Source organism: Onychomys torridus, chromosome 18, assembly GCF_903995425.1.
Source record: "Onychomys torridus chromosome 18, mOncTor1.1, whole genome shotgun sequence".
Classification (NCBI taxonomy): Eukaryota; Metazoa; Chordata; class Mammalia; order Rodentia; family Cricetidae; genus Onychomys; species Onychomys torridus.
In genome coordinates, this window is record NC_050460.1 from 52,026,060 (window position 1) to 52,097,777 (window position 71,718).

The 71,718-nt window shown below is 45.2% G+C and overlaps 1 protein-coding gene across 3 annotated transcripts; it reads left to right on the plus strand.

Moving 5' to 3' along the window:
- The first annotated feature begins 3,163 nt into the window (after positions 1-3,163).
- Positions 3,164-46,700, plus strand: Slc16a9 (solute carrier family 16 member 9). Of its 3 annotated transcripts, XM_036167000.1 has the most exons (7): positions 3,164-3,574; positions 7,446-7,749; positions 20,750-20,982; positions 31,335-31,478; positions 39,050-39,145; positions 44,935-45,846; positions 46,464-46,692. In XM_036167000.1, the coding sequence occupies exons 3-7, from the start codon at positions 20,787-20,789 to the stop codon at positions 46,640-46,642; spliced, it is 1,527 nt and encodes a 508-aa protein (XP_036022893.1). In that variant the 5' UTR covers positions 3,164-3,574; positions 7,446-7,749; positions 20,750-20,786; the 3' UTR covers positions 46,643-46,692. The 3 variants fall into 3 exon arrangements, with proteins under 3 accessions (XP_036022893.1, XP_036022892.1, XP_036022895.1); XM_036166999.1 differs by lacking the exon at positions 7,446-7,749 and having other exon boundaries at positions 46,464-46,700; XM_036167002.1 differs by lacking the exons at positions 3,164-3,574; positions 7,446-7,749 and adding an exon at positions 3,898-3,930.
- The last annotated feature ends 25,018 nt before the right edge of the window (positions 46,701-71,718 follow it).

Sequence of the window (71,718 nt, forward strand, 5' to 3'; positions counted from 1 at the left end):
GATCGCTGGGCAGTGGTGGCACACGCCTTTAATCCCAGCACTCGGGAGGCAGAGGCAGGCAGATCTCTGTTAGTTAGAGGCCAGCCTGGTCTCCAAAACGAGTTCCAGGAAAGGCGCAAAATTGCATAGAGAAACCCTGTCTCGAAAAACCAAAAAAAAAAAAAAAAAAAAAAAAAAAAAGAAATAAAGAAAAGAAATCCAGGTTCTCTTCCTAAGTTAGGAAGGAGACCTTTGCCAGCAGGGTGAGTGGTGGACCAGGGTGACTCCCGTGCTGGCCCGATGTATCCTCCCAACCCACAGACACTTTCTGTCCTTTCGGTTTCTGCTGTTTCCCTGAGATGAGAGCCAAGAAGGGGAAATGTCAAGTTAATGTCCCCATCCAATTCTCTCAATGACTGATGTAGCACAGACCACAAAAGTGGGGCGCCCGAGAACATTCACAAAGGCCTTCCTAAATGTTTGATGGTGTTAGTAAGACCAGGCAAAGAGCAAACTCTTTAGTTTGGGGCATCACCTGTGTACTAGAATGCCTTTAAAAACTCGACTTCAGGCCTGGCAGTGGTGGCACACACCCTTAATCCCAGCACTCGGGAGGCAGAGCCAGGCGGATCTCAGTGAGTTCGAGGACAGCCTGGGCTACCAAGTGAGTTCCAGGAAAGGCACAAAGCTACACAGAGAAACCCTGTCTCAAAAAAACAAAAAAACAAACAAACAAAAAAACTGGACTTCAGCCCAGTGGAGGTGACACACGCCTTTAATCCCAGTACTCAGGGAGGCAGAGTCAGGTGGATCACTGTGAGTTCGAGGCCAGCCTGGTCTACAGAGTGAGTTCCAGGACAGGCACAAAGCTACACAGAGAAACCCTGTCTCGAAAAACCAAAACCAACCAAACCAAACCAAACAAAACAAACAAAAACTGAACTTCAAATTTCTCCTCTTGCCAAGGCAGGTTCCTTTAAATCCAGCTCCTTTACTGCAATTTTCTTTCCCTCTGACAGGTCAAAATTACATTGCCCTCTCTGCCAAGAGCTCCAACTTCGTCCGCAGGCCCTGGCTCTTCCAGTCCCCGTCCCCGGGAAGGAAAACACAGAGCTGTGAAGAGATGGTTTTAGTTCCCCTTCCACTGGTCCCTCTGTGCTTCCAGACCCAGTGTGGTGGGGGAGGGCCTCCTTGGGCTTCTCTGGGTCAAGTTCTATTTGTAGATCCAAGGCAGGGATGGCCTGGATCACTGGGTTCTCTTGCTAGTCTCAATGTTCCGCCAGAGTGGGACTGAACAGAGAAGCTCAAGGGATGGGGACAACTTTCACATTGCATCCCTTTCCTTCCAGAGCTGGCCTCCAAGCTCGAAAGCAGCCTTCTAGTCACCTCAGTCATTGACCAAGCCGGGCCCCCAGGGTCCAGCTTCACCCCCAGGGTCCAGCTTCACTCTACAACAGGACCCTTGCCTTTATGTAAGGACCCTCTCTCAGTCTGCATGGACAGGTATGGACCGGCCTGAGTAGACACAAGAGCGCACCCCCCCCCATTCCTATCAGAAGCTAGCTGCAGGGGGGAACAGGGCTGGGCCTCAGCTACTCACATGCCTGAGGATGCAAATATTTCTTCCTAGCAGGGTTTCCCCGAATGCAGTTTCACAGATGGTGTGTGATCCACAGTTGTGATCGCTCTGATGGCTAAGGTCCGCGCACATTAACGAAAACTTTCTAAAAATATCTTTTATTGAAGCATGGAGGGGACAATTTCAGAGGTTAGCAGTCAGCTGTAAATACAATGAGTAAACAGACGCCATCCCAAATGAGACCGCAGTAGGGAGTGACTACTGAGCCTCCATCTTCTTCTCAAGGACATTTTTATAATGTTGATGGCATGGTCTCCATTCTTCCTGCGCCCCCCCCCGACATTTTTTTTTGTACTCCCTCCCTCCCATTGTGACTATTTTGTTATTGTTGTTGTTTTTAATTAGTAGTATCTATCTATTTTTAGACAAGGTCTTCATAGCCCAGGCTGGCCTAGAACTCACTATGCAGCTGACATCTGCCTTTTGAACTGGGTATGGGTGCAAGTCACCACAGTGGGCTATTGTTACTATGAGTTATTTCCCTATTTTTCTCTCATTTAGAGATAAGCATCGTGTGTGTGTGTGTGTGTGTGTGTGTGTGTGTGTGTGTGTGTGTGTAGTTTCTTAGGAACAATCCACCTTGGTTTTGAAGTCAGGGTCTCTACGTGAGACCTGGGGCTTTGTCATTGGGTTAGGCTCTGCCTCTACACTGCTGTGGACACAATAGCTTATTTTTAGGCTTATTTATAATTGGGTGCTGGGGATGGCAAACTCTCTACAGGCTCATGCATAATATTTTTCAGGGGACTTCCCCATAATCTGAATAGAAAGGGGTGTGGGGGAAAAGAGCTAAAGCCTACCATCTTCTCATGATGGTGGGTGTGGTGAGGTTCCGTACCTTTTCTGAATTCTCAACTCTCACACACTCCATGATGCAGGCAAGATTCTGAGAATCTCATTCTGATATTATAGATAAGGAAATAAGCTGGAAAAGGCTGGGCGGCTTAACTGCAGCCAACTTAGCAGGCGGTAGTCCTTGTCTAAGTTAGAAGGCAGGCATTGCTGGGTACAAGGGGAATTCACAAGCTGTTAGATTTCGTCCGCTTCAGGAATTCAACAGACAAAATGTGCATGGGGCAGAGAACGAGCACAGACCATGGTGCAGGCATATCCCCCGAGCGAATGGTGGCCGCACATTCGTTAGCCACTGGAACCCCAGGGTTGTCTGCAGTGGGCTTCTGTGAAATCGTGGAGTGCAGTGCTTGGTAGCTCGCGCCACAAGCTAGGGTTGGCTTGGTACAACTGCGGGACACCTGACCATCCTCACACAGCTTCTCCCTCCCTCTTCGTCCAGCCGGACGCCCTCCTTTCCCGAGGAGTGTTGTCACAAAGGAAAGCCCTTGGCACCTTTACTCTCCATTGCCAAGGAGCGCCGACTTCACAAAGTTTTAGGGCACGTTCCTCTGGGGTCGCTGCCCACGAGTATAGCTTCGGCCAGGAGGCTCTCTAGTGGCCCCGAGAAGCCAGGGAGCTCAAGCGACCCTTGTATTCATATTCAGACCCGACCTCCCTGCAAAAGCACACGGTGCTGGGCGGGGACACACGGGGAGTCTTGTGGGGGACCAAGAGGACTCGGGTCCGGCCCTCCCTCCTCCTAGCGGGGCCTGAAGCCACCGGAGTAGACGCAGCGCCCCTACAGCCAGCTTTTCCGCCTCCATCTCCTCCTCCTCCTCCACCTCCTCTTCCTTCCCCCAGCGGGCGTGCAGTCTCAACCGGTTCAGACTGGCCAGGGTGCCTCTGCAAAGGAGATCGGCGAGTGGGACCACCCCGGGAGTGACTTCCCGGGGTGGGGGCGGGAAGGTGGAGCCGGCGGGGAGGACTGCACTCCATGTGTCCCCCGGGCAGAGAGCGGCGGCGGTGAAGTGCGCGCAGCGGGACCGGTCACCCAACGCACGGCCGGGAACAGCAGCCGCGGCCCAAGCTGTGTCCGCGGCCCCAGACGAGCCCCGGACTCAGGTAAAGGCCCCAGAAGCCGGGAAGGTCCAGGTCGGAGAGACCCGTCACTCAGCAAACAGCAGCAAGAGAAGGCGGCGCTGTCACCCGCGGGCGCACAGCTGGTGGTCGGCTTCTGGTCCGGCTGTCTGCCCAGGACTGAGAATGCCCTGAGAGCGCCGCAGCGCGCTCTGCACCCCCTTTTTAAAAAGAGTGCTTGCCTTTGCATAACACTTCCAGGAATCCAAGGGCCGCATTTTGCATAGAGTAAGGGGAGCAAGGAAGATGAGATCCGGGAAGTAGGTGGGTGCCCCCGGAGGAGTCTCCCGGGATACCTCTGCCGGTGCTGGTGGCAGATCAGAAAGAGGCATGCAACCCAGGTGGGTTCTTACTTCCCAGAAGGCCGTTCCAGGAAAAGGGAGCTCAGGTGCTAGGGAGAATCCGGGTTGGGGCTAGAGGTGCATCTAACTGCAAGGACAGCAGCAGGGTGCGGGCGGGTCCTGCCGGGGTTCCAGGCAGTGCAGCACCTGGGCTGCGCTCCAGAGTGCGAGAGCCCAGCTGCCAGGCAGCTCCTTGGCCACCTGGAAGCTCAGAGGAGCAAAACTTGGAAGGATTTTGTGCGCGTGCCTCAGCTCTGGTTCGCCTAGGTAACCTGCTTTGGTTTTAGCAGGGCACGGAGGCTTTGGAGAGGGCGGCAAGCCATTGAACTTGACCTACCAAGTCGGGATAAAACCTCGTTCTTGGGATGTCAGGTGTAGCAGCCCAAACAATTCGGAAAGTTTAGGCAGCGTTTACACCACATACAATACTTACATATTATTATTTATGTTGGTATCTTAATAACTTCATTGGACCCATCTCATGGGCTACAGTTCACTTGTAATATCTAGACTTTTTGAATAGCCTAGATTGTCGTGTTCACCTAGAGCGGAGCAGACACAGCTTAGATATTCTCAGGCAATAGTCTGAGTTAAAGAGGATGTAGAGGAAAGAACGTGTTCATACTGGTTACAGCCTCCATTAAACCATACCCTCCCTGAACAAGCAAATCGAAATTAGACAATAAAATCGTTTTACCTGCCAACTGGCAAAATCTTGTATCAGCACCACTGATGCCCCAAGAACAGAATTCTTGGATAAGTGGAGAGTCAGGCACCCTTCGTCTCCAAGGAAGACTTTATGGAAGGGTCACGGGTGTGATAAGGTGATATGTATTGGCAAGCATCCTTCGCATCTCTAAGGAACGGGAAGGGCAAGGACTGCGACAAAATGGTGGAGGAGGACGCGAGGAACTCTTGGCTGGCTTCTTAATGTTTTCTTGGCTGCTCTGCAACACTAGCTATGATGGCGGGCACTGGCTGGTGTCTGAATGTCAGAAAGGTGTGCTTAGCTTCAGGTAGACCTGGCCACTGTCTAAACTAGTGGTTCTCCACCTTCCTAATGCTGCGACCCTTTAATCCAGTTCCTCATGCTTGGTGACCCCCAACCGTAAAATAATTTTCATTGCTACCTCATAATGGCCATTTTGCTACTGTTATGAATCATAACGTAGACATCTGATATACAGGGTCTCTGATATGCGACCCCTGTGAAAGGGTCTTTCAACTTCCCTGCCAAGGGGTCTCGACCCACAGGTTGGGAACTGCTGGAGCAGACCGAGAGGCTGCTGATTAGACAGGTGAGGTCAGATTTCCCGAATGTATTTCCTCCCCTGTTTTGAACCCTTCTTTTTTTTTTTTTTTTTTTTTTTGATTTCCCCCAATGTTTACTGATAGATTAGAGTTGTGTGGAGAAGTTGTGGGGGCCAAGGCGACAGGAATCAGTGTCTTGCTTGAGGGATTGCAGCTCTCTGGACAAGAGATCATCTAGCGATAAGTATCATTCAGTTTTCATTAAAAATTGTCAAGGAAGAAGAACATGTAGTCTAAGCCAGCTAGTGTTTATGTTTAGCTGGTTTTTTTAAAAATTTTTTTATTTTGTACACACCAAATGATTCTTTGAGGATAAAAGGGTTAAATTATAATGTATTATTGAGTAAAAAAAAAAAAAGGCATACTCTCTGTTGAGTTTAGTAAGACGTGTTTAGAAAGACAGCATGCTTCCATGTATATAAGATGGCGTGGAGGAAGGAGGAGTTCAAAGGCATCAGAACCATACTATCCAGGAACAAGAAAAGAGGGGTTCATCCAGGGCTCTGAATGGAAGAGTTTTCTGGTGGGTGCAGGGTCTTAATTGAGACTGGAAGGGAAAGAGGATCTTCCTGAGGGGAAGGAGTCCTCCTCAACCAGAGCTTAGCACAGAGAGAGGCTAGTCTGGTGTGGTCAGAGGAAACACAGCCACTGGAAGAAGCTGGAGCCTGGAGTTTACTCTAGATGATGCTTGGAGGTGAGATGGCGCTAAACGCCATACCTGATGCTAAGACATTGAAGTGTGGCTGAGTATTGCCTTTATGATGTGCCCCAACAATCTGGGTGTCCTTGAGTAAGTTTGTGGCTTTCAGTTTGGTTTTGTGAATTCCCTCTCACTAAATAATTGATTAAAATCTCAGTGTTTGCTTCCCATTCTCACTACTGGGAGGAAAATAAACAACAAAAAACAAACAAACAAAAAACCCAACTAGTGTGGTCAGTTCCAATAACTATTCACATCCAGTTGTGATTTTTCTCTAGACCTGTGTTTTATGACTTTATGGTGTAGCTGTGCTCAGTCTGAACATATCTTTCCCTTCCTGGGCTGGTAAAGTCACAGCATTTTCTATCCCATTTCACCTGTTTATAATTCTGGTAACCATTAATGCTTGTTAAACCTGCCGTCAAGAGAGCCACATGACTTTTGCATTGTTTTGATTTTAGACCAAGAATTTTGATAAGTTCACTCAACTAAGAAAATAGTTGTCTTGGGGCTGGAGAGATGGCTCAGTAGTTAAGAGCATGTCCTGCTCTTGCAGAGGACCTATGTTCAGTTCCCAGCCCCCATGTCAGGTGACTCACAATTGCCTCTAACTCTAGCTCCAAGGAGATAGATAGAAGTCTCTGAACTAACTCCACGGGCACCAGCAGTCATGTACGTGGACACATACATACACACAATTAACAATAATAAATCACGTTTAAAAAGAAGAGAAACTAGTCGATCCAACATTTGAACCTGAGCTGCCACCTTCAGAACCTGTCCTTCGAACTATTGCTTTGCGTCATGAGATTATTCACAAATGTTGACTCTTATTAATACTGTTAAGTGCTGAGCCTCATTCCCCGCAGACCTCACCCCCATTGTTCTGATTGATGTCATCCTATGTGTTCAGTTATGGGGCATATTTCAGTGTCTTTATTCACCTTAAAACTGTTATCCCAAGGTAGGGGTGGTGACTCACACCCCTCATACCAGCATTCAGGATGATGAGGCAGGAGGATTGGACATGGAGACCAGACTGTCTATACAGTAAAAATCTCCCTTAAACAACCCAGCAAACCCTATCACATGATGTGCCTTCAAAGAGTTTCTGAAGTTTGAGCAGAAATGGGATATGGAATAAGAAAAATGTTACCAGACTCAACAGCCTCACATATGAAGATGAGCGCAGCCAACGTCTGTGAGGGACTATTGATCTCCAGAGCGCTCATTATTCCCCCAAATCTCCCAGTTTCTCTCTCTTAGGTTATCTGTGCTATTCGGCCATTGTGATGGGGAAAAAATACTATAGAACAGTAGATACTCTTCCGAGTCATTCAGTTACTTCAAAAATACAGTAGAGGATAGTTTAAGTAGCTAGCGCAGAGTGTTGAGCTTTCAAAAGTGCTATATTCCAAGGAGAAAGCAATCATCATGCCTGTTAACCCTGTCAGCAGATACTTTGAGGCCTTGTATGACGTAGCTTTTCTCCTCACTGTGACAGACTCTTGGTGAACTGGTGAAAGGGAGGAAGCTTTATTCTGGTATACAATTTGGGGTCATATCGAATGGAGTCTTCAGCGATCAGACTGGATTCTGAATAATCACGTGGAAGTTGTATAAAACTATGAAACAGAAGGACACGTCAGCTACTTTAGTGTCGTCGACGTCGTGGATATCGTCACCAGGACGCTCCTGGGCTGAGCTTTTCAGCTAGACCGTAAGGAATGGTTGTAGCAGGATCCCAGCAGCACAGAGCCCATGTGAGGGCAGGACACAGAGAGGCGATGTTACCGATCTGTGTCTAGGTAAGAGCGGGGCGTGGTGACTGTGTGTTTGTATAGGCTTGATGCTGTTACACCTTTTGACTCCAGAGAGTTGATGCATCCTGTTTGCTGTCTTCTCTGAGGTTGGACAGGACTTAGAATAGATGGCTACTCACTGGCTTGGTGAGTAAAGTCAGTGGCCGGTGAGACAGGCACGGAGTGAACAGAGAAGCCAGGGATTGTGCCCAGGACACCGGAGAAAGCAAGTGAGACACTAAGTATCCTGAGCCTTCATCCAGACTCTGGGACTTATTAGAGAGTAGAAGAAACTGGAGAGATGTTCATCCAACAAAGGCCAGAGTTACTCAGGTTAAGCTAATTATTACATAAAAAGTGAGGGCCCAACATGGGCAGAATTTCTGTTTTCTTTTGGGGGAACCCTGAAATTCAGATTTTTAAGGATAATCTTCCAGTATCACTGCGCTGACAATTCATTCAAACTGGCCAAAACCCAAAACAAAAGTGACCTCACTGAGCAGAACCAAACCATCTTGGGACCAGATTTGGCCTTAACATGGACAATGTGTGATTCAGTGAGCTTAGCCTGAATTGACTCAGCCAGCCTCTTCCTTCCTGGCTAGAATGTGTCATTCTGCTCCTTTGGTGTTAGGCTGCTGTCCTGGTTTCCTCTCTTGTGGCTGTGATAAAACACTGCCCACAAGCAACTTAGGGAAGAAAAGGGTTGATTTGGCTTCTATTTACAGGTCACAGTCCATCATTGGAGGAAGTTAGGGCAGAACTCAAGCAGGAATCTGAAGCAGAAACCATGGAAGAATGAAGCTGGCTGGCATGCTGGCGGGAGCTTTCTTATACTGCCCAGAACCACCTTCCCAAGGAGTAGTGGCCTGGACTAGCCTACAACAATCATTAACCAAGAAAATGTCCCCACAAAAGACATCCCCTCATGCCAATTTGATCAGGGGAATTTCTCGCTGAGGTTCCTTTCTTGGGTGATTCCAGACTGTGCCAAATGGGCAAGTCAAGCTGATAGGTCAACTGACAAGTCAGTAGGTTCAACTGCAGACATCCACCAAGTCGTGGAGGTCAAAGGGCATTCTTTGCTCATGACCCTGCTGTTGATCACAGAGACTTCAACAGCTAATGACTCCTGTTAATTTTTCCTTCCACTTAATGTGGCTGGATTCCAGGACCCAGAGGTGTTCCTCTGGACATTTTCCCTGCTGTTCTTCTATACTCCATCCCAGTAAGACGCAGTAAACTGTCTTCCCCTAGGACAAGGTGTATTCGGAGGCTAGCTCATGGTGCTCAGAACTCTCCATTCCCTTTGTCCTGCAAGATTTGCCCATGTGTTCTCTTCCTCCTCTTCCTCCTCCTCCTCCCTTTCTCTTCCTCCTCCTCTTTTTCCTCCTCTTTCTTTTGAGATAAGACCTTACTATGTAGCTCTAGCTGGCCTGGGGCTCACAGAGATCTGCCTACCTCTTCTTCCTAAGTGCTAGGATTAAAGGCAGGCTATCATGATGCCCAGCCCTCCTTAAACAGAACAATCTGTGGATCTTCTTGAATGACAACTAAATGAGTTAAGTTCAGGATTTCGCTCTTGTAAGCTGAATTGTAATAACAGTTTTGATTGTTTTATAGTGCATTTATCTGAGTTCAAAAAGGGAAAGGAAAACAAAGTAATAGGTTTCCTTAATGATTCCCAGGGAAATGGTGCAATGAACTTCTTTAACTGATGGATTTTTAAATTTTTATTGTATGTATGTATGTATTATGTATGTATGTATGTATGTGTTTTCAAGGCAGAGTCTCACTGTGTAGTTTTAGCTAGCCTATCTATCTGTAGACAAGGCTGGCCTCAAACTCACAGAGCTCTACCAATCTCTGCCTCCCCAGTGCTGGGATGAAAGGCCTTTGCCACCACACCCAGCTGCAGCGTATTTTCAGAGATGGATTCTGGGATTTGAAAAACTTGTGTGGACCCCTTGATTCATGCCAATGAACCATTTTGTAAACAAGTGGGCCTGGCTGTCATTTGATGCTGTTGATGAAAAGAAGAACACATTTGAACAAACAAAATGAGAACAGTGCATTCAGAAAGGTCATGGACATTATGTGCCTGAGCTGGCCTGGAGAGGGTTCGCAGAGGGCTCAACATGACAGTTCAGAGCCACATATGTTCTTATTCTGGGCTCATACACTGACAAGTCAACCCTACCTTGTGCTTGAATGACTATAGAGGCCATCTCCAAATGTTTAACTTAAAAAAAAAAAAAAGGATATGCTGCCTTTTAGCATTTGTTTGAATCTTGTTTTGAGTTGACATAGGATTTGTACATATTTGTGGAGTATGGTGTGATAGTTAAATACACGTGTGCAGAGTGTAACAGTCAAATCAGTGTAATAGACAATCTCTATTGCTTCAAATATTTATCACTTCATGTCTGTTTCAGTTATCTTGAAATATGTAATGAAATGTTCCTAATGTAATTACCCTGCAATGCTAAGGAACGGTACAATGGATCCTGCTTTAACTGGGTTTGGGTAGCTGTTTTCCAGCCTGTCTCCCTTCCTGTCACTTCTGCTAGTATTGGGTGTCCTCTGTTCTACCGGATGCTCTGAGGTGATGAACTTTCTTAGTTTCTACATGTGAATGAGAACACTCAGTATTTGTCTTTGAGGGCCTGGCTTATTTCACTTTACAGAGTGTCTGTTTCCATCTGTATTATTGCAGTTCACAGGATTTTACTCTTTTTGTTTTTGTAGGGGACTGAATACTTACATATGAAAGAATCTGGTAACTATTTTTGTTGGTTTTAATAGGCAGCACTGTTACCGTGCGAGAAAGGTCACAGGCATGATAAACCCCAGTATCAGCACTTTATTGTGGGGGGCGGGGGGAGAAGAGAGCATGGCCAGGCCTGTTGGAAAGACACATGAGGAGAAGGGGGAGGGAGGGGAGGAGTCTGTGACCGGCTTTTTAAGGATTCCTCTGCACATGCGTATGTGGGCTTACGGAGCTATGCCACACATGCACAGATGACCACGCTGTGTGCATTGCACAATCATGCAGCACACAGACTACATAGGACATAAGACCCCTTACCTGGCTACTGAACTGCATATATGCAGTCATATAGCTGCAGGAGTGGCCAGAATCCTAACAGTCTCTAGTCATCAGAGACATATTATCTGACATTATAATGCTAAAGATGTAGATGCAAGACTTTCTATCTATCTATCTATCTATCTACCTTCCTTTCCTCTCTCCCTCCCTCCCTCCTTTCTTTCTCTCCTTCTTTCTCCTGACAGTCTTACTATATAGCCTTGGCTGGCCTGGAACTTGCTATGCAGAACCAGGCTGGTCTTGAACTCACGGACAGCTATCTACCCATACCACCATCTGTGATTCTCAGAAGTTATGGTCGGTGTGTCAGAGACAGGGCCTTCCTCCCTCATCTTCCTAAGTTTTTCAAAGACAATCGAGTCAGTAGCTTTGGCTATGGCTACTATTTCTACAAGAATTTTCATTTCTCCTTGAAAGTCGGGATAGGATGTTGGCTCAAGATTTTCAGGGTATGGATAAGGGGTAGAGCTAAAACAACAGCCTGACCTGGGGTGAGGTATTCTGTGGCCGAAATACTGTGTCCTCCCCTTGCCTAGAAGAAACCCGGTTTATCATACTTGAATTCTAGCATGCCCTGCAAGGCTGAGGCAAGAGGGGAATGCTTTCTAGGCTAGCCTGTGCTACATAGGAAAACTTGTCACTAAAAATCCTCAATAACATCAACATTGGGATCTCTAAAACAGTAAGATCAGAAATATTAGGCATGGGGCCTTCAGGAAGAGATGAGACAATAAGATGCAGGGAGCTGAAAAGCTCCACTCCCATCCACCCCAAACGCCATTGAGGACTCAGTAAGATGACAGTATTCACTTGAGTAGAAAGTGACCCTCACACACAGCAGAGTGGGCCTTGGACTTGGCCTAGTGGTTCTCAGGAACTGTATGATAAACTTCTATTGTTTCTAAGCCACACAGTTTATAGTGTTTTGTTATAGCTTCCTGAGGGTGCAGGGTGGACACTTGCCCTAGTCCCTCTGTTTGCCCAAAGCCTCTTCCTGTCCTCTCCCTTCCCTTCTAGTGTCCTTCCTCACTGAGGGAGCCATGGGATGCTTGGCTTCTTCCATTCCTTGGGACAGTGACTCTCGCTTGCACAGCATTGGAATCACCCAGGAAGCTAATTGGAAGGGGCAGGCATGCTGGTGGAGTCGTCTGGTAGGGAGTGCTGGCATTGGTGTGTGAGCTGGCTCCATGACTTTCTCAGAGAGTGACTGCATGAGCTGGGTCAGAACCACCATGATCTTGACTCACTAAGACATTGAGACCTTGAGCGAGAAACTCAAAAAGGAACTAAATCCTAGTCCTGGTTGAAGATCCCTTACCCAAAATGCTCTAATAATCAGAGATTTGTTTTTAGACTTTTGGATTGTTTTTCTTTTTCTTTTTTTAAAATTTTTTGAGACAGGCTTTCCCTGAGTAGCCCTGGCTGTCCTGGAACTTGCTCTGTAGATCAGGCTGGCCTCGAACTCACAGAGATCCTCCTGCCTCTGCCTCCCGAGTGCTGGGATTAAAGACGTGTGCCACCGCTGCCAGGCTTAGATTTTTTTTTTTAGGGGGTGCATTATTTCTGGTGATTTAACCCCCAGCCTTACATATGTTGGCTGGCATGCTACCATGTGTAGCAGCTCCTGTCCTGGAATATTTGCATATACAAAATGAAGTATGTTGGAGAAGAGACCCAGATTTAAGTATAAAATTAATTTATGTTTTATGCAGACCTTATGCATAGAGTGCTTGCCTGGCTGTGATCAATTCCCTGGCAAAAATATACCAGGAGTGGTGGCCCACATATGTAATCAGAACACTGGGGAAGCGGGACAGGAGGATCAGAAGTGCAAGGCACCCCCAAATAGTAATTTGGGGAGCCAGCCTGCACTATATGAGACCCTCTCTTAAAACAAACAAAAACTGTTTTATCATAGTTTGCAATAATAAAACCAAGCAAGGAAAAAAAAACCATACCATGAGTTTAAGCAAATGGGCCCAGTTGGAATGTATATTCATTTAAAAATACATTTTAAATGGCAGTTGTATTAAGCTCCATTTCCCATACCATACCAGTCACCCATGTAAAATTCGCTGTTTGCTGATAATTAACATCTCATGAGTAGAGCAGCCATCTTCACTACCAACTGTTCTCACACCAAGGAAATCTCAGAGTCATTCATAGTCACTCCAAATTCCTCCTGGAAGCCTCAAGGTCATTGGCTAGGAAGCCTTGCCTCCTGGGAGTGGCCTTTCTCTCTGGAATTCTTGCTCTTAGCATAAGACTTTTACAAGTTCACCCATTGATTTATCCCCCGTCTGGTCATTGCTAACTAATCCTCCACTGTGTAGGTGTGTCATAGCTGACTTCTGGACTCAGTGATGGACATTGGGTCCTTTATCTGTAAATATTCATTAACCCTATCACTTACATATAGAATATTTCATATATCTTGTCTGTATTCTATGTCAATAATTATTTTTGAGGTTCCCAGTATCTCATTCCTTACACTGAAGTGGTAGAGACTAAATAATAATGTTCAGATGGGGCAGCAGTCACTGTTTAGGGGAGTGTGAAGTATTGGCTATGGCGGAATGTCTTCTGGAAGAGCAGGTCTACTTTTAGTTTATGAAACTTGTTACCTACCTTGGGGTCAGGACTCAGACAAAATTTTTTGTTAGATTTCAAGTGCTTTATATTAACTGCCTTATTGAGTTATTCACATATGATAAAACAGACCCACGTAATATGTCCTAAAAAACCATTTTTCATGAATTCACAACATTATGTTACCTTCGACACAATCTGCTTTTGGTACCGTTATTATTAGTTGTGTGTGTGTGTGTGTGTGTGTGTGTAGGGTGGTTGGTGCACATACCATGGCATGTATGTGGAAGTCAGGACAATGTTGTGGAATCCGTGGAGTCCATTCTCTCCTTTCACATGGGTTCAGGGTCATGGAACTCAGGTCATGAGGCTGGCACAGAAACTGCCTTTACCCACTGTGGCATCTCTCCAACCCTGCTTTTATACAGTGTCCGCACCCAAAGGAACTCTGTACCCTTCAGCTTTCCTGCCCTCAAACTGCTTTCCAAAGTGGCCCTGCCTCTCTGTGTGCACCAGCAGAGGACGGGGTTCAGTCTTCCACATTCTTGCCTATGTTTTTCACCTTTCCATGCACCAAAAGCAGCGTGCTTCGTAGCTGAGGGGAGTGTGGGGCCTCCCCTCCCCCTCCCCTCCTTCACTGTCTACTCTTCCTTCCCCCCTTTCTTCCCACTCTTTCTCTTTAGCACAGTCCCCCTGCCTCAGCCTCCTCAGTACCAGGATCCCAGGTATGAGCCATGACGGCTTGAGTTACATTTGTGACATGAATCTTTTTTTGTTTTTTGAGACAGGGTTTCTCTCTGTAGCTTTGGAGCCTGTCCTGGAACTCATTCTGTAGACCAGGCTGGCCTCGAACTCACAGAGATCCGCCTGCCTCTCCCTCCCGAGTGCTGGGATGAAAGGTGTGTGCCACCACCGCCCGTCGTGACGTGAATCTTAAAAGGTCTTATTAACAAAACAAAGCCAGAGCCAGGTATTTGGGGTGAATGCTGAAAGATCAGAGAACAGAACTAGCCACAGCTGACCTCACTTCACCAGTTCCTCAGCTGATCCTGTTTCCTTGAACTGGAAGCCTCTGTGTCTTCATCAGAATGGATCTCAGCTGAACTGCTGCTAAAAGCCTAAAAGCTTAACCAGGCTCTAGCTCCTGGTCCTCACGTCTTATATACCTTTCTGCTTCCTGCCATCACTCCTGGGATTAAAGGCATGTGTCACCATGCCTGGCTGTTTCCAGTGTGGCTTTGAACTCACAGAGATCCAGATGGATCTCTGCCTCCCAAGTGATAGGATTAAAGGTGTGAGTGCCACCATTTCCTGGCCTCTATGTCTATCTAGTGGCTGTTCTGTTCTCTGACCCCAGATAAGTTTATTAGGGTGCACAATATATTGGGGGACACAATATCGCCACATACAGTTTTTTAAATTCACTTCCCAGGCGACTACACTAGACTAAATCAATCTGTAATCAACCATTTCTCCAAAGCTCTTGAGATCAGTGGGTTAGCACGGGGCTATTTTGATTGTGATAGACAAACAAATGAAAGTACTGTCTTCAACCTCTTTTCTTATTTCAAGTGGAAAAAAAACTAATCTATGAGTCTTCAGAGAGAAATTACAAATGATTTTCAGAAAGAGGCCATTAGAGATGGGCTATGGTAGGGAAGGGCATTGTGAATCCTTCTGTATTTGGAAAAAAGAAATCAGCATAGTACACATGAGTACATTTCAAGAAACTGCCATGTCAGTGCTAAATGTTAATCTAAATGTCAAATGCGCATTTCTGACAGCGTCTCTCCCAGAAAACAACCCCCCCCCCAAATTTCTGCCAGTTAAGTTTCAAACCCCGGACAAAAGGCTGAGGTGCCTATTTAACATATCAAACCTGGGCTAGGTTCTCCCAGCATCCCTCAGTCCCTACCTGTTACAGGCTTGACTCGCACACCCCACCCTCTACCCTGAACTCTCCAGCTCAGGGGCTGGGCTGCCCTTCCCCCAGAGGCTCTTCCTTGTAAAATCCAGATAATTTGGTCACCTGCCCCTTTCCTTCTTGGCTGCTGCACCTGGTTCCCCTCTCTCTTCTCTCTCTTCCCCTCCCCTCTCCCGCATGGCCCAGCTCAGTCTGGTCATGTCCACTCTGGACTCTCCCAGATATCCTTGTCTTTTCCATGCTCTCCCTTACAGCTACAATAAACTTCCTCCTCCATCGTACCTAGGAGTGGTCATGTCTCCTTTCCTTTTCATTTCTTTCTTTTCTTTTTTTCAATTCACCAGTGTAAAGAGTTGAGGGGAGAGATGAGTGTGGAACAAGGTGTAATGCGAGGCACAGGGAACATGTTCACCAGGAACGTGGACTTTCCTCAATGGGGCATATTCTGGAGGAAGAGCTTGCAGCTCACTCCTAACAGAGCAAAGCCCAGCTCAGTGGCAGAGACTGACTCTCTCCCGATAGCCCAGTTTAACTAAATTCATGCTTTCTCCTTCAAGGGGGGTCCACAATTCGCACCGTTAGTTATAAGTTAAGAAGAAATAGAGTGCCAGGCCCTGAAAAGGGGTGTCTCCACCAAATCCCCTCCCTCGGGCCTCAGGGAACCCTGTGGAAGAGGAGGTAGAAAGAAGTGTCAGAGCCTGAGGGGATGGCAGACACCAGGAAAACAAGGCCTCTGAATCGGCAAGATACATCTGAACTCATAGAACTGAGGCAGCATGGAGAGCCGCATGCATCTGCACCAGATGGCGTCCTAGAGCTGAAAGAAGTGGACATATGCCCCATCCCTAACCCAGAAGCTGTCTCCAGCTGACAATCACTTGCAAATAAAATTCTAGTTTTCTTCAAGGGAGTCTCATTGGAGCCACGAAGAATGCTTAAGGGCAGGACTCATGTCCAGTAGTAGATGGCCAAGCGAAAACCTATTCTGTGGCATCCTTGGAAGTTTTTTTTTGTCTCGTAATGAAGGGTCAAGGCTTTTCCTTATTTTATTTTATCTTATTTTTCTTTTCTTTTTTTTTTTTGCTGGAGCTGAGGACTGAACCCAGGGCCTTGCGCTTGCTAGGCAAGCGCTCTACCACTGAACTAAATCCCCAACACCTTATTTTTCATTTTTTATTATATATATATAGTGTCTCTCTCTTTTTACCCTGCAAGTCCTTTGCATACATACTATGGTTCCCAGTGTAGTGTTTTCTATGGGATTCCTGAGTGTGCAAACCAGTGAATCTTCGCATCTATACTTCTTTCTTGTGCCTTTTCTTGGGTTCTTTTCCTCTGTGTTAGATTTGTTTTATTTTATTTTATTATTCTCCCTTAGATAATAATAGAAGCCTGTTTTCTAATAAGAGAGAGAAAAGGGGTGGGGGTGGGGAGGATTGAAGGGCGGGGAAACCATAATCAGGCTATATTCTGTGACTCACAAACCTATTTTCACTAAAAGGGAAAAAAAAAAGAAGAAGAAATAGAGTGTAAGTTAATGTCAATCAAAAATAGCCTAGTATACCCTGTTTTTTGACAGAAATTACACGTTTTAAGTGGCCTCTGTGTATGGTTCAGTCCTTTAGTGACAATTTAGTTAAAAGAGATTTGAAATTCTCAAAGAATTTACTAGAATGTACAACGTGTGCCTTCCCTTGACACATATGTCCACACTAGTACAGGAATAAGATTCCTCAACGCTGAAAGTGCTTATGGGTCTTGATGCCCAACAGTACAGTGTCTTCTGGTACCAGGTGGGCCTTGTGATTGGGAGGGGGAGATGAAAATCCTTTACTTAGATAACACGAGTGGCTTATTAATGTTGGGAGTTTTTATGTGTGACAATTACTCTCCATTGTCAACTCGACTGGATTCAGAATCACCATGGAAACACATCTCTGTGTGGGTCCATGAGGGTGGTTTTAGGAAAGTCTGTCTGAGCGGGGAGCCATCCTCAGCGGGAACTGCACCAGCCCATGGCCTGGGGTACAGGACTGAATAAAAAGGAGAATGAGCCAAGCATCCGAGCCTGACTGCTCTCACTCCCACAGCCGTGCCTCTCTGCCATGATGGACTGTGACCCCTCAGTGAGTCAAAGCAAGCGCTTTGTCAGGTTGCATCACAGAGACGAGAAAATGTCCCCAGGGTGTTGTTAAAGTATAGAAGGAATCCTATGTTGGATGTAAGAATAAGGTACACGCCCTTCCTTTCAGCAGAGTGCAGTGGGTCTCATCTTGTTTGCCCCTGTGAGCCCTGAGAGTGTGCCCCTCTTCACCCATCCCTCCCTCCTGCTCCTCATGCCCCTGACACCAGTTCATGAATCCCACTTTCTTTAAGGCCAGCTCCGTTGATAAGAAGGCATCTGGGCCCTGGGTTCGATCCTCAGGTCAAAAAAAAAAAAAAAAAAAGAAGGCATTGTTCTGCTCCTGCCTTTCACTTCCGCTCAGTGCTTGAACACTGAGTGTCCCTCCACCTCAGCAAGCAAGAGAGCAGCTAGGCAGTGAAGGGAAGCACAGGGGATAGTTACACAGCATTGTTCGCAGCCTCACCTTCCATTGACAGATGGAGTGACACTTATGTGACCTGGGAGACGATGACAGATCAGGGATCGGGTGTCAGTCAACACCATGAAAACTTGTCTATCAAGTCCCAGTGGATAGCTTAGTAGGCACTTCCTTTCTCAAAGAGTTGCTGCCCTGAACACTTCCTGTGAGAAATTATTCTTGCCCTCTGTGTTGAAATATCACCCGGGCTTGACCCATGACAAGGTGGAACAAGGGTTGTCACTGAAGAAAGGAATTCTTTCGGTTTGTGAGGGACATAGTGTTCACCCTCACCTTCCAGAAAATCCAGATTTCTCCATAGTCTGCCTCTGCCTGTCAGCCTGTACTTTCCCAGAGCATTATAATTTGGGATTTTCAATGGAGTCAGCTGTCAATCATCTTTACAGAGCCCGGCCATCCTGTTAGATGTTTGGTTGCTCCCGCCTTAGAGCATCTAATTTGGGGTATTAAAACTATTTTTCTTAAAGGGGATTCTGAAAAGGAGTTATCAGTTCAAGTCCTTAGAGAGGCTGGGGAGGTAGCTGGAGTCAGTAATGTGTTTGCCAGAGAAGCACAAGGCTCTTAATTTGATCCCAGCACCCACATAATAAGCCAAGCTTTGTAGCACATGCTGGTAATACCAGGACTGGGAGGGGGCAGGGAGCGCATGGACAGGTGAATCCATGGGACCCACCAGCCAGCCAGCTGATCCTCAGTGATATAAGTTCAAAGCCAGTGGAAGACCATGTCTCAAAAACTAAATTAGGGTTGGGGATTTAGCTCAGTGGTAGAGTGCTTGCCTATCAAGCTTAAGGCCCTGGGTTTGGTCCTCAGCTCCGAATTAAAAACAAAAACAAAACTAAACTAAATTAGGGACGAGCAACATGGCTCAGCAGGTGCTTGTTGCCAAGCCTGATGACCTGAGTTCAACCCCCTGAACATATATTGGAGGCAAAGAACTGACTTCCACAGGTCGACTTCTGATATCCCACACCTGTACTACATGTGGGTGTGCATGCTGGTGCACACACAAAGACACAAGTGAAAAGAAAATGTAATAAAAGTAACAACAGAGACCATAGACATGAAAGAGATCGAACATCTAGGATTTATTTTCAATTTGGAGTCACTGTACTTTCTTCCCTGATCAACGCATAAATTAGCACACAAGTAAGCAGATAGCCATATGGTAAGCTACCGTGTACTGATTTAAAAGATAAAAATAAAAAAGACCAAAACCACATGAAACTTCAAAGGATGCGCAACCTGTGGAACAAACGTCCAAATGTTGTTTTTTTTGTCTAAAAAAAAACCAAACAAACAAACAAATAAATAAAACAACAAAATATAAGCACGCTTGCTTGGCTTTGCTTACTTGTATGTGGGGTAGACCTGGGAGAACGCTCAGGTTGGAAAAGGTTGGGATGTGCCATCATCTCCTCTCCAGGCTCCAGGAGTCAAAGCATCCTTGCTCCAGCTGTTGGAATCATAGTTGGCCAAAGGCCTTCAGCCAACAGCCCTTGGGGACAAGAGTCCCTCCCCTGAGCTCACCACAGCTTCTCATGGTCATCAGGAGTGGGCAGTATTGATGGTGTGAAGGCCAGCCCTAGGGCTGGACTGGAAAGACATCCCATGTGCCCAAACCCCCTCATTTATAAAAATTCCATTGTAGGGCTGGAGAAATGGCTCAGAGGTTAAGAGCACTGGCTGCTCGATGAACCTGGGTTCAATTCCCGGCACCCACATGGCAGCTCACAACTGTCTGTAACTCTAGGTCTAGGGAATCTGACACCTTCACACCAGTGCACATAAAATAAAGGTAAATAAATTATATAAAAAATTCCATTGTATTTATTTATTGTAGGGGGCAGGCATGCTCATAGTAAAGAGTATGTTGGAGGTCACACCAAAGCTTAAGTTGTCTGTTTTCATTTCCCACCATGTGGGTTCCAGGGAGATTTCGTTTAGGAAGATGACAGAGCAGGTTGGGGTACCTGCCTCCGAGCCTGATTGACCTGATTCAAGCCTTTTCCGTTAACTTCTCCCTCTCTCTGCTTCATAGGCTCTGACCCAATGACACTCTTGTGAAGTCTCTTTCTTATTAACCCTCCACTTCCTGGGGAGTCTCAGATGTAAAAAGTTAGAAAGCTAAAATCATTGGTTTCTTATGATTGAAAAAAGAAGGGAGCCTGGTGAAGGAGGTCAAGGTTGGGAAAGACATTTCACAATCTGCCTTTTTATAATTAAAAGAAATGTACCAGTGGTTGTATGGTTTATATATAAATTATAAATGCAATGTAAACTTAATATGGCAGTCTATTTAATCATCCATGTATATGTTTAGATCATCTTTTTTTAATTTAGGAAAATATATTTAATTTTTATTTATTTTACTTTTAATTATTTGTTTGTGTGTGTGTGTGTGTGTGTGTGTGTGTGTGTCTGTGTCTGTGTCTGTGTGTGTCTGTGTGTTTTTGAGTGCAGTGCCTGCAGAGTCCAGAAGATGGCAATAGAACTTTTTTTCTTTTTTGAGACAGGGTTTCTCTGTGTAGTGGGTTTTTTTTTTGTTTGTTTTGTTTTGTTTTGTTTGTTTGTTTGTGCCTATCCTGGATCTCACTTTGTAAACCAGGCTGGCCTCAAACTCACAGAGATCTGCCTGGCTCTGCCTCCCAAATGCTGGGATTAAAGGTGTGTGCTCTTAACTGCTGGGCCATATTTCCATCCCAGGAAGAGGTATTTTATTCCCATCATTTTATGTGCCCATCATATTCTGATGTTCTTTTCTCTTTTCTTGTTTTTTAGTACCTGCAGAGAGACACTGCATTGATCTCATCTCACAATGGAGTTTCAGAAGTCACCTGATGGAGGGTGGGGCTGGGTGATTGTGACTGTCTCCTTCTTCACTCAGTTCCTCTGTTACGGATCCCCGTTAGCTGTTGGGGTCTTGTACATAGAATGGCTAGATGCCTTTGGTGAAGGAAAAGGAAAAACAGCCTGGGTGGGATCCCTGGCAAGTGGAGTCGGCTTACTTGCAAGTAAGTGGATATGTTTGTGTGTTTTCTTACTCTCTAATCATTTAATTACATTTGCTGTATCATTAACATTGCACGGGGCCTGGAAGGCTTTTGCTCATTTGAAGTATAATGTGTATTTTCCTACTTGTTATCGAGATGTAGTGCTGTTCCTTCACTGTAATGAATCTGTGTGAAAGTACAGGAATTCCACATGCCTACAATCCATCTCATCATCAGTTTCCTTGCTACAGTGACAGGCAGCCTGCTAGAGGATGGACATAAAAAGATGAGGGGCTAGCGAGAAGGTACGCTGTTTCTGCAGCAGACCACAGCACCCACATCAGACATCTTACAATCACTTGCTCCAGGGGATCAGACACCTCCTTCTGGCTTTTGTGGCACCCTCATACACATGTGAACATCACAGAGAGGGAGACAGACAGACAGACAGACAGACAGACAGACAGAGATAACATGCATATACACATAATGAAAGAAAATAAACTGAGAAGTTGAGCTGCCAACACAAGGGGATGGAGCTGGGAACAACAGTTTAGTTATAAAGTGCCCATTGGGCAGGAGGACCAGTTTGACCCCAAGACTCCATAGGAAAGCTGAGTGCTTTAGTGCATGTTTATAACTCCAGAGTTAGGGAGGGAGAGCCAAGCGGATCCTTGGTTCTTGCTGGCCAGCCAGCCTAGCTTAGCTTGGCTAAGCTCTGGGTCCATTAATGACTCTATCTTGAAAAACAAGGGAGACTTAACATCCAAGAATGTTAGTGTTGTCTTCTGACTTCCATGTGTACATGCACACACACACACACACACACACACACACACACACACACACACTGCTCACCATGTAGCAAGGAACACACATATCCCTATGGATAGAATAATTCAGAGGATGTATGCAGTGTGCGGGCATGTTCACAGTAAGCAGGTGATCTCCATGCCTTCTAAGCTCTGAGGCATCTCAGATTCAGCACCGTGTTCTATTCACATGTCCATCAATTACAGCAACCTGCTTAGAAAAGTATCACTCATCAAAGGCAGTCTAGCTCACATGGTGATGTTCTTTAAGCTTTCTCCAGAGGTTATAGGAAGTTCTATCTTGGTAAACAGTAGTTTGTGTTCTAATAGTGATTTCTGTTCTTAAAGCAAACAGGGAAGGATTTTTTAAATTATCCTTTTAACCATGAATATCATATACCACTTAAGTGTCTGGGGTCACAGTTTGAATTCTGCAGCAATTCCTTAGGACTCTGTCTTTACTTTATCTGGCACTATTTAAACACCAAAGGGGCTGAGACAGGCATAGGTAGATGGGTACCCCTGGAGCTTCTTCATATGTGCAAAGACAGGAATAGGTGGGTGGGTACCTGAGGAGTCTTCCCATGTGCTAAGACAGTTATAGGTGGATGGGTACCCTTGGAGTCTTCCTGTGTGCTAAGACAGTTATAGGTGGATGGGTACCCTTGGAGTTTTCCTGTGTGCTATGAACTTACCATGATTCCGGGAACAAAACCCAATCTCTAAACTGGAGAAACTAGGAATATTGGGTGTGGTGATTCATAAGGTGTTTTTGAGTTTTAAAATGAATTTATGAAGGTCTGCTTAAAACAAGGCTGCATTAGTCATCCCTCACCCCGCCCCCCCCCCCCCTTTTTTTTTAAAGTTATGTCTGTCTCTTGGCTACTAAGGGGGTTGCCTGGAAAAAAGCAATGGTATCCAGTTGTTAAATCCAAAACAAGATACATAGCCGTGGGGAAAGCCTTGCAGGCTCCTCTGGCCTTCTCAGATAAGATAACTAAGCATGACTAAACAGATGAAGAAAATCGTGATGTTCCAGAATCAAGAGAGATAGAAAATTTGCCCAGGACTTGTTTGAAAGTTATTTATTTATTTATTTATTTATTTATTTATTTACTTACTTATTTACTTACTTACTTATTTATTTATTTATTTATTTTTTAAGATAAGGATTGCAAGGCTGAAGAGATAGCTCACTGGTTAAGAGCACTTGCTGTTCTTATAGAGGACCTGGGTTTGCTTTCTGTCCATACAACTGCCTGTAACATTAGTTCCAGGGGATCCAATGTCCTCTGGACTCCATGGGCACCTGCACATGCATAGTGCACATACCTACACTCACACACACACACACACACACACACACACACACACACGTGCAATTGCAAATTAAAAAGAAGATTGCTTGTAAAATTGTCAAAGCACAAGTGGCTAGTCACTGATACATTCATAGAGAGATTTGAACACATGGCTTTCTAGAAAACACCCTGGTGTGGTGAGGAGATTTTAGTGTTTTCTTATATGTCATCGTTTCTATTAGCAAATTCTTAAACAGAATTGTAGTTATCGGGGCTCCCAGAAAAGAGTCAAAGGAGAATTCCAAAGATATTCCCTTTAGCATGTGGTAGGAGAACCAGGCTTGTTGAAGAGTTGATTCAGGAGGGAGAAGAGAGTTAACGGAATCGGGGATGTGGAATGCATTGGTGTAAAAGCTGAAGTTGATGGCAGCTGGGATGTTGAATGTGGACACTGGTGTAGAAGCTGAGGTTGGTTTCCTTTAAAACTGACCTGTAGCTCTACAACATCTCCATGTATCTAGGTCAACATCTCCATTCCTTAAGGCATCATCTCCATGTCCCTAGGTCAACATCTCCATGTCCCTAGGTCATCATCTCCATGCTCCTAGGTCAACATCTCCATGTCCTTAAGGCATCATCTCCATGTCCCTAGGTCAACATCTCCATTTCCTTAGGGCATCATCTCCATGTCCCTAGGTCAACATCTCCATGTCCCTAGGTCAACATCTCCATGTCTCTAGGTCAACATCTCCATGTTCCTAAGTCATCATGTCTGTGTTCCTAGGTCATCATCTCTGTGTTCCTAGTCAACCATATTTGTCTCAAGGGTCAGCCATCTTCATTTTAAATAGGACTATCTACATAATTTATAAACCCCAGAGCGACATGAAAATACAGAATTCTGCTTAAGAATTATTAAGAATTTCCTGACAGTGACAGCAGATCATAGCCTTAGAAGCTGGACCCTGTCTAGTCTTAAGAGGCCAGCCTGGTTCAGAAGACATAGAAAGATGGATGTGAGGGGGAAGGTGGAATTCTAAAGGGCAGTTTGGAGGGTTGTTACTCAGGTAATTTATCTTAATGCTTCCCCCTTAGCGTCATGGGGTTGCTTCGATACAGAATCAAGTCAGTCAAGTTACCCACCCTTGAGCCACTCAAGAGCCCAGCTGCCTCATGCCCTCCTGACCTTAGTGGTCCTTCTGGTCTAGGCCTCTGTGGTGTTGGGCCTGCCCTTCCAAGTCTCTTAAGACCTTTAGTTACGCCAAAAATTCTGGCCGTGTTTTGAATGTAGCATTTGCTAATCTGTGTCAGTGCTCAAATCTACTAGAGCAACACATGTTGATTACGGGGTCGTGCAATAATGGGGACAGATCACCAAAGTCTATTAAATAAGAAACAAACTTTATTCCAAAAGAAAAAAGAAAAAAAAAAATCACTGCCGGGCACAAGAGCTTATCAGCTAGCTGAGACCACAGCCAGAGTTGGATTTTGAGCCTGTGACCATGAAGGTGGGTTCTGGGCCCCTTTTTATAGTAAAGGGGGAAAGCATCATGCATGGGGTGCATGCTAGGAGTCACATAGAAACATCTATTAAAAGTTAACTTTGGCCCAGGCACTTGTTGGCTATAAGGGGCAAAGGGGTTAAAAGTTAACCCCTGGCTGTTGACAGAGGAGCTGGCTGTAAGCAGAGAGCCATTGTTAGAAGTTAACCTTTAGAGCTGATGACTGTCAGCTTTTATTTTTTTAAGGTTTATAATTTTATATTTCTGTATTCCTGGACCCTTCACACAGAGAAGGAAGAGGCATGCTAATCCGGTCCTTTGGAAAAGTTAAGTTCTCAATCTATTTGGGTATTAGCTACCTGATCCAATTTTTAATTTTTCTTTTAAAAGTTTGTGTATCTCAAGCATGAGCTCATTTTAAAATACCCAGAAACTGTTATAAACTTCATTTTGTACAGGCACATTTTTGGCTGCCAACTCTGTTGTGCGTGCAGAATGAATCACATTCCACAGTGCATCCAGGAAATGTCGAGTGTATCGGGAAATCACTTGGGCAGAGTGAACTCATTTTTTCACACAGCTCTCTGACCTCCTCTGATGGTTTCAAGAATGCCAATAACAAATTATCTCATTAATCGACGGGCTGTTACTGTATATCCTTCTGATATCCTAGAAGTAAAAGTGAATATATATATATATATATATATATATATATATATATATATATATATTTGTGTATATATATATATATATATATATGTATGTATGTATGTATGTATGTATGTATTCTAAATGAGGCAGCTCCAATTTGCTGGCTTTTTAGATAAATGAACTTTTCACTTTCTTCAAGCAAAAAGATTAAATCCTAAAATGTATGGAATTTGAATCATTAACGAAATCAGGAAGAGAACCAGTACTCAAAGGGGCTTGGGGTAAAGGCAGAGTCTAACTCATCCCCTGGCTCAACCGCCTTTAGTCAGGTGACCTTGGGCAGGCCACTCACCTGCTTGGGGCCTGACACTAGGTACTAGAAGAGGAGGCGTTAGGATTCGCATCTCAAAGTCTGCATCTCAAAATATTTGGAGATGAGAATAGAAAAGAGAAGCCTTGAGAGCTCAAGAGGAAACTTGTTAAAACCAGGTGCTGATTGGTACATGCGTGTCTGGATGCATGTAGAGGTTCGAGATCAACCTTCAGTCCTTCCCCCAGGTATTACACACCTTCAGCTCTCAGATTCATTGAGGCTGGGCGGCCAATAAGTCTTCAGGAACTTCCTGTCCCCCCTCTCCCAACACTGGAATTACAGTATAGACCACCAAACCCTTCTTTCTAGAGGTTCTGGAGAGGCGCTCAGGTCTTCATGCACAGCAAACATCTTACCAATCAAGTGACCTCTTCAGTCCTCATTTCCATACAATATTGCTTTTTGGGGATTGATTGATGATTGATTTTCAGGCAGGATTTCTCTGTGTAGCCCTGGCTGTCCTGGAACTCGTTCTGTAGACCAGGCTGGCCTTGAACTCACAGAGCCCTCCTTGCCTCAGCCTCTCAAGTGCTGGGAATAAAAACATGAAAGCATGTACCACCACCTACCTTTCCCCCTCTTTCTTTTTCTTTCTTCCTTCCTTCCTTTCTTTCTTTCTTTCTTTCTTTCTTTCTTTCTTTCAACCTTTCTAGAGCTTTATTGAGAGAGAGGGAGAGAAAGAGAGACAGAGAGAGAGAGAGAGAGAGAGAGAGAGAGAGAGAGAGAGAGAGAGAGAGAGACCCTGCACGGAGGGGCCCCCTTTCTTTCTTGACTGGTTTTTCTTGAGATTGTCTGAGGTGGGCTGCCAGAAGGACAGATTGTCATGGGTAGCCAGTGAGGGAGCCAGCAGGTCTTGCAGAATCCTTGGATGTTAAAACCTGAAGTCTACACTGTTCACAACACATTCTGGTAAGGGCTTATGCTGGGAGATGAGAGTTTTCTCTGCCAGTTTGGCTAAGCTGCATCCATTTTTTTGGTTACTCAAGTCCTAAAGTTGGCGTTGCTGGGAAGGTTTCTTGGTTTTTGTTTTGTTTTTAAGATGTAAGTATGTAACTGGCTTTCAGAGAAAAGAGTTCATCCTAGATAATCTGGATGGACTCCAGCAGAGAATGGCACTTTCCCAGAAAAAAAAAAGCAGTCTTGCCTGCAGCTTCAACCCGTACCGGAGAGAGTCCCAGCTTGCCCCCCACCCCACCCAGGGCTCACCCCATGGATCTTAGACTTGCCTACCTAGGCAAGTATCGCCTGGCCTTTAGCCCGCAGTTACCTCACTATAAATCCCTTAATATGTGTTTCCTGTTGGCTTTGTTTCTGTGGTTGATCCAGAGGAACACAGAAGGAGTAGAAGGAAGGTCACTTAGTCAGAGCACTGCCGTGGCCTTTCAGCATTCTGAGATGTGCTAAAGCACCCCCTACCCCTCCCCCCTCCCCCCTGCACACGTCATTCTCTAAGTTCAAGGGGAAGAATGGAGCCAACCTCACTGCTGAAACAATAGAGGACTCTTTCATCCTTTAGTTAGAGGCTCAAGGCAGATTTATTAGCCCCCTTTCCCCCACTTTAGGCTCTTCATTCCTCCAGCCTTCTACCTGCCAGGGTGAGTCAGTAGAGGACTAATTTTGTACAAATATCAGCAAACCCAGCAGCCAACAGAGTCAATCAATTCGTATGTGGTCGAAGATGATCTTTCCAAAGGTGAATTTGAGATTCAGGATGTCGGCTGGAGTGAAGAGCCAGCCAGCCACATTGGGCTCCTTGCTGTTGAGGATGACTTAAGGCACCCATGTGCCCAGGATCATTCTGTCAGAAAACCCTCGTTGCACACCACGTCCGCCTCTATTTGCCACTGTGTTTTATTTCTCGTTGTGTGCTGGCTGACTTATGGCTTTGATGTAGCTGTTCCGGCTGTCCTTTGATTCTTGGGCCCTCAGAAACTTTTTAGGGGAGATAAACACAAGGAGAGAAATGTAACTACTGTTTTTCCTCCAAAAAAGCATAATTTTTTTCTTAGAGCTACACCTGCTGTTTTTTGTTTTTAGCTTTAGTTTTTTTGGGATGCGAGTCTCACTATGTAGTGTTGGCTGGCCTGGAACTTGTGAATGTAGACCAGGCTGGCCTAAGAAGTCATAGTAATCCGCCTGCCTCTGCCTCCAGAGTGCTGGGATTAAAGGCATGCACCAGTACTGCCTGGCTTTTTTCTAGCTTTTGTGAGGTGATCAGCTCTGCTCTCCCAAGCTCCCTGCCATGATGCTGTGTTCCACTACAGGCCCAGAACTGGTAGAGCAGCCAGCCATGGACTGAAACCTGTTAGAATATGGGCCTACTCTAAAAGACAGGGATGACTTTAAAAAGGCCAGTTTCCCAGAAGACTTCAGCCTGCGCCTTCTTGCAGCTCTTCCCGGGACACGGAGTCAAGAGGCCGTCTGTATGGTGCGTTAACAGCAGCTCCTGAGTTATGGTCTCAACCAGTACCTGGCTCCTCCAGGCTCCTGGTCACATAAGCTGTACTAAACTAAATCACATGATGTGAAACTTCCTGCCTCCCCTAAGTGGACATAAAAGGTCAGATTTCTTTTTTGTTCAAAGACTCCGTCCTGGATTCCTCAGGAGGATTTGCATAAGGAGCTTCTTGGAAGCTGCTTTCTGAAGAGGCTCCTCTGGCTTCCCTCTCTTGGCTGCTAACACTCTTCCCCTCCCGCACCACCACCTCAGCTCCTGTATGTGCCTCTCTCTCATTGCCAGTTTCTTCTGATTTTTGAGACAGGGTTTCTCTGTGTAGCCCTGGCTGTCCAGGAACTCGCTTTGTAGACCAGGCTGGTCTTGAACTCTTAGAGATCCACCTGCTTCTGCCTCCTGAGTGCTGGGATTAAAGGCATGCTGCACCACCACCTGGCTTCATTCCTGATCTTTTTTTTTTTTTTTTTTAGTTTTTAACTTGATTTTTATTTATTTATTTTTTTTAAGATTTATTTATTTATTATGTATGTACACCCACAGACCAGAAGAGGGCACCAGATCTCATTCTAGATGGTTGTGAGCCACCATGTGGTTGCTGGGAACTGAACTCAGGATCTCTGCAAGAACAGCCAGTGCTCTTAACCTCTGAGCCATCTCTCCAGCCCCTTCATTCCGATCTTAATGAAACTTCTTTCCAGGTTTTAAAGGAATGCCTCCCCTCCCCTTTAAGGCCCTATCACATTTAGATCTCCATTTATTTCAGTGGTTCTCAACTTTCCTTATGCTAAGTCTCTCTAATACAGTTCCTCAGGTTGCGGTGACCCCCAAACATAAGATTATTTTTGTTGCTACTTCATAACTGTAATTTTGCTACTGTTATGAGTCAGAATGTAAGTATCTGTATTTTCTGACGGTCTTAGGCGACCCCTATGAAAGGGTTCTTCAGCCCCAAAGGGTCTAGACACACAGGTTGAGAACCACTGACTTATTGTATTATCTCTGTCTAATACTCCCCTCACACTTAATCATGGCCTTGAGGTCCTCACATAGAAATTTAAACCTCATTCCCGAAAGGAATGATGAGCTCTGCCAGCTTCCCTTTTTCTTTATCATTATCACACAACCTCCGAAACTCTGAGCATCTTTCCCTCCTTTGTGTTTCTTGGGTATCTGTGGCAGTGAAAGAACACACACGCTTTGCAGTCATCATGACCTGCTTGCTCCATTTGCAATGCTTCTGCATCCTGTTTGTGACTGGGATGATACTTCACTGCCTACTCAGGGCTCAGGTCCTGGGCCCTGGGAGATTGACAGTCCTCCTCTGAAATCCTCAAATCCCCTGTAACCTGCCTTTTTCAGGCAATGGAAATATTTTAAAGAGACACCCTGTTCCTTTCTTCAGTGGTTGGACAATCAAAACAATAAACTCTAAGAAATTAGAATTTCCTCAGGAATCTCCTACTGAGAGCAGACAAGGCTGAACCTGGGGGAAGCCAGAGGAGGAATTTGTCTGCAGAGAAACACTGACTCATGTGAGATGACCCTTCAGAGAGACTTGGAGCTGAGGGGCAGAGATCATGCTTGCTGGACCGCTTAGCTAGGTAGCTCTGGCTTTGTATTTAACTCTCCACCCTCAGTCCCTGACGGGTTTGGGAGGGTCACTGGATCTCTTGGTCTTTCTTCCCACTGTGGCCACATTAATAAATCCCCCCTTTCACTCTTTTAATTGGCTTATTAAGGACAGGTGGCCAGAACAGGCTCCCTGGGGCTCAGCCTCTCCGAGTCGTCATACAGGCTTGCACTTTGAAGTGATATTCTCATGACTGTTACTGTTTCCTTATTAGGAGAATCTTTTTCCCCAGTGGACTAGCCCTGACACAGTTTGACATATCTCAAACTGAACAGTCAGCAAACCTTCTCTTTTCATCTTAACCATTCTGAATAGTTCATATTTTGGGCAAACTGCTTTCATTCCAAAGATCTTTTCTGCTAAGTGAGAGACTCAAAGCAACATAAGAAACCTCCCTTGAGAACAGTCCTTTGATTGATTTGATTGAAACCTGGAACTTGGCTGGTGCTGAGGAACAACACTTGGTTATTGTATTAGAGACCTTGCTTCTTGAGACTGAGACCTGAACCCACAAGTGTGTCCTGTTCTGGTCACACTTAGCTGGTTTGGGTACATTCTGTGAAGATCATTCGTTACCCATCTTTCTTACCTTTGTACCTCACACCTTGTTTCCTTGTGGCACTTGCTCACATGAATTAAAGAGCATAGATTTAAAGTCCCATTGAAAGGACACAAAGTGAACCAACCAAAGACACCACTTATGCTTGCCAGTGTTTTTGGTTTTGTTTTTCTTTTTCTTTGTCAACTGGACACCAGTTAGGGGCATCTGGGAAGAGGGAACTCTGAGAAAATGCCTGCATCAGATTGGTCTGTAGGCAAGACTATGGGCATTTTCTTGATTAGTGATTGATGTGGTAGGCTCCAGCTCACTGTGGGTGGTGCCACATCTCAACAAGGGGTTCGGGGTGGTTCGAGAAAGCGGGCTGTGCAAGCCATGGGGAGCAAGCCAGTGGGCAGTTGCTGCCTCCAGGTGCCTGCCTTGAGCTTCTTCCCAGACGTCCCTTCATGCTGGACTACAAGCTTTGAGGTTCTTTGTCCTGCCATGGACTAGAAATGATAGCTTCTTGGAATTTCTCTTTCTTTCCACGTGAAATGAACTTATTGGGCCGAGTAACCCCACACCCTTTATTTCCAGTCTGCCTGGTGCTTTGATCCTGAGCACTCACCCTGGCATGGCACCCGGTGAGACACAGTCTCAAGACCCATTTCCCACACAGTGGTTTCTTACACTGAACAAATTCAGGCCTGGCTCACTTCTGCCCATCGGCCAGCTGTGTACAGAATTCTAGGGGGTTGTTCTAAGTTACCTGAGATTCAACAAGAGAGAAAGCCAAACCCTGGGTCAGGTCTGACTCCATTGATCACCTTCCTCCACAGCGAGCTCACCATCCTTTTATTTTCAAAAGACAAAACAACAACAGCAACAACCGGGAATAGCAACAGCATCTACTTCCCAGGGCTAGAGTGGACTGTGATCATTAGACGGAGCACCTCGTGTCTAGCGTGGAACAGTTCCTAGAGTGCTCAGAGCTGTAGCTGTTGCTTTCCTGTGTTGCACTGTGCTGGAGTCCTTTTGAACTGACCATGGATGGATCACGTGGTCATAAGGAAGGGGTCACTGCTTCCTAAGTGAAGGTCTTGATTTCTTTTAGGTCCTGTCTGCAGCCTCTGTGTGTCATCTTTTGGAGCGAGACCCGTCACAATCTTCAGTGGCTTCCTGGTGGCTGGAGGCCTGATGCTGAGCAGTCTTGCCCCCAATATCTACTTCCTGTTTTTTTCCTATGGCATCATTGTAGGTAAGGAACCCCGTCCCCATGAATCTTCTAACTCCAGGTCCACATCATTTCACTGTTGTCTTATTTTATGAAGTTAATCTGAGGAGTGATACTGTTCAGCAATATCTTACTTCCTGTGACTCTTAAGGTTCTTGCTTTAGGAAATGTCTGCCCATTGAATCAGAGTGCTAGAAGAGATAACCAAATTAAATTTTGTTGTTGTTGTTTAAAGATTTATTTATTTAGTATACAGAAGAGGGCGCCAGATCTCTTTACAGATGGTTGTGAGCCACCATGTGGTTTCTGGGAATTGAACTCAGGACCTCTGGAAGAGCAGTCAGTGCTCTTAACCGCTGAGCCTTCTCTCCAGCCCCAGTTGTTGGGTTTTTATATGATTTTATGTGTATCGGTGTTTTGCCTGTGTACCATGTGTGTCTGTGTCCCATGCATGTGCCTGATGCTCATGAAGTCAGAAGAGAGCAAAGGGCCACTTGGAACTGGAGTTATAGTTGTGAGCTGCCCTGTGGGTGCTGGGAAACGAACCCAGGTCTTCTGGAAGAGCAGCCAGTGAAAGAGACAGCACGTACTGCTGAACCATCTCTCTAGCCCTTGGATACGCACATTTTGACAGTCCCCTTATGCCCAGCTTCAAGGAACAGGAAGAGATTTCAAGCTTTCATTTCTATATTTCAGCAAGGAAGGATGTTCCCGCCACAGGTCACTTCTCTGTTTGCTGCAGAGACTTCAGCAACAGTGGGCGGAGTTTCAGTTTATTGTCAGCGCCCAACCAGGAGTTCCGGTAGACATATAAATGAAGGTGGCATTGTGGGGATGCCTGATGATGATTCAGTAACAGATGAAAGTACAGAGCCTAGACCACTTAACATTTCATGAAAATCCCTTTGTAATATACTGCATTAAAGGTGTTCGATGTTAAAAAAACCACTAGACTATGGTCATAGGAGTTTCTATCCCATTCTGTTACTTTAATTATGGAAATGAGATAATGGCCATTTCTTGTATATTCACCATAGCAAAAGTAGTATCATAAACTTTCCTCCTAGTCTTCACGTAAATGGTTTTATTATCTAAGATAGTGTTTCCCCCCTTTTTGAGACAGGGTCTCACTATGTAGCCTTGGGCAGTCTGCCTCCTTAGTGCTGGGATTAAGGGTGTGTGTGTGTGAGTGCCACCAAGACCAGCCCAAAAGGGAATTGGTTCTCACGACTGTGCAATTGTGTTGAGCAACTATGATTTTCAGTGGGTTTTGCTGTTTTGTTTTGTTTTGAAGCAGTATTTCCTTATGTGGTCCAGTCTGGCCTTGAACTCTAGATCTTCCGGGCTCAGTTTCCCTAGGTTTGAGACTACATATGTGCACCACCATGTCTGGTACTAACTATGATTCTGAGTGTTGTCTGAGGCTGGATCTGTAATATACAGCCATAGACGCGAGTGAAAAGTGAAAGCTGAAACATCGAGACAGTGGCCGTTTTCAGTATTACCCTCCAGGTGTAGATGACGCATGTTTATATCTTCAGTGTCTTTTAACCCAGTGTGATTGTGCTAAAGGTCGGGAGTGAGAATTCATGAGTCATGGAGCTGGGCATCTAGGCAGAAGGACAGACTGACTTATGTGTAAGCAGAAGCAAGGGCAGTGTCAGAGTGACACCAGTACCCGGTGCTGGTGTACTGTGTGGATGTGCAGAAAGCACCGCAGGAATCACGGTGTGACCCGAGTCTGCAACGATAGGTAGGGTGTGGCCAATGGATGCAGACTGGGAGAAAGCTGAAGGTAGCGGAAGACACCCAGAGTCAAGCCCTCAGAAGGGGATAACAAGCAGCAACCTTTAGAGATGTGTGTATGTGTGTGTGTGTGTGTGTGTGTGTGTGTGTGTGTGTGTGTGTGTGTGTGTGTGTGTGTGTGTGTGTGTGTGTGTGTTTGTATACATAGCTGAGGAGGCCAGAAAGGGCATCATATCCCCAGCAGCAAGAGTTACAGGTGGTTGTGAGATGCCTGGCATGGATGCTGGGAACCAAACTCAGGTTCCGTGGAAAAGCAGCAAGTGCTCCAGCCACCCACCCCCACAGCAGCCTTTCCTACACACACACACACACACACACACACACACACACACACACACACATTTTTTTTTAGGAATGCATATATGCATATGTCACATGGGAAGTTACAAACATGTCATAGCATCTGAAAGGATCCCAATGGGGAAATGTTGCATCTTCTGCCATTTTTATTGCTGAAACATGAAGTGATGCACACCATCAGACAGCAGCTTAGATGGAACACGAATTGCTAACCGTCATATCAATAGACAACCCGGAGCCAGATACTGGGGTGAAAGCGGAAAGATCGATCAGAGAAGCAGAGCAAGTCAGCCACAAGTTCTTATCTCTACGAAATCCTCAGTCTAAAGAGAGAGAGCTCCTGTTTCCTCACGCCTTATATACCTTTCTGTGTCCTGCCATATTACTTCAGGGGTTAAAGGCATGCGTCACCACTGCCTGGTTCTGTTTCTCTCAGGTCGCCTAATGTGGCCTTGAACTCACAGAGATCCAGAGGGATCTCTGCCTTCTGAGTGATAGGATTAAAGGGGTGCACCACCACTGCCTGACCTCTATGTCTAATTTCGTGGCTGGCTCTGTCCTCGGATCCCCAGGCAAGCTTTATTGGGGTACACAATGTATCACCACACTTAGATAGGCAGAATTGTGCTGAAGGTTCAGGGAGGTGGGAGGAGGTCAGAGTTCAGATGAGAAATGCTGAGGAGATGAACTGGCAGCTGGAGGTGGGTCCTTCCAGCTGTGGGTGTGATAAAGAGCTTAGGGTCTGGCTGAGTTATATGTCCCGCTGAATAACCGCGGGAGAGTCTTCAAAGATGGTCTGTGTTTATTGAACAAGTCAAGAGCGTAGCAGTGGGAATGCACACACCTTAGGAAATGACGGGGGTGTGTAAGGAAGTCTGTGAAGGTTAGATAAAGAGAATTATATAAGCTGTTTTCAAGCAAAAATCCTTGACTATGTGGATCTATTCCAAGGTGGCCTTGGTCCAAAATGAAGCTGTCCCTGGGCAGAAGTCCTTGTTGGAAGTGCTTTTTTGCGTGTGGTTTTGTTGCAATGGCCTCTGTGGAGGCCGTGGTTTGCAGAGTCATCTGTGAATGGCTTTTGACAGTACTCACTATCAGGGGTGTGTGCCTGAGAGCCTGTCCTTCATGCCCGCCCTGCTGTACCCATTTATTTTTGTTTTTGTTTTATGGCTTGATAAAAATGACTCCATTTTTATTCTGTTTTCACAGGGTGGGGGGGGGTGATACAAACAAAAAAGAAAGATTCTAGAGTTGGTGTCTCCTCTGGATGTAGACGAGAAAGCATATACTAGGTGAATAAGAATCATTAGACCACTAAATTACATTTCATGGTCACCTGTATAAACAGAGAGAGCAGTGACATGTCACTTCTTTGTGCCTTGACTGCTCAGCAGTACAGACTTAAAGAATTCATTGTGTCTCTTCATTGTACATGGTACTGTGGTACAAATGGACAAGTATATACTGTACATTACACATTCCCTTCAACCTCCTCTCTCTCCTCTCTCTTCTCCCTTCCCATTAGTCCCCTAGACAGTTGCTCTAATTTGCCTAAATATGGTTATTTGATGTTAAAATTGCTATGCTCCTCAGAAGTTTTTTCACTGTTAGAATTTGATCAAAGCTGACTGGCCACCAGAGAGTGTTTTAATAGTTTGGAAACTTTAACATCTTGGGACTTTTCATTTTCTTCCTTAGGACTCTAAGGAACTTCAGGTGCTATGGAGCATACATTTATTTAGTGTATTATGTTTTAATATATTGCATGTAAAATATAATAAAAAAATTAAGGCTGGGGAGATATCTCAGCATTTAAGAGTACATACTACTCTTGCAAAGGATCCACATTCAGTTCCCAGCACTGGGAGCAGACAGCTCACAACTGCCTGTAACTCCACCTCTAAGGGGTTAGATCCTCTCTTCTGGCCTCCACAGGCAACTAGGTTCAGCTAGTTACACAGGCATAGCATTCCAGCAAACCCAGCATATAGCAACACACAGGCACATATAATACACATAATTTTAAAAAATCTTCAAAAAGGTTACCCAGAGAAACCTTGTCTTGAAACACACACACACACACACACACACACACACACACACACACACACCCAACAACAACAACAAAAAACCTCTGTCTTCATCAAAATCTGGAGAAGCTTAAGTGCCATATTTTTAAAGTTTATTTATTTATATATTGTGCAGACAGAGTCTCTCTACATACCCCTGGTTGTCCTTGAACTCACTATGTAGACCAGGCTTTCCTTGAAGTCACAGAGAGTGCTGGCATTAAGGCATGTAGCACCACACTCAGTTATCTATTTATTGTTCTTTTATGTGTGTGTGTGTGTGTGTGTGTGTGTGTGTGTGTGTGTGTGTGTCTGCATTAGTGTATGTGCATTATACATGTGCAAGTGCCTTCAGAGGCCAGAGGGTGTCAGATCTCCTGTAATTAGAGTTATAAGGAGTTGTGAGCTGCCTGACATGGCTGCTGGGAACTATACCCAGGTCCTCCTTGAGAGTAGTGAGTGCTCTTAATCACTGCACTCCCTCCCCAGCCCCTTAGAAGATAAATTGAATCAATCCACTTAAAGGTCACAGTCTCAGTGCATGTTGACACCAGTAACAGATTTATCATGGAAAGTAATTATATTTTTCTGAGACAAAACTAATTTAGTGACCAGAGTGCTTGTGTAGTCCGAAAGGTTTGGGGTGCTGGGGTTATACCCAGCACCTTGCATGTGTGCTAGAGAAGTACTCTACCACGGAGCTATCCCCTAGCCATGAGAAGGGCGGTCATGTCTTGAAGTTCACAAACCACTTTGTTTTATCACAGTTGTGACAGATGTCTGAGCAAACATCACAAATGGGGAAGGAGTCTCTTTGGCTCACGTTTTCCGAGGTGTCAGCCCATCATGATGGAGAGGTCAGGAAGCAGAGAGAGAATTCCTGTGTCTTCCATGCTCTGTTCTTCTAAGCTCCAGCTATGGATGTGCCATCCACATTCAGGCTGGATCTCCCCCTTAGTTAGCGCCTTCAGGGAGGGCCCACATGGACATACTCAGAGGTGTGCTTAAGTTAGTCCCTTTGGTGCTTTTTGGTTTTGGCTTTTCAAGACAGGATTTCTCTGTGTAACAGCCCTAAACTGTCCTAGAACTCATGCTATAGACCAGGCTGACCTCAAACTCACAGAAATCCACCTGCCTCTGCCTCCCAAGTGCTGGGATTAAAGGCATGTGCCACGACACCCGGTAACCCTTAGGTGCTTCTTAATCCAATCAAGGTGAAAGTCACCACCCCATTCTGGCTTCCTAGAAGACATGTTCTCCTGTGTCTGTCTTTACTCTCCTGGCTGCTATGTTTTTGACTGAAGCATGTAAGGAACATATGGACTGACATGCACCAAAACTGTATTTGGAAAAGGAAAGTTTTCCTCTAAGATTTATTTTTGATTATATGTATATGTCTATATGTGGCCATGCGCTCATGAGTGCAGGTGCCCACAGTGGCCAGCAGAGGGAGTCAGATTCCCCTGCAGCCTGAGTTGAGCAGTTGTAGGCTGCCTGATGTGGGTGCTGGGAACTGGACTCAGGTCCTCTACAAGAGCAGTGTGCTCTCCAAACAACTGAGCATCCAGCCCCGAGGAAGGGGTTGTTGTTGTTGTTTTTTTTTTTTTTCAAATAACTATAGATATTTCTTTTTAATGCCATTGAAAAACTTGGTAGGAGATGGTTTCCCCAAGATTAACTGTGATGCAGAATCTGATGCACAGGGGCATTCTTCCACCCTTTGTGATACTGGATCTGTTTGTTTGTGCTTGGAGAAGATCTACATTCAAACCCGATTATATTACACTATAAATTGCTTGTCTGAAAAACATTGGTTCTCTAAGAAATAAAAGGACCTTAAAATGCTAACCCATCTTATTACAAAACACCCAAAGCCATTTTTGTTATTATCACGAACTTGGTGGGTGTGGCAGTGCATATCGGCTGTGCCAGTCCTCAGGGGGCTTGTGCAGGAGGATTGGAAGTTGGAGGCCAGCCTGGGCCTTACAATAAGTGGCTGAACACTGAGTTCCCGAAATGCTTACTCGTATGTTTGTTAATGGCATCTGTTTACTGAGAGCCTAGGTAGCTGTTTAAGTAATGAAAATGACCTCAGTGCACTTACTGAGCCAGTGGTGCCTTCTCAGTCACTGGCTGAGGTGTTATTTTTAGAGTGGTCATCACGACCAGATAACACAGCAGAAACCGGTAAAAAGAAAATGCAGGGAAACCAAATGAGATGCTAATGGAAAACAGCCAATCGTAGCAGATTGTACCAGTATTCACAGAGACCCAACAAGCTAGACGCGACCAGGAGACAATTCTTACCCTTGGGACTCAAGAAGAAACGGGTAGCTAGCTGCAAGATTGCTTCTAATTATGGAAAATTTCAAACCTACAGGAAAATAGGGAATACCATTGCAAGTGACATGTGCCTGCTTCTTTTACTACTCATGGGTATCTGACTGTGTTTATGTCCCTTTTTCTCTCCAGAGTTTCTTCAGCTGAAGCTAAATAGTGACTGGATGTTACTGTTAAGTAGGCTACAAAGCAGCTCTAAAGACGGGACTTACAGACTCAGGCTTTAGGGTGGTGGGATGATTGAGAATCATTTTCAGATCCTTGGTTTTGCTGACTGAGGTGTGAAAGATAAACAACCCAGAATAGCCTGTGGTGACAAAGGGGAGCTGGAGAGATGGCTCAGTGGTTAGGATCACTAGCTAGTCCTCCAGAGGACGTGGGCTCAATTCCCAGCGCCCTCTTTGGGTAACTCACAACTACCTGTAACTCCAGGGGATCCAATCCTCTCTTTCGGCTTCCACGGGGAACCTACACACATGTGTCAAACTGATACACATACACATAAGTAAAAGTAAAATATATCTATTTTTAAATTGTTTAGAGCCTCTGGAGGAAGAATGGAGTCACTGCAAGGACTAGAAACACAGGCCTGAGGTGCAGGCATGATTATGGTGTATGGCTTAACCATTTCCTCAGACTCATTTTAGTGTCTCCAATTACATGTGAAATATATATATATATGGTTTTTCAAGACAGGGCTTCTCTGTGTAACCTTGGCTGTCCTGGAACTCACTCTGTAGACCAGGCTGGCCTTGAACTCACGAAGTTCTGCCTTCCTTTGCCTCCTGAGTGCTGGGAATAAAGGTGTGCGACACCACCACTGCCCAGCATTTTTTTCTTTTTTGAATTTTTTTATTCTTCAGAAACTGGACTACTTTTATCCTCACTTGTCTCTGATATTAAGGTGGGTGAAAAACGACGCTTCTCAGATGTCCATTGAGTCCACATGCTGACAGAGGGGCCTCGGGACTCTCGTGTGTGGGCAGCTGGTTCCACAGCTTCCTAGTGGGGCCCTTCATTTTCTTCTTCTGCATTGAAATTGTGCGCCTGTCTGAATGCCTGCTGTCTTCTTGTGTTCAGGTCTCGGATGCGGCTTACTATACACTGCGACAGTGACCATTACATGCCAGTATTTTGACAGCCGCCGAGGCCTCGCGCTTGGCCTGATCTCAACAGGTACCTTTTCAAAATTAAGTACAGTATCGTCACAAGTTAACGTTCTAAATAGAGCGAAAAGGTGTGAACCACATGTGTGCAATCAGCCTCTACCCAGCTGTCAATCAGAAAGCAAAGTGGTTTTTTCCAGCACTCCTAGAAGGCAAGTATATTTTCCACCACAAATATGGGAATAGCTTTCAAACACCCCAAGATCCAAGCCAGGCAGTGATGGCACACATCTTTAGTCCCAGCACTCAGAAGGCAGAGGCAGGTGGATCTCTGTGAGTTTGAGGCCAGGCCAGCCTAGTCTGTAAAGCAAGTTCCAGGATAGCCAGGGATACACAAGGAAATCCTGTGTCTTAAAACAACAAAATAAACAATAACAACAAAACAACACCATGAAATTCAAACAAACAAACAAACAAACAAATCTCAAGTTCCATAAACAACAAATCTGAATACTAGACCTTAGTGTGATGGATGCCGAGGAAGCTTCCAGGCCCAGGGTGTTCACAGCTATCTGGAGGAGAGAGCTGGGATGAAAAGCAGACTCCTTCTAAAGCCACCTGCTCTGTGGAGAACGGGAAAGGAAACAAGAGGCCAAAGTCCCTGTCAGTCTGAGATCAGCCTTGCCACACAGTGTGGATCATACAGCCTGCCTAAGGTCCTGATCTCTGAATATGGCTCACTGACCTAGCTACACATCCCAGCAACACACACTCTCATTATCCCTTTAATAACTAACAGATGATCACTGAAGGTGGAAAATAGCATACACATAATATGGGGATTCAGCAAGGCAGCTCCACATAGTTTAAAAGGAGGTTTATTTTGCGGTAACTTACAGCCAGTAAAGGGGTTGGTTACAGGATCCGGAAGAGGTGAGGTGCAGTCCAGCGGGATTCTCTGGAGAACGCTGACTGGGTCTGCCATCCAGCATCCAGGATCACCAGGAACCAAGAGGGCTGGCACGTCCAGATCTCGGATCTTAAGGGCCTGTAGTGTAAGAAGAAGAAGAAGAAGAAGGAAGGAAGGAGGAGGAGGAGGAGGAGGAGAAGAAGAGGAAGAAGAAGAAGGAGAAGGAGAAGAAGAAGAAGAAGAAGAAGAAGAAGAAGAAGAAGAAGAAGAAGAAGAAGAAGAAGAAGAAGAAGAAGAAGCAGCAGCAGCAGCCGCCGCCGCCGCCGCCCGGACAAAGCACTATGAGACAAATAAGCATAAAAACAAAAAACACCTCCAAAAATATCATTGAGTTTGTTTTGTGTTGGCCATCTACTAGAGAAAACTAATTTTTCATTTGTGAGGGGTTATCAATTGGAGATAGCCTCTGGGTTAGGCTCCTGTCCACTCTCTACTCGTTAGAGAGTGTTCTTCATGGCCATCTCTCCAGCATCCTGGAGCTGGACTTCTGGTACTCCCTTGTTGGACAAGATACTTCACTGCTTAGCATCCGTTTCCTGAACTATAAAATAGGAACAGTAATATCAGACATGACACTGGATTATTGGACTGTAAAGGCACCCATGGACTGTAGGATGGCTAGTGATTGTCATTGTGACCAAAATATCCTGTCGTGTCCACATTTACTGATGCTGAAGACACAGGAAATATCCTGCTTTGCACCTAGTCTGGAGGGCGGGGCAGAGGGGCTGCGCTGTAGCACAGCAAATAAAAAATGCACCACCCTCGGGCAGTCGAGATTTGAAGGGGTTAGTATCAACCCACGGGAGCTAGGTGAGTTGAAAGGAGAACCAGGCATGGATCCTCCTTCATCTAGGGAGATCATAGCGAAACAAGTCACGGTAGCTTGTTCAAAAGAAACCACGAGTCAATGACTTGAAACATGACCACCTCGTTGAAAGGGGTAAGATGTAGAAATATAAGCATATTACAAAGGTTTGAGCCTGACATGATGGTGCACATCTGCCATTCCAGCACTTAGGAGGCTGAGGCAGGGGAATGAGTTCAAGGTCAGCTCTGGGTCGGTTGCAGGGACCTGTTTCTAAACAGACAGCAACAAAACCCTGAAGGCTGTGGGCTGTGATCTTCCTTGATGGTGAACAGGGGTTAGAAAAGTAGTCTTTGCTCCAGTCTGCTTCTCTCTGTTTTTGTACATTGTACGAGCATGGTTTTTCTATTTTTACCCTATTTTTAAAAGTGAAAAGTGCGGGGCGGTGGTGGCGCACGCCTTTAATCCCAGCACTCGGGAGGCAGAGCCAGGCGGATCTTTGTGACTTCCAGGCCAGCCTGGTCTACAGAGTGAGATCCAGGAAAGGCGCAAAGCTACACAGAGAAACCCTGTCTCAAAAAACAAAAACAAAACAAACAATCAAACAAAAAAATGAAAAGAACATTTCATCATGTGTGAACGTTTAGGGAAACTGAGTGTCCATAAACAGCTATGCTGTCTGCTGTCTGGTGTTTCTGTGTTTCCCTGGGAGAGTTGAGTACCGGGGACAGACAGGTATTGTGTGGCTCATGGCATCTTAAATGTTTGTCCTCTGACCTGTTACAGAAAAGCTTGAAAGAATTGGTATTAATGAGCTAATTAATGCATGAGTGTGTCTCTTCCAGTTTGAGTTGAGGTTCCCTAAACACCAATTAGTTTTCCTCTCCAGAGCAGTGCGAAATCTAGACTCTGATGAAAACATATTTAGTGTTTTTTCTCACTTTGCTCTTTACGTTGACTATTTTTCAATTAAGATGTTTTTGTAGATGGTTAAAAATTAAGAGCTTCGCATTTTCCAAAATGCCACAAGGAAACTCTGATATTGGTTCCTATTGCACCGAAGAATCACTGCATCTTTCTAAGTCATGGCCGTGTTCTCATGGGACACAGGCTAAGGTGTAGAATTTGGCCAGCCCTGTCACACAGCATATTGGAGCTGATAGTAATATCTACCCAAGTGATTTGATATATTTCATGAGTTTGACAGATGGACTCTGTTGGTCAGCAATGGCAATTCGTTCTCAACTTAAGATCAAAGCAGAACTTAAAACTTAAAATTACATTTCCTTATTGTGTGTGTGTGTGTGTGTGTGTGTGTGTGTGTGTGTGAGCATGCACACCTACTTGCTATAGCTCATGCATAGTTCATGAGGAGAAAACTTGCTGAAGTTGGCTTTCTTTAACCAGCATGTAAGTCCCAGGCATTGAACTCGGGTCTTCGGGTGTGGTGGCAGGAGCCTTTCTCTGCTGATCCATCTCTCTGCCACACAAACAGAACTTTTAAAATACCAGGAACATGTTTAAGGGTCTAGAGAGCTGGACTAGTGGTTGAAGAACATGGCCATTCTTCCAGAGAACGCAGGTTCTGTTCCCAGCCTCCCCATGGCAGAATACAGCCATCTGTTACTGCAGTTCCAGGGCATCCAATGCCCGCTCTGGCCTCTCCAGGCATCACGCACACACATAGTGCACAGATGTATATTCAAGGAAAACATCCATACACAATCACTTAAATATTTTGAAAAGGACATGTTTAGTGTCTAATGATGTGGCATCTTACTAGAATCTGTATAGCATGTTAGATGAGAGTCACAAACAGTTCATGGGTGAAGACACAGATCGGCTGTCTTGAAGTTCCCCATTCTGCCCCATTCTTTGTTTTCTGAACTGTTTTTAGCTGTTGAAGCACGTATCACTTTTCAAAGATAGGGAAGGGATTTTGCGTTTGTCTATTATTTTTATTTTATGTGTATGGATGGTTTTGCCTGCCTATATGTCTGTGCACCACATTCATACAGTGCCTGAGGGGACCAGCAGGAGGCATCAGATTCCCCTGGAACTGGAGTTACAGATGGTTATGAGCTGTCATGTGGGCACTGGGACTTGAACCTGTGTCCTCTGCAAGAGCAGCCAGTGTTCTTAACCGCTGCATCCTCTCTTTGCTTCTAGTTATAATATTGTTTGATGGGATGAGTTTTTAGAGTATGGATGCTGTGATCATCTAACTCAGAATTTTAAAAATTAACCTCTTTACATTTTCCTGCTGTTTAATATGGCATTTCTCAGGGATATTTAAATTTTTTGAATACTCAATTTAAAACAATACAAAACAAAACAAACCTGTGCTTAGGGAGATGGATGCTGAAGAGGAGGCGTTTTTGTTCTTGTGTGATGTATAAGCCAGCGTACTATAATTGAAATACTCCATCAAATCCCACTTCAGCCTCTTCTCTTACTTCCATTAATGCACTAAGAATACAAATTGCTCATTCTGGTGATTCAGCAATGAATTTAAATGATCAAACCAATCTATAGCAGTCATCTTAAAACTGAAATGTAAAAATTTGCTTTTCCAAAGGCAATAAAACGTAGCATGGAGCCCAGTACATAATAAATGTAAAAGGTAGTCAGAGACAGTGTTTGTTAAGATTATTATAAGGGCCAGCAAGATCAATCAGTGGATAAAGGCGAGTGCAGCCAAGCCAGATGACCTGAGTTCAAGTCCTGAGGCCCACATTATAGAAGGAGAGAACTGACTCCCGAAGGTTGTCCTCTGACCTACACACACACACACACACACACACACACACACACACACACACACGTGCATGTGGTGGAAAGCGCACGGCTATATAAAAATATACACTAAACAAACAAAAAATATAATTAAATTTTTTTTAAATAACTAAATTCCATGGATTCCTAGAGTCAGGATGACTGAATTATGTTGTTTTACATCATTGAGCTCTGTGGTAAATATCTCAAGCTCTCTAGCCCTTATTTCATCCGTAGATTGGGGGTTATAGTAGGATGTACTCAATAGGTCCATTAGAAGTAATGAATAAGATTGTGTATCCAAAGTACACCACAGGGAGCTCAGAAATTAAAAGCACTCACGGAGGATCAGAGTTCAGTTCCCCGTGCCCGAATCAGGCAGCTCCCAGCCACTGTAATTTCAGCTACCAGGGGATCTGATGCCTTCATCTGGACTTTGTGGGCACCCACTCCACACAGACACACATATACAGAGACATAAAGGCGCACACACACACACACACACACACACACACACACACACACAGCCCAGCCCATAGGCATGGGCTAATTTGTCAATCTCCACAGTCTTTATGGTCACATACGGGAAGATGGACCAATTCCCAGTAAGAACGCTCAAGATCCCAGAAAGTATCACCAGGGTGACGTAGCTCTTGGCAAGGGGGATTGCACACAAGGTCAGACCTGTAATGATCAGGGTAGCTACATAGAGATACAAGGTGTTGATCCACATGAAGTCAGCCTATATATACATGTGTGTATGTGTGTGAAGTCACACATATGTGTGTATATGTATGTGTGTGAAGTCACACATATGTGTGTGTGTATGCGCATGTGTGTATAGTTTAAAAATGAGATAAATCCTGGCAGGACTGAAGAGATGGCTCCATAGTTAAGAGCACTGGCTGTTCTTGCAGAGGACGGGACTTTGGTTCCCAACAACCACATGGAGGCTAACGACTGTCTGTAACTCCAGCTCTAGGGGATCCAATGCCCTCTGCTGGCCTCCATGGGCACTGTGCATAGGTGGTGCCCATATAACCATGAAACAAAAGCACTCATACACATAAAATAAACAAAAATTTTAAATCCTTTTTAAAAAATCCTAAATGCCAACAGGGTCTTTGGATGTTGATTCTGAAGATGGATGTTCCATCAACACCACTGTCCTGACATCTCAGTGTTCTCATGGCTTTAATACAAAGGCCCCATGACTATCAGTGTTAATAATAAGTGGTGCTGTGATGCCACTGAGGCGTGTTCTAAGGCTATAAAAATGATCAGACTGATCCTTGCTCTCTTGCAGGTTCAAGTGTAGGCCTTTTCATCTACGCAGCTCTGCAGAGGGTGTTGATAGAGTTCTACGGCCTGGATGGGTGCCTACTTATTGTGGGTGCTTTGGCTTTAAACATACTAGCCTGTGGCAGTCTGATGAGACCCTTGCAGTCTTCCGACTCTCCTTTTCCTGAAAAAATAGCTCCGGAGAATGTTCTGGATAGATACTCCACGTACCACGAGAAAGAGAAGAGCCTGGAAGAAAATATGAACATCTTGGACAAGAGCTACAGTGGTGAAGATAAATGCAACAGCACCTTGCCCCGTGGTGACTGGGGACGGGAGACTCCTAAAAATCCTACAGCTGCAGCACACGCCAAGGAGCCCGAGCCTTACAAAAAGAAGGTCGCGGAGCAGACTTATTTTTGCAAGCAGCTTGCCAAGAGGAAATGGCAGTTATATAGGAACTACTGTGGTGAGACTGTGTCTCTTTTCAAAAACAAAGTCTTCTCCGCCCTTTTCATCGCCATCTTGCTTTTTGACATCGGAGGGTTTCCACCATCACTACTCATGGAGGACGTGGCGAGAAGTTCCAACGTGAGGGAAGAGGACTTCACCATACCTCTCATCTCCATTATCGGCATCATGACAGCCGTGGGCAAGCTTCTTTTAGGCATCATGGCTGACTTCAAGTGGGTCAACACCTTGTATCTCTATGTAGCCACGCTGATCATCATGGGTCTGGCCTTGTGTGCAATCCCCCTTGCCAAGAGCTACGTCACCCTGGCGATACTTTCTGGGATCTTGGGTTTTCTTACTGGGAATTGGTCCATCTTCCCCTATGTGACCACAAAGACTGTGGGGATTGACAAATTAGCCCACGCCTATGGGATTCTCATGTTCTTCGCAGGACTTGGGAATAGCCTCGGGCCACCGATGGTTGGTAAGAGACTCGTGTTGAAGTCAGCTCAGTTTCTCGTTCCTCACTGACATTTCCAGATAGAGAAGGGTTCTCAGCAGGAGCCTAGATTTGCACAAAGTCAAAGGGATTATTTCATGGTAGCCTAATTAAGATTATTTTACTGGGGCTAGAGTGTAGTTTGGATGGAAGAGGGTTTGCCTAGCATGTAGGAAGCCCTCGGTTTGTTCTCCAGCTCTGACTAAAACCAGGTGTGGTAGCCCACACCCGTAATCCTAGCACTTGGGAGGATCTGAAGTATGAAGTTCAAGCTTATCTTTGGTATGTGGTGAGTTTTGGGCTAGCCTGGGCTACATGAGACCCTGACTCCATACACACACACACACACACACACACACACACACACACACACACACCCTGTGATATGGTTACAATTAAGCGGATATACTTCCTCTAGCTTTGTGCCCATTCTTTATTTGGAAGAAACTACAAATACCCACCTGAAATATTTAAAAGACCCCACTGTTAAAGCACAGTCGGCCATGTTGGAAGCAGGCAGGCACACACACACACACACACGTCACCACGCGTGAACACCGCTTCTGTGAAACTTACTTTGTTTTTCCTCACTGTTTCCTCAGGTTGGTTCTATGACTGGACGCAGACCTACGACATTGCCTTTTATTTCAGTGGCTGCTGCGTCCTGCTGGGGGGCTTCATCCTGCTGCTCGCCGCCTTGCCTTGCTGGGACACGTGCAACAAAAAACTTCCTAAGCCAGCGCCAACAACCTTTTTCTACAAAGTTGCCTCTAATGTTTAGGGGGATATAAAAAGCATTATTTTCTCTATTTTTCTACTTTATACCATATATATATATGGTATATATATATATATATATATATATATATATATATATATATATATATATATATATATATATATATATATATATAAATAATTGTTAGGCTGGTTCCCTAGAGTCAAGACCTTGTAGCAAAACTCCGGCTGACTCTGAGGGAGAACATACTTTCACATACCCTGTTTTTTTTTTTTTTTTTTATGCACTGTGGGGGTAATCTCTGTCCCTTGTATTCCCCTCCCCCCGAGAAATGGTACTGTTCTGTTTCACCTTTGCTAGTGAGTTCTGGATGTAAAACTGTTGACCAGCCTCACCGAGTTTTCTCTGGGTCAAGAAGGTGAGTCTCTGCTTTCCCCCGTGAGTTCTACTGCAAGGTACTCAGGGGGTCCTGTCTTTCAACCCACGCACTCCTCATGACAGGATATTTGTGAAGACCCCTAAGGAATAATTGCTGTCTCCTCTATGCCGGACCTGCAAATCCAGAGAAGACGCTAAGCCATTTTGTTTCCAGAAATGAAAGCAATGGTTACAATGTCACTAAGACTTGGAAAACTTTAGACAAGGTGTTTTAAATTGCAGCTGTCTGTCGTCTGTTTTCCATTTTGTTGTCCTTGTTGAAGCACTGTTAGGCATTGGCGTCCACCGTGTATGAAGTGGTTCAGTTCCTTCAGTTCCTCCAGCAGCCTTTCTGCATGGCTGTCTCCCCGGTGCTGGTCAGCATCCACTCTGCCTGTGTCGTCTAAGGGCTACTGATTTGCCGGTTTCCAGCTTGGAAATACACCTCTGAACCATTCCGTCTGGCAAGTGGGAAGCATCCATTTGCCTTGAGCACCGTGGGAATGAGTTGCAAGGCCTTGCCTGTCTTCCAAATGAAGCCTATGGTGATTTCTCTTGGGCTTTTCCACTACTGCATTTTAATTCATGGACAGGGCTTTAAAAAAAAAAAAAAAAAGATGCTCTGTGTGTCCATTAGATGTGGGAAAGGCCAGGGTGAAGAGAAACCGATACTCTCATCCAACCTTATGTAATCCCAAGAACATTGGAGGTCAAAATGTTCAACTTTGGGTTCATTCAGCCAGTGGGTTTCCTCTATAGAAATGGGTTTCAACTTCGCCATGCTTCAGAATCCCCTACAGACCCTCCAAAAACTTCAGTGCTTGATACTATGCTTTTAGTTTTAATTCTGCATGTTGGCCCACGCATCTGCATTTTAACGAACTCTATAGGGATTCTGGTGACAGGTCCGAGGACAGCTGTAGACTGGCGTGGCGGGGCTGTGCTTCCCGAAGCTCAGGGGAAAACAAACAAAACACATTGGCAGTTGACAAACATTTTCTTTTCTTAAATAAAAGAAAAAAAAAAAAGATAAGCCATAAAGTTAGGTATTTTAAAACAAACAACCCAGGGTTCTTTAAGTAAGGGCTCCTTTCCTGTGGTGCCAGAATTGTCTTTTCATTTTCCTAAAAGATATGAGAGATTATTTTGTGCATTACAGTGCCTTCTTTCCAGGCACCTGAAGCACTGTACTACACAAGCCTCCAGAGCGCCCCCCCTGAGGTCAGGAACCAGCTGTGTCCCGGGTCATCAACCAAGCATATGATTTCATGGTCAGTCCTGCTCAGTAATGTAACAATGGGGCTCAAAGCACATTAGACTGGTGCGCCACACTCAGACTTCTGGGAAGTTCTCTGTACCTCATTCTTCAGTCTCTTGAAGTTAGTAAATAAAGCATCACTACAGCTCTAGGGGATCCGACACCCTCTTCTGTCTCCCATAGGCCCCTGTGTACTGGTGACATACACACAGAGAGAGACACACACACACACACACACCACACACACACACACACACACACACACACACACACATACACACACAGAAATCTTTAAAATGTATACCTATGATTTTTTTAAGCAATAAATAAATAAACCTTATATGTGTTTATATTCAAGGTCCTGTTTTGGTTAATATTGTGTTCAAGATATCTGATGACTGGGAAGGGTTGACTTTGCTGACATGTCCGCATCTGTCAATTGTCCTGATGTGTCCCTCCATCATTACCACCCTGTGTATGCACTAGCCACTGTCTAGAGAATGAATTATTAAGTTCTGATGAAATATTTTGGTTCGTTTTTTTCTCGGCACATTGTTTTCCTTCACCGATGCCGTGACACTCCACGGGAATGTAAGTATATACATTCCTGGATATAAGTTTAGCTCTAGACTGCACCAGAGCAGACTCAAAAGCCAATGGACTGAACTGCTTTGACTCCTGGGTTGGAAGAGCTAGTGTGTCAGAAGTGCAGGATCCTGGCCTGGAGGAGAAGTCTTATTTGTGACCTTACCACTCATATAGAGCTTTCTTTATGAGTCAGGCTCTCCCTGTACGGCTCAGGCTGGCCTGGGCTCCAAGGCTCCAATGCAGTCTTGTCCCAGTCTCTCCAATAGTTGAGATGAAAGGCAAGCAGGTACCATCATGTCCAGCTTCATTATTTCCTCAATGTGTTCCAGGCTTCTACGGTTTCTCTCTCACAACAACCCTGTGATGTGGTAACTATGGCCTTTGCTTTATAATACAAAATGGAACTGTCCAAAAACAATTTCTCTAATTTGAAAGCACAGGAAGATAATTTCCAAGAGCAAAATGAGCAGGTCTCTCTTTGTAGAGATTAGAGCTCTCTCTTGGGTTCCTAAAGTAGGTGGGAAACCATGCCCAGCCTGGGAGTTTCGGTCAAACAGTTTCAGCAGAGAAATTATATAAATACTAATGCTAGGGCTGCCCATTTTCCAAGAACAAGCCTTTAAAATGAGTTTGATAAATTTATATCAACACAAAGCGAGTCTTCTGTGAATAGAGATTTCCGGACACTGGAAATGCTGTGGGCTGAGTGTGGACTGTGGGGGGAATGTGTCTGCAATGCCCTGCCTAGAAGTGTTTAGCAGCCTTCATCTGGCCTTTCTCTGAGGAGCCAGGTGCCCAGGGAGTTGTGTTATTAGGAGGGTGTTTAAAGTCCTTGGCAGGAACAATCCCCAAGGATTGGCGCTGGGAGGTCATGACTCCAGTGTGTGTGTGTGTGTGTGTGTGTGTGTGTGTGTGTGTGTGTGAGCTTGTGGGCATGATGTGTTGATGGTGAAGGTCTGTGGCTGCCCCCAGTCAGCACAGGCTTATCCTTACACCAGAGGCTCCAAGAATGAAGGAGAGACCCATTTTGAAGAAGAGAAGGCTCCCCTTTTGCTTAGGAGCATTGCCCCGAGTGTGTGAAACACAGTTAGCATTATAGCACATCTTCTCGTCCTTAATCACCATCTCGGTACCCTTGTTATGTGCTCAGTTGTGTCTGAAGGATGCCAGCTATGAGATTCCCTCTTTGAGGAAGCAGTGAGCCACAGCCAGGGATCAGAGGGCTGTGAAGACATGGTAACATTTGGGATGCTACATCTGTAAGGATACGCCCCCCACATAGAAGTACTTGGTGGGTTGGGCCAAGGTGCTCTGGTGGGTGAGGGAGACTCGCAATGGCTTGGCGCTGTGGAAAGTCATTCATACCATGCAGACACAGCATCCACGTGGAGGGTTTATTATAATAGAGAGAGAGGGAGGGAAAGCCGAAGTGTGCACCCCTCACAGCCAGAAACGGAGGAAGAAGAGGAAGGAGGGCGGGCTGCTTTTCCCTTAAAGGAGGCCCATGCTCAGTCTAGCTCAGCCCCTGTGTCTGGGGTGACCATGAGCAGCATATTAATGGCTTCTCAAGATGCTGTTTTCCTCTTTTGTAAATGACACCATTAGGCTATCTTGAGAATTAAGTAAGAAGACACGTGGAGGTGACTGGAAAGCCGCTGATGCCCATGAATGCTCACTATTTTTATTATTCTGACTTTATTCTCAAGAGCGCGGCTTCTCCTGTGGGAGGCAGCCCGTGTGTGTCCCCGGGCACAGGGCGGTGGGGGTGGGGTAATGTTTGCCCTGCAGAGTTTCACTTAGCAAAAGGGGTGAGGAACCTTCTCTTGTCCCCAGCTTGTAGGACGGCCTCAGCTCTTGGCCTCACCCAAGCAGGCTCTTGTCAAAATCCTGGGAGAAGGGAATCATGACTCGGCACATTTTCCTGGCTCTGCCATTCAGAAGCTCTGCCCACAAAACAAAGCAAACAGAACCAAAGACGGGCTGTTCCTCCGCAAATCAAATAGGATCCACTGTGTAAATGGAATTGCTCTGGGAGCGTGGACTCCTATTTGTTTTTCTTCAAAAGCCTTCACGCCAGCTGCTCGGAAGGTGGGCCTGGAACTGGGCAGAGAGCAAACCGATCTGCCCTGTTTACCGAGCACTAATTGCCTTCGGCGATGATTCCCTGCCCCGCCCCTTGCCTTTGTGATTTACTGTTGAAGGGAATGGACTTCTGGGAGTTGGCTGAGTTTGCTTCCTACCACGTACATGGGTTGTCAGAGTCGTTTATCTTGTGCTTTCTCCTTTTAAGAAGATAAAGAGGGTGTGGGGAGTGGATGGAGAGATGGCTTAGCAGAGAACAAGGATTTGGTTCCCAGTACAACTGCCTATAACTCCAGTTCCAGGGGATCTAATACCCTTTTCTGGCTAGATAGACTCCTCCTGTGAGTATTTTTGATATCATAAGACAGGTTATTTTCAAGGCTGAGCTCAGAAACGTCCTGAAGATCTCCAGCTTTAATAGGACACTGCCCACAAGTGACTCTAAGACCCTAGCAATAAAGGAGAAAGGCACTTTTCTGTGTGCAAGCTTCCTGTGCGCAAACTCGGTTTCATGGTTTGTTTCTCACCAGAAAACCCGCACTAAAGACAGGTGCACTCCAATGCAGGGCCGTAGTATGGAAACAGGGTCACCAGAACACAGTGGTAGAGTGAGTCTGTGGCTGCCCTCCTTCAGAAGGACCTAGGTATTTCACAACCGATAGCTTGTCCTGATTAAGCTCCCAAGGCATTTACAAGGCTAGAGGCTATCAAGATGTCTCCAAGGACATTCGGGGTCTGGCTCTCTCCTGGCAGGTCTGGCGGGGTTCACTCCGGATTCATCCACCTGGTACATGTGCAGGCTCTTTCCCAGGTACCAAGATAAAACTGTGAGCTAGGCAAAGCTCGGGAGGATGGAAAAACAAAAACAAAAGACAGCATGTGGTCTTCTCCAGAAATCCAATTGTCTCGGACAGTGACACAAGTATTTGCTTGTTCTACTACGTGTGCAGCATTTGAAAAAAAAAAAAAAAATGGTGTTACCGTTATGACGGGCAGCATGATTGCCAAACACTTCTTAGCGGCACAAGTGTCCTTGTACGACCTGCTCACATTTGTTCTGTGTTGTTGAAGATAGCGGCTCCCCCCCCCCCCCCCCCCCACCCCGAGGGACAAAGGCACCCACTGCCTGCCCCTCAGGTTTATTTGTTCGTCATAGTCTCTTATAAGACATTCCTAATATTACATTTGCGTCCTGGACATCTTTTTTCTTGTGTGTAGTTAGGGATAATTGAATTGATACTTATTTTAAGTTATTTACTTATTAATGTGTGTGCGCTTGAATATGTGCACGTATGTACATGCCACACAACACTTTTAGCAACTAGTTCTCCCCTTCCACTGTGGGCTCTGGGGATTTAACTTGGGTCAGCCAGGCTTCCACGGTAGAGGCTTTTACTTTCTAACCCCTTTGATCTCTTTAAAATTTTAATTTATTTATTTAACATTTATGGGTGTCTCGTCTTCCCGTGTTATATGTCTGTGCACTGTGTGCATGCCTGGTGCCCACAGAAGCCAGAAGAGGGTGTCAAATCCCTTGGGACTGGAGTTGAAGCAGGTTGTGAGTTAAAGATGAGTTTAAGCATGTGGGTGCTGGGGATCGAACCCGGGACCTCTTTGAGAACAGCTAATGCTCTTAACTGCTGAGCCATCTCTCCAGCCCTGTAGCAGGAATCTTAAAGAGTCTTGTTAATAAAATCAAACCTGAGGCCAGGTATTGGGGTGAATGCTGGAAGCTCAGAGAAGCAGAACAAGCCACAGCTATCTCACCTTGCCAGTTCCTCAGGTGATCCTTTTTCCTCAGGCTGGAAGCTTCGGTGTCCTCATCCCAATGGCTCTCAGCTCAGCTGAACTGTGCTGCTCCAAAGCCTGAACGCTAAACCAGCCAAATGCTTAACCAACCAAATGCTTAACTAACTCTGGTGCCTGGTTTTCATGCCTTATATACCTTTCTCTTTCTTGCCCCCACTCCCTGGGATTAAAGGCTGGGTTTCTGGGATTAAAGGCATGTGTCACCATGCTTGGCTGATTCTAATGTGGCCTTGAACTCAGAGATCCAGAGGTATTTCTATCTCTGAAATGCTAGGATTAAAGGCATGCACCACCACCGGCCAACTTCTGCTATGACTTGCTCTGACCCATTTTCTAGCCACCATTTTTGGCTTTGTTCTAGTGGTTGTCTGTTCTCTGACCCCAGATAAGTTTATTAGGGTGCACAATATTGTTGGGAACACAACACTATCACATTTCCCTTGTTTTTGTCTAAAATTTTAAAAAGCTTATAACTAATACAAGAAAAATCATATCCAATAATTATATACAATATGCACAGTCAAGATTACATTAATGATGTCTAGTCCATTAACATTTGACAGATTCAGGTGAAAAACTCCATTATATATAACAATGTCCAGTCCAGTAACATTTGATAAACTCAGGCAAAAAAATTTTCAGTACTTATCCTATTTCAAACAAGTAGTTCCTTTTTTTAAAAAGTAGATTCCATAATCTCCCTTTTTATCTTATCATATCCATACTCTCTCTTTTCCTTTCACAATAGATTCAATAATCTACCTTTTGTCACCTTTCTCTTTTTCGAGTATTTCAATGATCTACCCATTTATCCTATTATTTATCTTTTTTCTCAGAGTAGATTCAGTGATCTACCTCATATCTATATTCTCCTTTTTCTTTTTTAAATAAAAACTCTATTTTTGGGTTAATTGTCAAGTCCTGTATCATTTGTCCAGCTGCTGCATAATGAGAAAGTGCAGGGCTTGTTTCAAGTCCTTGTTCAAGTAGTCTGTCAGGCTGGATCATCTCAGCTAGCCATCTCGAAATTGTCCTAAGCAGTTTGTAGTCCAAAGCCGATCTTTCCGTGGTGTTAATCAGCTTAATGGCTTTATCATAGTCCACGTGAATTCATCTTTGTTGGGTCCCGTCATCATTTTAAAGATTTCAAAGTTGCTGTTAGGTGTGGTCATGGTTCCCTTTAGATTTTTTTTTTTTTTTTTTTTTGTCTCCTCTGTAGTTTGGAGCAATCACAGTCTGATAAATGTCTGTCTCTCGGAACCGTGAAAGTTCTTCCCTAGAAGAGAAAATCTTCACAGCAATTTCTCTCCACCATTTGTCTTGCCAAACTTCCAAACTGACCTTTGCCGATGCTTTCTTGTAACACGATGGTCCTGGCAATTCTTCTCTGAACAATCAGTAGTAAACACTTTGTTCCAGGTAGCAGCATCACCACAGTCACCAACACGAAGAGAAGCAGCCTGCAACTCGGAGCAGCAGTCACTGCCTCCATAGTCCCACCACCTCTGTTTGTGGCCAGGTCCCGGGCCGAAACTTCTCCTCAGCAAACCTCCTGGGCTGGCCTCAAACTCGGGATCCTCCCGCCTCACCCACCTTCAGTAAATCCTACCACCACACCACCACACCACCACACCACCACACAGCCCCTGATTTCTATTCTCAGAGACACTTTGTATGTTAGTGACATTCATCCTTTGACATGTGAGTCCAAAGTGATCTCCCCCCTACTTTTTCATTTACCTTTTTATTTTGTTTATGATCTTTGACCTTGTTAAAGCTTTATAAATTTTTTATATCCAAATCATTTTTGTCATATATTTTTTTTCCAAATAGATTTTGTATGCTTATAGGCATGTTTTTAAATTTCACTCATGTGCTGATTTTCTTTCTTTCCTTTTTAAAATGTTTCCTTTTACTGTTTATTTCACTTCAAAAACATTTCAGCATTCTAAACAAACAAAAATAACAGAAGGTTGCAAATTGCGTTTCGGTACAGAGGGTTCGTGAACTTTCACTGATGCTGTAGTTCCTTGCTTTGCTGACAATGATGAGTTCTACAGTTTGTTTAAAAACAGTTTAAAATCTAGGGCACTTAACTCAAGAAAAAAAATCCAGACACTGACCCCTGCCCCCCTTCCACAACTAAGAATGACAGCAGAATGCTATGCCACTATATACAAAAACAAGACACCCTGAAGTGAAATGGATGCCCACCGCAGCATCAACCGGTCCAGCCTCACAGTGCACACCCTGAGCTACGGGCCCCCTCCAAAAGGCATCTTCCCCTTACAGCCTTCACGCCAAACAAGGAGCCTCAGGAATCTGTCTGGGTTGTTTTGTTCTCTTCACAAACTATAGATATGTACAGTTGTCAACTCAGGATTTCTAGCCAAGAACCAACCATATAGGTAACACTACCTTATGAGTTGAAAGCAAAACGCCAGAAACATCTCCAAATGCCTTGTCACACCAACAGCAAAGTGCACAGAGTGAGGAGAACATGAGAGTGCCTTTTCATTTTAAAAATGTTTGGAGCTATGTACAACTTTGATACAGTTTCAGGGTGCTCCGGACACCCAAGGCCACTTCATGTGAACCACAGACACTTTGAGAAACTACAATATGATCATGATCAAAATTTGTCATTAAACCTAACAAGGGCAATAGACACAGCTCAAATGAGAGATGTGTCAATCACGGCGCTCTCCTACTCTAAGGTATTCACAAGGAGACAAAAGTTTTTATTCAGCTTCCTTCTCCTCCTTTTTCTCTTCCACCTTTTTCCGGGCACTTTAGCAGGACCCTTGGCGCCATCGAATTTCCCTTTAGACTTATAGTCAGTAGCATCCTTCTCATACTTCTCCTTCAGTTTTGCAGCCTTGATAATGTAAGGCTTTTCACTGTCACTTAGGTTATGGTTATTCCACATCTCACCAAGCTTTTTTTTTTTTTTTTTCCACATCTCCAATGGAGATGCCAGGATTTGTAGATTTGATCTGATCTTAGGGCAGATTCAGAGCAGAATGAGAAAAATCCAGACGGTGATCTTTTGGGGTCATTGGGGTCCTTCTTCTTCTTGTCTCCTTTAGCTGGTCCATAATCTTTTCCAAAGTTGCTTTTTTTTTTTTTTTAATGGATAAGGACTTTATTTCAAACAAAAATTTAAAAAAATGAGCCTTTGTGTGAGCATGTACCTACCGCATACACGTGTATACACATATAAATACCAAAAAATAAATAAATAAATAAATCTGAATTAAGTCCAATTGGGCATTAGACTTTTGAGTGGGAGAGATGGTGACATGAATAAAGTGCTTGGTATGAAAGCTTGAGAACCGGAGTTCAGATCCCCAGCACCCACACAAAAGCCAGACAGGTGTGGTGGCCATGTAACCCCAGCACCTGGGAGGCAGAGACAGGGGATCCCTGCCGCAAGTTGGCTAGCTAGAGTAGGTGGAATTGCTAAGCTCCAATACAGCAAGAGATCCTGCTTCAATAAATAAAGAGGAGGGTGATTGAGGGAGATACCCAATGTCAACTTTGGGCCTCAGTGCACATGCTCACCTAAGTACATGCACATTGGCAACATACAGGCATACCCACTCATGTGCACCCACACACATGCAAACATGAATACACATAAGCACATAAAACACACACATACACACACACAAGAAAAAAAATCAAAAGCTATTTCTCTAGGAATGAGGAAGGGATAGGGAAAGGAATCCATGCCTAGGCCAACACCCTCCACTACTCAGGAGGGATTGAGATAACTCTCTGCCTTACCCCCAGGGGCAGCAAACTTCAGCAGAGCACACCAGTCAAGAGGAACTTGGGTTAGGGACCAGTCTCTGGAAGAGAATGAATAGAGCATCCTCCATACTAGAAACTCACTCGTGTAACCCCGATGCACTAGGGGGCGGGGAAGCCTCAGCAAGTGTCCTTCCCACGGCTGGCTCTCTCTCTTACTGTTCTACTTTCCTGTTTTTTGCAGCAAACATCAGGACAGAAGCAACTTGGAAAAGAAAGGGTTTATTTGGTTTATAGTTTCAGGTCACGATCCGTCACTGAAGGAGGGCAAGAACTCAAGCAGAACCATGGTGGGAAGCTGTTTACTGGTTGCTCACTGGCTGGTTTGCAGGCCCATGCTCAGCTAGCTTTCTGATACAGCCCAGATCTACCTGCCTAGGGACTGCGCCACCCATGGTGGGCTTTTTTTTTTTTTTTTTTGGTTTGTTTTTTGGAGCTGAGAGCCGAACCCAGGGCCTTGTGCTTGCTAGGCAAGCGCTCTACCACTGAGCTAAATCCCCAACCCCTGGGCTGGCCCTCTTACAGTAATCATTGGTCAAGACAGTATCTCACAGAAATGGCCACAGAGCAGTCTGATCTGGGTAGTTCCTCACCTGAAGTTCCCTCTTCCCCAGCCGAGGTTGCGTTGTTGAAAAGAAAATCTCACCAATACCCCTACCTTCTGGGGTTATGCCACAATCCCGTGTCTTTTCCTGCGTCTGTTTTCCTTGGGTGGTGCTATGATTTGGTAATCCTAAATGTGGCCACCCTCCTCTAGAAGTGATGTGTGTGGGTATCAATTGCACAGGTTCTCACTGTCTACGCCATTCCCCTTGACCACCAGGTAGGGGCCTGTGGGGAGGTCCTGCCTGCAGTACCTCCTGGCAATCCTTCTGAGTCTGCGAAGCCCCAGCCTGCTGGTCCTTTACCTTCCTCCATGCTGGGACAAAGCGCTCCAGTCATTCGACGGTGGACCAGGAGCAGGCTCCAAGGTTGGCTTTGCGTGACCGGGTTCCACCATACGGTTTCCGATGGTAAACACTCTCCCTGCTGAGAAATCTTGAGATTTAAATACGGGGCCAATTTGCTTGTTTACCTTCTGCCAAAAGTGAACGCCTGACATGGGCCATCCATGATACATACCCACCACTCGGGTTGGACTGGGAGAGTGTAGACTAACGGTTTCAAACTTAATCGTAATTAGGACTGACTAGTTGGGGGGGTCGCTGGCCTTTTTATCCCCTTGGGCACGGAGTCAGATGGGGCAAGGCACTACAGTTGGACCTGTTCGGTGACCGAGGCATAGATGAGACTGGAGTATAATAGCTCCTTTGATTCTGCAGGCCTGTCTGGTTTGGGAAGAACTTTCTTATCCATTTTCTCATCTGATCCCCATAGCAACCATGACAGAGGCTAAGCAAATGATGCTATCACCCCCTTGACACAGAAGGAAACTAAAGATTCCCGTGGCTAAGGAACTGTCTCTGGCCTCCTGTCTCGTGTGGAGCACACTGGTCAGATCTGAGGCTGGCGCAGCCCTTAGCTTCAGTGAGTGGTGGCTGGAGCCTGCTTTGTTGAGGGGAAAGATCGCCATGGTAGTCAAAGCCTGGGGCAGCTTCACCCTGACCCTGGGTGGGGTAGTCATCTGCTCTGGGCTGAGCGCTCTCTCCCTTTTGATCCCTTCAGAATGTCTGTTTTCCACAGGCTACACCTCAGATTTGCTTACGAGTTAACTGCAGCTCTTATGGGATGGCACTAGACTCCATCTAGGTCTATTGAAATCAAATGTACTTCTTTTAAAATCAAGAGGTAAAAGCATTAGATGGAATGATGCAGTATTCCAATAGATGAAATTTCAGTTCAGGCTCATCTTAGATGTGAATGAAAATTCCTGAAAAGTAGCTGCATCTGGCTGTGAACCAAAAACCAAAACCAAAACCAAAACAAACAAATAAACAAAACAAAACAAAAAGACCTTTATAAGGAGTTTCTGAGTCTGCAGGACCACTGGGTTGACCCTAATCTCAGTACTGTGGAGAGACTGGAATTTTGTGGGCTCAGAGGCTGATTTCTTTATCTCGGGCTAGTTTTAGCCCTTGGAAGCAGCCTTTCCTTGCTCCATTCTAGATCCGAACTAATACCTTGTGGTAACAAATAAAGACCTCTTAGAAGCCAGTCGGTGGTGGTGCATGCCTTTAATCCCAGCATTCAGTAAACAGAGGCAGGTGGATATCTATGAGTCTGAGGCCAGACAGGGCTACAGAGTGAGTTCCAGGACAGCCAGGGCTACACAGAGAAACCCTATCTCAAAAAAAACCAAACAAAAAGAAACCAAAACCAACCAACCAACCAAACATTCAAAACCCCCAAACCTCTTTGAGGCTATTACCTTAGCAGAACATGAGCTGCCACCAATCCCAGACCTAAGAATGTCAGAGAGAAAAGCCTGGTGGTGGGGGTGGGGGTGTACATAGGAGGTGCTGAGCAGCCAGTGAGGAAAAGAGAAATTGGGATGTGCTGATTACAGATTGTGCTTAACATAGAGTAAGGGAAATGTGTGCGCGCGTGCAAGAGAGATATAGAAATAGAGACAGAGACAGAGAGATAGACAGAGACAGACAGAGAACCAGAGAGAGGTGTATGAGAGTGCATAGAAGGGTGGATGTGTATGTGTGAGTCGGGATCCCATCTAGAAACAGAATTTGCCCCCTGCTTATGCAGAGACCCTGATTTCAAGGGTGAACTGTGACTACAGGGTGGGCAGGACAGGTTATGCATGTGGACACCAGCAGCAGCAGGAAGTCATTTCAGCTGTGGGTTTGCTCTGCTGGGGGGCTTCTTTTCAGGGGCTGGGAATACCAGCTGTGCCCTCCCTCCCACTGGGAATTGCCTTAACTTACCCCCGGGGCCGGCACATTCAGGCTCTGAACCATAGGGGCCATTAAGTGACCCTGAAGTGCCATCAGGGGGACCTCAGTGAGCTGCTCCTCAGGTCAGCTTCTCCTGAGCGAACTGCCTTTCCAGAAACCTCTCTGCATGTACTTCTTGTCTCATCCTGTTTCCCAGAAATCTAATGGCTGGCTTATGGTGCCGGAGCCAAGGGCCTGAAGGTGTTGGCATCTGGAGAACGAGACTGCACACGGACACTGGCTGAGGAAGTATCCGGCTCCCACAAGGACTCACGGCCAATGCTGAAAAATAGGAGGTCACCAAATCTCTCTCCTGTCTCCTGTCCCTTTCCACGGTCTGCCACATAAAAGAAGCCAGCATGGCATTCTGGGTAATGAGGTTTGCAAGGGGCGACGTCTGGGAGGAAAAATAAAGCATAGAATGGACTGGAATGGGGAGGGGCAAAGGACTAAGTAACAGTGTTTTCTATTGACATAAACTGGAAGACTAGAGAGACATGGACAGATGCGTGCGCGTTGTTGTACAGGACAGTCCTCCAAACCAAAGGCCACCATCTTCAAGAGTTCAGCCAGGCCTGCTGGGAAAAGATCATCCTTGTGGACTCTTTACCTCCCCTCCCCCACCTTCTGAACGCAGCTGACGGACCCCGTGGCACTGGGCAGGACCGGAAAAATCTTCAGCTACATCTGTAGAAGGTGGGGGTGGGGGACTTCACGGGACCTTCACCTGAGTGGTCAGCCCTGCCTCTCAACCAGCTGGATCCAATTCTGCCTCAATTGCACAGGTCTTGGGAGACAGGGTGGAGGACACAGGTGAGGAAGGTTTCACCTCTGCAGCCTCAGGGAAGTCACCATCCATCCCTGCCGGGCACGGCATGGCTAATTTAGAGCAGGTCACCTCTCGCCCATGGCTTTGTGGGGGTGGTTTGAAAGAAAATGGCCCCCCAAGAGGCTCATAGCAAGTGGCACCATTCCCGAGTTTTGTTAGGGTGTTTTTTGTATGTGCTTTGGGGTCTATATTAGGTTTTCCTGCTCGTTAGCTTCATAGGGACAGAGTTGTCCAGCGTGTGCTTAAAAAAAAAAAAGTCTGACTTAATTTGCTTAGTATGTTTCTGAAGCATGTTTTATTTGTTTGCCAGACAAAATTTAGGATGCTCAACTCAAATTTAAATAATTTCAGATAAAAAGTTTTTTGGGTTTTTTTTGTCCAAGTATGTTTCAGGAGGATAACTGTTCTTGCTTCCTTAGCCTAGTCTGAAGATGGTGATGCTATTTCTTGGGGGGGTGGGGGAAGTCACTGTTCTTTCTGAATGTGAGAGCATGGAGAGCCCAGGAGATGCCAGGTGGAGGGGATTGGGGCAAGGGAGGGCAGCACTGTGTGGAATCCCAGAATCCTGTGCGCACCCCAAGGGTGCCAGGTGAAGTCAGAGGGAGGGTGCTAAGGCTGCTGGAACCATTAGTCTTTCAAATCGTTTCTCTCAGGAATCTTCTCACAGCAACGAAAAGCCAAACAACACCCATGTGTCAGGAAACGGGAACAATAGCATGACATTTGTCTTCAGGGGTCTATGGCTACCACCAGGAATGCCCACCTCTTTCAGGCCCAGGGCATTGTGGGTAGCCTTGGAATGGGCACAGGGAACCAAGGGTACCCCAACCTGTCCGGGTAGGGCTTCAGCAGGCAGTCAGGACACAGGGAGGAACCAGGAGATGAGGGACTATAATTTTTCCTCCGGGGACCAGAAGCACTTCAGTATTTCTCCAGTGACACCGAATGGCAATATCTAAAGAGGGTAAGTGTGCCAAACACATAACAAAACACTTTTTTTTTTTTAGAAGCCGGAAAAGAAACAAGAAAAATTAATTTTACTGTTTCATTTTGCTGAGACCCAAAATGTTAAACATGTAATCCATATACGTCGTGATTAATGAGAGATTGAGCCTATCTCAATCGACCCAGAGGCCACATGTGGTGACCCCTCCCCACAGGCATGTGGGGAAGACTGGGGTGTGTGTGTGTGTGTGTGTGTGTGTGTGTGTGTGTGTTCCTCAGCTTTCTGAATTTTGGGAGCAGCAACCCTCTTTTCTGGAAACCCCCCCCCCCCCCCCTTAACAGGTGTAGAGTCTGTGACTAAAGTCATATTGACAGGTTCATCTCTGGGTGCAATTCTGTTAGTTACCTGGGCCTATGACATTGCCCTGCCTTGGCCATGAAAGCTGAGCCTTGCCGTGTTTAAAGCATCCCTGAGGTCTCAGGCATAGTTAACTTGCACCTTGAGCTGCTGAACGCAGGCTCCATTGAGTTCTTGAGGATCAAGTGTGAATCTGTTGTGGGCTGAGGCCTTACCCAGGCCCCTCTCTTCCTTTAAACCCAGCCGCCTGAGATGAAGTGTCTTTTCCTTCTGTCTTCTCCAGGGAGGTGAGGCCCGCACGCCTAAGAGCTATTGCCTGTACTTTAGCGCCCCCCTGTGGTGCGGGAGGAAAGTCCGGCCGTGGCCGCCTCTGTCTCTGACTCACTCACTCAGTCTGGAAGGACCAGCTGGCTTTTGTTACCGCCTTTAGTCTGCGAGGAAATGAGCTTGGTAACAGATTAGACAATGTCTCCTGACAACCGGCCTGCTGAGAATTCAGATGCTCCGGTGGCTGCAGTGTGTACTGCACAGATCCCGGCTGCCCCTTCTCTGCTGTCTACACTTCCCAGAAGATTGAGCCTGCAGGTGGCTTCTGTTAAAGGGTGAGTTAATGTTGTCTGTTGCTCCCAGTTAGCTCTGGCCATGACCTCAGGTGGCCCAAGTTAAAAACAAACAATAGCAAACGAACAACAACAACAAAAATCTAGAAAAGGGCTGATTAGTTTGCTTGACTAATGAGTGGAAATCCCAGATACCGAGGCAGGTATGTGAGGGCTGGGGAGATATCTCAGTCAGTACTTTCCTTGCAGTTGGGGGGAACCTGAGTTTGAACCCCAGAACCCACCACACTGGGGATGGTGACATTCTTGTAATCTCATCTCTGGATTGGTTTAGACAAGTGGATCCCACTGGCTGGCCAGCCAGTCTAGCCTACTTGGTGGGTTCCAAGCCAGGGAGAGACCATCTCTGAGAACAAGGTGGATGAATGCAGCCTGATTGGCCCCCAAAGCTGTCTTCTGCCTCTCACATGTGTATGCACACACATGAACACACAGGAAGGCGTATGAGCCAGCAGGTTCTACAGACACGTTCCAATGAGAGAAAGGAACAGTAGTTTTAATCAAGAGGGCCAAACAACGTATGCCTATCCCTTCCCCTCCATAATAATTTTCTGTTTGCCATAGTTTTCTCCCCACACCCCAGTCACAAGTCACCTGCAATTTCAGATTAGAAATAAAATCAGCTTTGTAGGGTCTTGGAGGGGAAATGACTCCATGAAGTTGATTCTGGTCCTTGCTTCAAGTTTTTGCTGAGGCTTATGGCTGCCAGAGCAGCATACACCCCATGCTGGCCACTGTGGCTTTGGGAAGGAGGGAAGTGGCCTTGCAAAAGGACCTCAGAAATAAAAAGTCCTTCCCACCAGGTGGCCCAAGCCCTTCGAGTTCTTGAGTGCATCTCTTGTTTCAGTTAAGGCATTGAAGGCCTTAAAAGTGCCATTTTGCTAGGAAAATTATCTGACATCCTAACCTTAGCATAAAAGTACATATTATGTGGGTTCTGTGGGAGATGTGTGGTAATGGAAGTGAGTGATGAGATTTGGTCATTTTCCCACAAGGGTATGTCAGCATGAGGCACTTCAGGAGGTAGGATATCTCTGGGCCGTCTCTAGCTTTATGCATCTGTATTTCTACACACTTGTGTCTGAGGGACAAGCATTGCTGCATGAATGCCATAATGAAGACCTGGGAACTTACCCAGCCTTGATACTTTCTTTAGCTTGGCCTTTTGTACACTATCCAAGATCTTCTGATAGTCCTAGAATCAGGAGAGGAGCTGGTGGCTGAGATATCTAACACAGGACTGGGTCCTAAGTACAAGTCCAAATCTTGATGCAGGAGCAGACTTGGAGACAGCATCAGCCAGTGAGTCACAGACCAGAGCACTGGAAAATAAGACCTATTGAGGAAGGGAGCTGGAACATGTGGAGATGGGGATGTGTGGATGGCTCAGCAATTAAAAGCACTTGCTGCTCTTCCAGAGGACCCTAGGCTTGAGTCCCAACACCAACCTGACAGCTTACAACCATCTATAACTCCAGCTCCAGGGCGTCTGATACCCTCTTCTGACCTCTGCGGGCACTGGTATGTACTTAGTGTACCAGGCAAGCAGATACTCATATATACATGGGAAATAAAAATCAATAAATCTTACAAAGAAAGAAAGAAGTGGAGAGCTGAGTGCCAGGCACATGGTTGTGGCAGCTGAGTAGAATTTTGCAGGATCTGGGGTTGAGGTCTCTTGACTCTGAATATTCAGTCTGTAAATAAGAGAATGAGGCTCTTGAAGCTCTTGACTCTGCAGAAGACAAAGAGTGGGATTCGAACCCTTACCCCTTGCTTTCTTCCCTAGGTTTATTGGTCAGGGTGTATGGATGATGGTTTACTGTTTCCTATGGCAGTAGGTAGGCCTTGGGGCAGCTCCAACGATGGTTGGTCAAGGATGCCATCAACTCTTCAAGCTCTGTCTCTGTCTACTGTACCATTAAAATGCTGGCTTCTGTCCTTAAAAAAAGAAGTCTCATGGTAAGAAGGTGACTGAAGTTCAGGGGACATATTCCCACAAAATCACAGTGATGAGGAGAAGAGGAGGGGACCAGAGAGGAGGAGAAAGATAAGAAAGTCACAAGTGGCATTTAAAAGTCAGGCATAGCCCTATATGAAGAAAGGGAATGTATCTCTGAAGCGCCTGGTAGGCATCTCCAATGGCCTGGGGCACACATGCTCACTGACACTTCTAGAGTGTAGGGAGAATGGGGTAGCATGTCAGAAAGCCTGGCATGAGCATTAACATTCCCATCCCCACTCTTTATTCAGCTGGGTTTTCAGAACTAATTTCTGACAGAATGCCTGGTGCACAACACAGGCTCGCTGAAAATGGATCCTTTCATTTATAGCCTCCACAAGTCAAGAATCCAGGAGCTTGATCCCCCATCACAGTCTCAGATTCTTAGGACATGAAGGCCACACAGCATGAATGATGGGAGTAACCAGTCTTGACCTAGGTTGGGTGGTCTCTGTCCTACTGGGCCCCATGACAGGGTGAAGGTGTGGCTGTAATGAGGACAGAGGGTAGTGGGGGAACAGATCTGCTTTGAATTGCTTCCTCTTAGCCTTTAAAGCCCTACAAAGATCTATTTCATGAGCCTGCTTAGAAAGGTACTCATCCACCATCTCCTTTTCAAATAGTGTCGTCATGAAACGCACAGACATGGAACACGGAGAGGTGGCCAGATCCTGCTCCCTACATGCTGGCCAGCACAAGGTGGAAGGCTGTGCAGTCCTATGTAGCCATCCTAGCCAGTGGGTTAAAGAAACCAAGTGCCCAGGATCAGTTTTGAGGCTCAAATTGGGATGGAGACATTTCAGAAAGAAATAGGAAAACATGGCTTTGGAAACCATAACAATGTTAATCCAGTCCTGAATGGGCCAATAATCTTTTGCTGTAAATGGGAATCAGACTCTCACAAGGAATAGTCACAGGATGTGGACATGTCACCCATGATGGTTAAAATGCTACACATCTCTTCATGTGATACAACTTGAACCCATGAAGTACAGAGCTTGAACTTCTCATTTCCTCTGAGGTAGAATTTTTCTGTGTTGCTTTTTAGGCTAGCCTTGAACTCTCACTCTTCCTGCCTCAGCCTTTTGAGTGCTGGGATTACATAATCCACCACATCTAGATAGACTGAACATCTGCTGTACCAGAATGGTTAAAAATGGTATACAACAGAGCAGCAAAACAATTCCAGCAAAGGGGAATGTTCTCCAGGATCACTGGCGCTGTCAACTTCACACACCCTGGGGGCTGAGCTAGATTTAAAAAGGAAAAGAAAACTGATAAAAAAGATAGCATCATTTTCTGGGGTGAGATGTTGCTTCAAACCAGCTCAAGGACATTTTGAGGACACATGGGAAATCTGGGCTGTTGTCTGGAAGTTGGTTGAAATAATGATGTGAAGACCACTGACTGAAACAAACAAACAAACAAACAAACAAACAAAAAGCAATAAAATAGTGTGTGTGCTCATTGTGTTGATGCAGATTGGAAAAAGATGTAGGAGAGTGTGTGCTGAGGTGCTGGGCAATCTCTCCAGGGTAGAACCCAAGAATGTTTATTTCTGAGTTTCACTTATTTGCATTTTACAGTTTTTCTATGGTGACTCTGTTCTGTTTCTATGATACCAGTTTACTTTAAAAATTAGAAGTTGTTAAACTGAACACACAGAATGGGGAGAGAATGGGAAGGCATATATGGGTTAAATGTCAGTTTTGCTGCAGTCTGGCTCAAAGGACACAGCCTTGAAGGACAGCCGCATTGTTTATGCCCTCCCTTTCTATTGCTGCAGGCTGCTCCAAATGACAGGCTCGGTGTCCTCTGTGACTGTCACACAGCCTTATTCTATCTGGCCTCTCCCTCCCAGCAGGACTGTTTTCTTGGTTGGTTTCTTAGTTACTTATCTTTTGTTGCAATAGAACACCATGACCAAGGCAACTTATGAAACAAAGCATTTACAGAGTTCCAGATGGGATGTCCATGGCCATCATGGTGGGGGCATGGCATCAAGCAGGCAGGTATGGCTCTGGATCTGTAGCTGAGAGCTCACTTCTGACCCACAGTAGCAGGAGGCAGAGAGAACTAACCAGGAATGGAGTAGACTGCTGAAACCTCAAAGCCCACCCTTAGTGACACACCTTCTTCTTCAAGGCCACACCTCCTAATCCTTCCCAAACAGTTCCAACGGGAGACCAAGCATTCAAATATGTGAGTCTATGGGGGCCATTCTCTTTTAAACCATCATATAGTAGGTTCTAGACACGTAGAGCTTCTGTTCAAAGCACACAGGATGTGTTGCTTTTAGGAGTTGGAAGGAACAGCTTCCTTCTTCCCTTCCCAGTAAATATGGAAGGCAAGAGTTGTGATGTATTTAAGGACAGAGAGCTAGGGAGTGGGCAAGGGACAAGGGCCTCTGGGTGCATAGTTGAGTGTTTTTCTTATAATAAATTGATTGACTCCTGAACTCACCCCATGGTTAATTCTCATCTCTAATGCCAGGCAGGGGAAGGGCAGTGTGGCTGGTACCATCCTGGCTTAGGATGCTTGTGCCCCTCTTGGAATGGTTTGTCTCCCTGCAAATGTCATTTTCTGGATTTGAAAGACACTTACATTTTGGAATAATGGATTAAACGTCTAAAATGTGCTTTTATGCATTTTTAGGGGATTCTGTTAGTTCAAAATCAAGTCCAGCTGTAGGGGTGAACGTGGCTTCTTTCTCTTTTTTTTGGAAAAGGCAGTGACCTAATGATCACTTACTTGGGGGAATAAAGGAGACACAGTTGTGTACAGGCTAGGGCTTCCGTCTGAACCAGGTGCACCTTAGAGAAAATGCTTTCTAATTTATTACTGTTATTACTTCAGACAGGGTCTCACTATGTAGTCTTGACTGGTCTAGAGCTTACCATGTAGAGCAGGCTGGCCTTGAACTCAGAGATCATCCCACCTCTGCCTTCAAATGCTGGCATTAAAGGTGTGTGCCCACCTACCCTTCAAGATTTATTCATTTTAAATGATGTGTATGTGTGTGTGTGTTTCTAACTTCTCTACCTATCCAGTGTGGTACAGGGTGTGTAAGACTACTCCAGTGACTTTCTATGTTACCTCATTCGACCTTCTAGTCCCATGAGGGGGTGCCCCTCTTTCCAGTTTACAGAGAAAATCTAGAGGCAAAGAACACATAACTAGTACAATTTCATGCCTGAGTCTGAAATTAGGCTTCGAAATCCATGCCCTCTCTATTCACCACAGATGGGAAAGCTTTAGAAATCTGTGTGTCTGTGATTCTAGGATAACAGGAGACATGGGGCTTCCTTCTAGAACTATATACAACCATTTATGCCCAATCTCTCATTTCTGGGTAGAGTAGATGAGAGAACAGAATTTTGTTTGTTTGTTTGTTTTGTTTTGTTTTTCGAGACAGGGTTTCTCTGTAGCTTTGGAGCCTGTCCTGGACTAGTTCTGTAGACCAGGCTGGCCTCAAACTCACAGAGATCCACCTGCCTCTGCCTCTGGAGTGCTAGGATTACAGGCGTGCGTCACCACCGCCCGGCAAAAAAAAAAAAAAAAAAAAAAAAATTAACTCGACATTTATTTTCCTTTCTGCAGTGTGTGTGTGTGTGTGTGTGTGTGTGTGTGTGTGTGTGTGTATGCGCATACTTTATGAGAGGTAAACTCCCTTTGACATTGGATATAAGAGTTTGATTCTCCATTACACAGATATCAGCAACATGTTTCTGTGAGATAGCCATGTGAGGTAAAAATACTCCCAAAAGGGAAAGTTCTGGAAGCAAATTGGCTGCATACAAAATGAATAAGAAAATTTAATAGTGGGTCCCCTCCACCCGCCGGAAGCTCCAACTTCTGTGTGGTGTTTGTGGGAGTGGGTGTGAGGTAGTTTTGCTTCTCTGGGGTCCTGCTTCATTGCTGGGTACTTTCAACTTCATTTAGAGAGAGCATGGGCATGGTGCCTGACATGCTGAGAGCTGAAAATTACCGTCCTCCAGGAACACATTAGTCTTCATTTGCCAGTTTCTTTGAAGTGTTTCAGATGGCAAGGCATTTTTACAGCGTACATATATTGCTAGGGTTGGGCGAAAGTCACTTCTCACTCTGAAGCAAAGATAGGCCTGTGGCCTTCTGTTCCCCGAGGAAATGGATCGTAGAGTGTGAACTTTCTAAGATAATGTGAGCCTGCCATTGAAGTGAGAAAAAGCACACGCCTTTAATCCCAGCACTCGAGAGGCAGAGCCAGGCGGATCTCTGTGAGTTCGAGGCCAGCCTGGGCTACAGAGTGAGTTCCAGGAAAGGCGCACAGCTACACAGAGAAACCCTGTCTCAAAAAACAAAACAAAACAAAAAAATAAAAAACCAAGTGAGAAAAAGAGTAGTTGAGCAATAATCAGAATATGAAGTGGTCGCCAAGAGGCACAGCTGTGTCCCTAAAATTCTTAGTGTATCCTTGAATGTGTTACCACTATTTTCTTTTTGGTTTTTCGAGACAGGGTTTCTCTGTGTAGCTTTGCGCCTTTCCTGGAACTCACTCTGTAGCCCAGGCTGGCCTCGAAATCACAGAGATCCGCTTGCCTCTGCCTCCCAAGTGCTGGGATTAAAGGCATGCACCACCACCACCCGACTTTACCACTATTTTTTAAAAAAATCAAATCATAACAAACTTTAGATTTTACCCACCTCATGATGATGCTATATGCGTTAAGTTCACACACAGCAGACTCATGGTCACTGCCTGTTCCCTCTCTAACTCATTCATTAAAATCATACATTTTTCTTTTTTATATTAATTGAATGTGTATGAGTGTTGCCTACATGTATGTATATATGCCATGTGCATGCAGTACCCTTGGAGCACAGAAGGGAGTGTTGGAAACTTCTTCCTCACAGTAAGTCTAAATATATTTTTCTAGTTTCTAATCATTGGCTCTTGTCTTTAGATTAGACACCTACAGACAACGTAATCTTTCTTTGATGTTGGGTCCCTGTATACTGCGGTTTCTCTTCACAGTGCCCTTAGCGACTAGGGGAGGCTCCTGGTAGTGTCTCAGCCTTGTGTTGTATCTTCCTCGCTCAAGGCAGAGTTCCTTCTGTCCCTTGAACAGGGTGTTCCCTTTTTTGCCTCTGGGACTTGAAATATTTCCCTTCTAGGTGAAACTCTCCTCCTTCTACTGCTCTCCCACCCATTCATTAACATCATTAACATCAGTGTGCCCCGTCCCAGGGAGGTCAGATGATCTTCATGTGCCAGGTTGGGTGTCCCCTTTGTGAGTTTTGGAGCACCTTGTACCTTTTTTTAAAAGATTTATTTATTTTATTATGTATACAGTATTCTGCCTACACACCACAAGAGGGCACCAGATCTCATTACAGATGGTTGTGAGCCACCATGTGGTTGCTGGGAATTGAACTCAGGACCTTGGGAAGAGCGGTCAGTGCTCTCAACCTCTGAGCCATCTCTCCAGCCCACCTTGTACCTTTTACTTCTCAATGCTCTCTGATGCTGTTAGAACAAATTCATTGAATGAATTTTTAAATTAAGATGTATTTATTTAATACAATTTTAATTTATATTAAATTTTACCCATAGTAAAAACTTTTATTTTTACTTAACACAGCTTTTAATTTTTATTAATATTTATTTAATAATATTTTAATTTTTATTACATTTTAGTTATCTAGTTAATACAAATTTTACTTTCTTATTAAACTTATTTCTTATTTAATAAAATAATTTTGTTAAATTTTATTTATTAAATAGAATTTTAATTTTCGTTAAAATGTATTGTTAAAATTGCTTGATAAAAGTTTTCCTTCAAATGCAGATGTTGTAACAGCAGCAGAGGATATCAAGGAATTGAACAGTACAGGTGCCCTCTTCACCCTGTAGTTTCAGGAGTGATCATGACCCACACTGCTGTTGTCTCTTCCACTTTCTCAGATTGTTTTGAAGCAAAGGCCTGAAACCATATCACCTTATCCAAAAACTCAGTGTGTATTTCTAAAAAATAAATAAATAAATAAAACTTTTTTATTTCTCTCCGGGACGGGACACACTGAGGCTAAATGACGTCAACAAAATGGATGGGATTGCTGTAGGACCATGTTACCTGAAGGAACGACCTACTAGTTAAAACACCCTACTTTTGTGGGTTTTTTTTTTTTTTTCTTTTTAGATTTATTTATTTAGTATACAGAAGAGGGCACCAGATCTCATTACAGGTGGTTGTGAGCCACCACGTGGTTGCTGGGAATTGAACTCAAGACCTCTGGAAGAACAGTCAGTGCTCTTAACCGCTGAGCCATCTCTCCAGCCCTGCTTTTGTGTTTTAAGTGACTCACTTCATCTATTTTGCTGGCATTCTGTTGGGTTTTAGCTAGATCAGTGTCTTAATCGGTCTAGGCCACTAGAAGAATATCACAAAGTCGGTGGCTTCACCAGCAGGAAGTTACTTCTTACAGATCTTGAGGCTGAAAATTTGAATTTAGGAAAGGCAGTGTGGCCAGGTTACAGGGAGGTTTACCTCTTAGTTATATGCTCACACTGGGAGAGGAGGGAGGGGGACAACTTATTCAAACACATATAGCCCTTCCCCCCCCCCCCCCCTTTTATTTGTAGATAGGGACTCATTATGTTGCCCTTGCTGGCCTATAACTCACTATATAGACCAGATTGTCCTTGGAACTCAAAGAGGTTCACCCGTCTCTGTCTCCTGGGTGCTGGAATCAAAGGCAGGAGCCACTACACCCCACTATTTTTTGTTTGTTTGTTTTTTGAGACAGGGTTCCTCTGTGTAACACCCCTGACTGTCCTTGAACTCACAGAGATCCACCTGCCTCTGCCTCCCAAGTGCTGGGATTTAAAGGTGTGTGCCACCATACCCAACCTCACTCTAGTTTTAACCAAAACATTGATCCCACCTTCAGGGCCCTATGTCATGACGTAATGATGTAAGAATGGATAGAAGGTGGACACAAGATGAGGCTATGTCAAAGCCTCTCTTCAAGTGTCGGGGAAGTAGTAGCCACTGTGGGGCCACATGAACAGCGTTCAGATCCTGACTGACATTAACTGGCTCTATTTTGTGGACCAGGTTGGCCAACAGTTCAGCTTCTTTGTCTGTAAACTGAAAGTTTAATGAAGATTGTATCAGACACAGCACTCGACACACGCTAGATCAGTGGTTCTCAACCTGCGGGGCACGACCATTGGAAAACACGTATTTCTGATGGTCTTAGGAGCTGAGACATGGCTCAGTAGCAAAAATACAGTTATGAAGTAGCAACAAAAATTAACTTATGGTTGGGGGTTCCTAAGACCATCAGAAATATGTGTTTTGCGATGGTTACGACCCATAGGTTGAGAACCTCTGCACTAGACGCTCAGTATTAGGGAACTGATTTTCTTCTACACTCAGGATTTCATAGGGCTGGATCCATAGTCTTTGCTGACGTGGAGATGTACCACCAGGCTGCTGGTGATATGGAGAACATCTGGGCTGCAGG

Bases quoted from the DNA above. Each gene is read 5' to 3' on its own strand.
- Slc16a9 (XM_036166999.1), top strand. From the start codon at position 20,787: ATGGAGTTTCAGAAGTCACCTGATGGAGGGTGGGGCTGGGTGATTGTG. The intron at 20,983-31,334 runs GTAAGTGGATAT...GATTTCTTTTAG, and splicing joins TGGAGTCGGCTTACTTGCAA to GTCCTGTCTGCAGCCTCTGT. The intron at 39,146-44,934 runs GTACCTTTTCAA...GCTCTCTTGCAG, and splicing joins GCTTGGCCTGATCTCAACAG to GTTCAAGTGTAGGCCTTTTC.